The sequence below is a fragment of the Eupeodes corollae genome, chromosome 3 (assembly GCF_945859685.1).
Source record: "Eupeodes corollae chromosome 3, idEupCoro1.1, whole genome shotgun sequence".
Lineage (NCBI taxonomy): Eukaryota > Metazoa > Arthropoda > Insecta > Diptera > Syrphidae > Eupeodes > Eupeodes corollae.
In genome coordinates, this window is record NC_079149.1 from 58,309,099 (window position 1) to 58,378,164 (window position 69,066).

Consider the following 69,066-nt stretch of genomic DNA (forward strand, 5'->3'; position numbering starts at 1 on the left):
AACAAATTTGTTGCGAAAGCATTACAGATATCAACAGTTTTATCTAACGAAAGGTTCTTGTAAGTGAAGTTAACTGGAAAGCCATCAGAATTTTTCTTTAAGTTTACAAGTTCCCAAAATTTTTTAGGATTCTCTTTCAATTAGGTACCCATATCAGTAACATAACAAGCGTATACAAATTTAGAAAGAGACTTAAATTCATTGAATAATTAAACATAAACAGAGAAGTTGTTTGGAGACAGAGTTTTGAGATAAGTTTTCCATGCCTTATTTCTTTTGTTACGAAGTAAACGCAATTCTTTCGTGTACCAAGGGTGGTTGAAGTTAGTATTTCTTGATTTCTTAAAAGGAAAAATTTTTTCTAATCAATTATTAAGGCTCTTATACAAAATTTAAACTACTACGTTCATATTAGAAAATGTTAAAGTATCAGCAATTACAGAAATGGTTAAATGTTCAGACAACAACTGGAAATTAGCTCTTCTGAAGTCAAAATTATATAAGCAATCAAAGGTGTTACTGTGTTCAGTAAGATGATTACTTAAGTCAAGTAAAATGTCCGAAGGGGGGGTGATATTTATCAATATTAGTTATTCCTGATCTAGATTCTAGAAAAGCTTTGCGATTTTTTTGAAAAAAAATGAGGGTGGAGATTCTGAAAGTGTACATATTGTTAAAAATTAAAAATATACGGAAGATGTTGTTCAAAGATTTTTGGACAGAACTTTAAAACAACATTTTTGAATAAATCCACGCAATGGGTGTTAATGTTTATAATTATGGCCTTATAAGAGATTATATTTTAATAGAGAAGTCTATTTTAATAGTCCGACTATTTTCTTCGCCATTTGATGTTTGATGTTTTTCTCAATTTGAAATGTCAAATGCTTGAGTTCAGTTTTCAACTTGGTCTGCTTAGTTATTTTGTTCTGATCTCATAGAGCACGCTATTAACAAGTTCAGAACACGATCAGAACGAAAAAGAAACACACATTTAAAGCTCTGAAGTCTGAACGTTGAAAGGTAAAAAAGAAACACAATTTTTTGTTTGATAGTTCAGGCTCTACTCTGAATTAAAAGAGAAAAACGTATTATATTGCAACTAAACGGCTGCATCAATTTTAAATCATTTTTGTGTATGCATTCAAGTGGGGGCTTGAAATATGGCTTTTGTGCATACTGGTGGATCAACTTTTGGATTATTTATCTATACAACTACTACTAAATGCAGTTGATTTTGAACACTGTTGTATGAAGAAGTATTTTAAAAAATGATTATACAAAAAAATCAAAGCAGTAGGTACATGAATTCACATCAACGCATAGTTTTTTAATCGCTCAATATCAAAAAAATACTTTAATTCCTTAATTGTTTAGTTATTATCACTGTCGCATTTCAGGTCAACAAAATTACATTTTTTTTCAGGAGCACACATATCAGTACCTTTTTAAACGTACTAAGTGCGAATCACGAATTTAAATTTTCTTATCACACCTGGTTTTTAAAATATGCCCCTTTAAAAAAATACTAAAATCCAATTAAAATGGTCTTTTTAAGGCTAATTTAAAACTTTGAACAATAAATTGTATCATATTTTTGAAAAGTACAAATATTTCTCTTAGTTTCTGGAAATCTTCAATAGTTATAAGTTTTTTTTTTGAAATTTATTTAAATTTGTGAGCAAACCTACTACATTCAAAGATAAGTTTTGGAGTTAATTTTTAGTGCTGATTTTGAGTCATTAATTTTAAGCAAGTATTTGAACCCGTTTTAAAAATGATGGTTGTTAACACCAATTTTCCAATTAAAAAAAAAAAGAACAGATTGGTTACAAAAACAAAACGTAATTTCATATCTTATTTACATTTTCGGTTTTAGTAAAAAAGGTGTACCGTTTCTTTCAGATTTTTGTAAGACAGGTGAAATTTAACAATTTTTGAAAATGTTCGAATATCCTGTGGAATAATATAAATATTTGAACTGAGTATTAGAGAAAGGTTTCGAAAACAATCACGGATTTTATTGAAAAAAGCTACTTTTAAAACTTAGATAGCCTCAAACAGTATTACAAACATGTTATATGTCACTGTTTTTTAAGTTTAAAAAGCTTACTTCACTTGATGCGTTCATTTTGAAAAAAGATTTAAATGATAGCTATAGAAAGAAATTGAAATAGAGAAAAACTTCTCGGCGAGTGTAATTAAAGTTTAAACTATTTTTCTAAATATTTCGTACCTTACAACAGTTTATAACTTTTCCCAAATTTAAGCATTATTATTACTTGAGTCAAAACCCACTTTTTACTACTTTTTTGTAGTTTTAGAAAGTTTTAACAAACAAATGGGCAACTGGATTTTTCTAAAAATGTTACTTAGTTTTAAACACAATATTTGTTCTCAAGATATTTGAATCGAAAGCATAATATTAAAAAACAACAAATGTTAAGTTTTATTTACACTTTTTGTTTGTTTTTCAATACAAATTTAGAGTCAAAAACCTTATTCTTTATAAGATAAAATAATTATCTTGGAATTAATACCTTTTTTGGGGTAAGGTACCCAAAACAAAATCCCTAAATCTAAATTCTCCTAAACCGAAATCCCCAAAACCAAAATCCTTAAGCACAGATTCACCATATTTCGGGGATATCTAAGAAATTATATTTAGAGTATGTTAAATCTGTGCTCACGGACTTGGGCTTTGTAAATAATTTAGAACAAAATTAAGTTTTGTTTTTTTCTTTTCTCCTTATTCTCCTTTTAATATTATACAGAGAAGTAAAGAAGTGAATAAGATTCTATACGGAAGTAAATCTACGTCGATCGAATTAAAGTACGAAACTTAATGGTGTCTATTCTCATTAGCAAAGGCAATTTCTGCATTTAACGTTGATAAACAGTTAAACGTTTTTGTTAAAGGCATCTTAAAAAAAGCTCAACATAGTAGCAGACCTACACACAAATGCTGAAAACCAACATCCTTGAAGGAATATAAAAATAATTTTAAAAATAATTTGGGTGATTATGATTACGTTTGTGGATTATGTGCATGAGATTTAGGGCCTGTGTAGATTTTGTACTGAAAAATTTTGAACTTGGACATTATGTCGATATCCCCTTTTTTCATTCGTAAGATATTCAAAATGACAAACATTTTTCAGTTGTTTCGAATAAAAACAAGTCTAAGTTGAAGTTATTTAAAATAATCGATAACTTAAAATATTTTAGTCTTATCTCACCCTTATGGAAAAATATTACGCTTGGATTGTGCATAATTTTCTAAAATTACCAATCTGATATTTCAATTTCGTTAAAAATTGAAAATGATAGCCGTAAGTCGATATCATCTAAAGAAGTCCAAAACTGATTTTACCAAGAAACTATCCGGACCTGAATCCAGATGAAAACAGGCAGTAAATATAAGAAGAAAGAAAATATATAAGAGAAAAACGCCCAGGAACCATCATTAACTGGAAATCCGTTGTAAGTTTGATGCAACGAAATAAATATAAATTATTTTAAAATGTTGGTCAATTTCATACCAAAATCCCATTCTGAGGTCATAGAAAAAGTGCGCGAAAAGATTAAATAGCTGCAGGTAAATTCTAGCTCGTAAATGCGAGAGTGAAGAGGCTATTAATATTTGCACTGTGAGTGATATTGAAAAAATACATTTGTAACATTATAAATTACAAGAGAATTAGAAGAGCGAATGACAGTTAATAATATGATGAGTGAATATGATGATGAAGATGAAGTTGATTTTAGGGTATTGCATGGTATTATTGGTTTAAATATTATTGAATTAAAAAAAATTAATTTTTGTTGTATATGTATGAACATCCAGTCAATTCGAAAAAATTGGAATGTATTTATTGCAGAAATTCAAAACTTTTTACAATACTTAAGTATTATAGTTTTGACAGAAATAAATATTTTTGAAGAAGAAAACTCCCTTTATCACATTGATGGATTTAATATGGAATTTATGCATAGAAACGATTCGGGGTTAGGTGGAATTGCTATGTATATAAAAAAAAATGTCAGCTATGAAAGACTCTCCTCGAAAACTTTAAATTATGACAGCTTACATATAAAAATGGTAGATATAAAGGGAAGTAATAATATTTATGCAATTTATAGATCACCATCGCTAAACAAAAATAATTTTATTACTGAATTTGTTGAAAATACTCGCAATGAATTGGATCTAGTTGTACTTGGTGATATAAATATTGATACTCAAGATTTTAATAACACGATCACCAATAAATTTCTTGATGTTATGTCTTCGAAGGGCCTAATGAATGTTATCAAAAAAAGTATTCGAATTAACATGTTAACTGGTACAGGTACTTTAATTGATCCCATATTTGTTTCATTTTCGAGAAACTGCATAATATCAGCTGTTATAGAAACTGATATATCTGACCACTTTGCAACATTTTACGGTATTAAACACAATACAGAAAAGGTCAACACATATTGCAAAGCACAATCAAAAATTAATCAAGAAAAAGTCAACCGACTTATGCAACAAACGAACTGGAATGCACTATATGAAATAGAAAATGACGTTAATAAAATATACAACAATTTTCTTTTAAAAATGGAAACTATATACGCTGATTCGTCTGAAAATTATATTAAAAAAAAACGTCAAATCAAGAGTTGGATAACCCCGGAAATAATTGAGCTGTGTAAAAGGAGAGATACAATGTATAGAAGATGGAAGAATAATCTTCAAAATGAAAGTTACAAATCTGAATACAAAAAAATGAGAAATTATGTAAATAAACAAATACAAATGAAAAAACGTAACTTCTATAAAAATGAAATACTGAGCGCAAAACGTGATCCAAAAAAAACTTGGAGAATAATAAATGAAATATTGGGTAGGAATAAAGCGTCTGTGGATGAAATTGTACAACACAATCTTTGTAAAACGTCTAAAGTTTCTGACATTATTGAAGAACTTGCTGAGTGTTTCTCAACACAAGCAACGAAGATTGTACACGTATGCAATGCTAAAACATCAAGACAGCCTTGTCAACAACAACTTCAATCAATATATGTAGAAGAAGCTGATGAAATCGAAATTTATAATATACTTCGAAATCTGAAACCAAATAAAAGTCCAGGTGCTGACGGAATAAGGGGATGCGACATTAAACTCAATGCAAATCTGCTGGCACCATTGATTCAACAAATAGTAAACAGAAGTTTAACACAAGGGTGTGTACCGAAAATTTTGAAAACTTCAGTTATTCGTCCCATCTATAAAGGAGGGAAAAAAAGTGAAATTCTCAACTATAGGCCAATTTCGATTTTGTCAGTTGTTGAAAAATGTATTGAAGAAGTTGTCTTAAGACGATTAAACAAGTTTATTGAGAAACACTGCTTGCTGCAATCCAATCAAAATGGTTTTCAAAAAGATAAAAATACGGGAAGACTTCTTGGTGAATTTTATAATACTATTAACATGAGTCTCAATAAAAACCATCACGTATTGGTTATGTTCGTCGACTTCAGCAAGGCATTTGACACGTTGAGTCACACTAAGCTTTTGGATGTCCTTTACAGAATTGGCATTAGGGGAACTCTATATAAATGGATGGAGAGCTATCTCATAGGAAGAACATTTAGAGTAAAAGTTGGAAGTTCATGGAGCAAAGAAAGAAGTTGCACACATGGTGTACCACAAGGGTCAAAACTGGGTCCGGTCCTTTTCATACTTTTTACAGATGCACTCCTACGGATTTTTAAGAAAAGCACAGCTTTCGCATATGCAGACGATATAGCTATTGTTGTCAGACACATGTGTCTTGAAACCGCGATTTCTACGATGCAACAGGAGTTTGATGAAGTCACACGATGGTGTCACGATTTTGGATTCAACGCAACCAAAACGAAAATTATGCACATTCGTGCACCAAACAAACAAAAAGAGACAGTCAACATTTTCTTTCAAAACCCTGAGTGTCCGACTTCAAGAAAAAGTGATGCCATTGAGTTAGTTCAATCAATCAAATACCTCGGAGTTACAATAGATGAACACTTTCTGTGGCACGAGAATATTACAATCGTAAGGAAAAGTATGAGGAGTGCTATATTTGCGTTATTTCATCTGGAAAGATATTCAACAAAAGATGTTCAAAAAACAGGTTTACTATTCACTTGTTGAATCTCGTTTAAGATATGGAGTATTAGCTTGGGGAAATGCCGCAAAAACTCATACAGATAAACTTCTTAATCTACAGAGGAGAATTGTAAACAAGATTAATAAAAACCATCTACATTTGAAGTGCCTGAATGTTGAAAATATATTTAGGATGACAGCAGTTCTTGAATACTACGATGATTTAAGATTCCAGCGACCTATTTCACATGGTGTAAACACGAGAAGACGAGCGCAAGGTCTGCTTGAAATACCGATGATATACAACAACTATGGAAAACGACAACTTAACTATACGATACCATCAATTATGAACCAACTTCCTACAAATCTTAAAAATATTCGTGACTTTAAAAAACGTAAAAAAAAATTAAAATGTTTCTATTTAAATTAAATTTTAAACACCATGCACTGATAAAAGTAAATTAAAATTTGTTATGTACCTTTTTTTAAACTAAACCACTAATGAATTTATATATTTTTTTTTCTTTTTTCTTTAATTAATATAAATTATGTTTAATATTCAAATCCAATCAATTCAAATACTTTGTAACTTCAACCACCTACAGATAAGCAAAAGCTTCGTGGGTAACACAACTAATATTGTTAAACTTTTGAAATATGATCAAATAAAAAATCTAAAAAAAAATCTAAAATCTAAATCTAAATCTAAATCTAAATCTAAATCTAAATCTAAATCTAAATCTAAATCTAAATCTAAATCTAAATCTAAATCTAAATCTAAATCTAAATCTAAATCTAAATCTAAATCTAAATCTAAATCTAAATCTTAATCTAAATCTAAATCTAAATCTAAATCTAAATCTAAATCTAAATCTAAATCTAAATCTAAATCTAAATCTAAATCTAAATCTAAATCTAAATCTAAATCTAAATCTAAATCTAAATCTAAATCTAAATCTAAATCTAAATCTAAATCTAAATCTAAATCTAAATCTAAATCTAAATATAAATCTAAATCTAAATCTAAATCTAAATCTAAATCTAAATATAAATATAAATATAAATATAAATATAAATATAAATATAAATATAAATATAAATATAAATATAAATATAAATATAAATATAAATATAAATATAAATATAAATATAAATATAAATATAAATATAAATATAAATATAAATATAAATATAAATATAAATATAAATATAAATATAAATATAAATATAAATATAAATATAAATATAAATATAAATATAAATATAAATATAAATATAAATATAAATATAAATATAAATATAAATATAAATATAAATTTAATTTAAAGACAAAGACCCCTGTATTTTTATAATTAAAATAGTAAACAAAAATAAACTAAGCAGACCTCAAGAATTCTGAAAATAGCCGAGGTTTGACTCTGTAGATCTACTGCTGGGTTTTAATTGTTGCTCAGAGAATTTGATACTACTTGAAACTACCATTTTAAGAACTTGAAAAACTAGAAATCCAACATGCTTAATCCCCTTTTATCTTTAAATATTAAAGACTTTCAACCAAATTAGTATTATTTTTGGTAGGGCTTTATGTTTTGTAAAAAATCTGTTACTTGGATTTTATTAAAAATGAAAACAAAAATGTTTGTTTAGTTTGAAATAACTTTGAGCATTTTTTGATTGAAAATTGCAATGCAGCTAAATTTTGTTTTGCATCGAATTCTATTTAAACAAAAATTGGTTTCCATAAAATTAACTTTTGGAAGCAACAAGAAGAGATTTTTGAATGTGTTGATCATACTTAAATTTTCAAAAAGCTCAAAGAGCTCATAAATATAATTCTTACAACTGTGTTTAAGTTATGCACGATCTCAAGGATATATTGTTTTTTTGCCTTTTTCAAAAACCTAGAAATGTTGGTCACATTTTTGTAAACTTAAAAATGTACCTAACTTACCTAACTACCAAAGTTATCCCTTAATTATAATAAATTCCAACTTGTGTGCTTGGCCCCTGGCTAAGCTAGATAGCTTATAAGACTACCGATTTAAATATAATTCAGCGTCATATGACATTTCGTCCTTTTAACATATTTTATATTTTTCCGAACTGTTGGAGATAAACCAGTTACCTAAAGATAATCTGTCTCTGAATAATAATTTTCCTAACGTCTATTTCATTCAAGTACTTCAAAGTTCACAACCAAAGAATTACGAGTAAAAAAAACCGAAAAAAATAAAGAAAATCTATTCTAGACGGATGAACGATGAAGAGATGAAAGATGGATTAAAAATTTGTAAAAAGAAAAAAAAATTAAAATGTTTGTCCAGTCTTAGTCTTCTTATTATTATAACTACATAAATTCATTTAACGCACAAAACAACATCGTTTTACATCAGGTAAGGGGGCATCTGCTCAGCTCTGCCCAAATCCATCCTAGAACCCACCCACATAGTTCATTGGTATCTACGTACATACATACATATAAAGAGGAAAATCTCAAATGTTTACTTTGTGCTAATGAAGTAAATTCTGCCCATGAAAAGTGAATTTAATTAGATTGAAGCTTTTTGCTTTTTCTAAAGAACATTCTACCTTCCATCCCTCTCATCTCTGGACTTTGCCAAGCACCGGAGTGTTTGTTTAATTTTGGAATAAGCTTGACTAGCTTTTGGGAATTTAATTTTCATAAAGGTTTAATTGGGCGTTTTAGTTCTTTTACATGGATAATTTAAGTATAATTTATTTAAATCGGAACTAAATTGTTTGTGAACTAAAGTAACATTATGGCACGGTACCGTAAATAATAGATGAAATAAAAATAAAATAAGTCAAATGAGAAGTTTAACTTTGAAATGGAGCCATTTTTTGGTGATATCAGTGTGTATCAAAATTTGAGAAATAATTTTCTTAAGATTTGCAAACGTTGTTAACGAAAAAGCTGTAATTTGTAAACGCTCTAGCTTCGAAACGATGAAGCAATTAGACTTGATTGAGTATAATAAATTACCCTTAATAAAAAAAGTATTAAAGTGTTAGAAGTGTGATTATTTAAAGAGGTTTAAGAAATTCTATTACTTAAGTCGATTTCCTTTGTTTAAAAAACTTATAAACGTGTTCGGATGTAATTTTAAAGAATTGCAATTTAAATCTCCCGGTTTTTGAAGTTAAATAACATTTTTTGAAGCTCAACCAACTTTTTCTCCCGACTTTATCGATCACTTTTTCCATCGTTTCCGATTGTTGTCAAAATTCAATAACTTAAAATATTAAAGTTAAGCAATTGTAGATCTAAAATTATATTGAATAAAAAAATAAAAAAAAGGGTAGAATGCGACCCACACTAATAACGTCAAATCCCGTTAGTTATTTTGTCTTTCTTAAAAGTTTTGTAGGTTTTCGTGTTTTGTTAAAAAAGTTATCTGTAATTATTCAAAGAAATTTAAAAATTACCAAAAATATTTTGCATGTGATAAAAGAGTTTGATTTCAAAATCTTTTTTAGTTAACGAGATTTTTATTCGAAAACAATTTTTTACCAATTTTGCGTACTATTTTTTGTAGATTTAATTTTTTACGAAAAAACAGACATTTGGATTTTTATGAAAAATGCACTGAATGTTGAAAACAATATTTTCTGTGAGATTAAAATAGTTTGAAGCCAATATTTTTTTGAAAAGATAATTGAGTCCAAAGTAAATGTTTACCAACTTTTTTTAGGTTTTTCATTTTGTGTAAAACTTCTATTCGATTTTTCTCAAAATGTTAATAAGTGTTGACAGCAACATTTTTCATAAAATAAAATTAGTTTAGAGTCAATGAAAAATTATTTGAGTCGAAAATCACTTTTTACTAATTAGTTATATTTTTTTAGGGTTTTTATTTTTTTGTAAAAAAAACTGCCAATTCGTTTTTTCTCAAAATTTTTTCAAATGTTGAAAACAATATTTCTTATAAGATAAAATAAGTTGAAATATTTGAGTCGAAATTCAATTTTAACCAACTTTTAGTAATGTTTTTGTTAGGTTTTTATTTTTTATAAAAAAAATTGTCAATTAGATTTTTCTCAAAATTTTACATGATATCAAAAACGTTATATTTCATTGCACAAAATTGTTTTGGTGATAAAACCGTGTTTAATTCGTAAAATTTGCCACAAGATTAAAGAAACTTGATTAAAGTTTCCGCATATTGTTCGATACCTCTAGGCAAACAGTCAAAAAGATCCTCAGTTTAAAGTGCGAACAAAAGTGGGCTCAATGCACAATCCTGACGTACCTCTACTACGCTCTGAAACCATTCAGACATTTTAACTTATGCTTAAGTATCATTTACTCTCATAAAACGAAAGCTTTTAAGTTCATGATTCTGCGTTTTTCTTTAATTGTCTTCCCAATTTTAAACTGCCCATAGAAAGTCATTATATTGGTCCAATTTTTCAAATGTAAAATGTTGACATTTCTCGACGTTTCAAGGTAGCTAGAATCTAAATAAAAGATTTCTAGAGAAATGTGTGTACGTACCATTTGTTCATACGTTGGTGATACCTTTTTTCGTCTGCCATATCTCAAAAACCGGCAAATGCAGAGATATCGACTTCAAACAAATTTTATTTTACAGGCAATAACATCAGCAGATGCAGCAAGGCATTTCAAATAAAATGCACGACTATGTCGCACGAACTTACTCCTGTACGCAAAGACTGTGTATAAAAAAGTACCTATACAAGATTTAAATGTATACCTGTAAAATAAGTTTGTTGTCAAAGATATAAATGCCATTTCATTGGTCAACAAACTAACAAACCTAAACCTATAAAAATAGTTTGAAGCCAATATTTTTTAAATTTTGAAAAGATAATTGTTAAGTGATTTAAAATATACGCTTTTCATTCGAATTTCATAAAAAAATGTTGACCCGTTTTTGAGGTGCAGAATTTTGAAAAAAAAAATCAATATTTTTTTAAAACCCCAAACAATAAAAAATTGCACTTTTGATAATCAAATATTGTTAAGGCAGTATAAGAGCTCGTTAAAAAAAATGATTGAAATCAATTCATAAGTTGCACAAAACAAAATAACGTTTCTATGAGCGGTACCTTTCCTGATAAATTCGAATTTTCGTTTTTTGACCAAAAAAATGTATGGCGCCACTGTTAGTTTTGATTTAAAAAAAATGAAGAAACGCCTAACGCGAATCTGCTCAAAACAGACCGCACGGAACCGCGGGACCCACTTTTTTCGACTTCTCTACCATCGTGATATCATGTTTGGTTGAAATCTCGAGTTAGAAATTTTTGCACGAATGCAAAACTTGCCCTTTAGTTCCTATATGACGCAATTAAAAAATTGAGTGTGTTTTTTTTTTTAGCATACCAATTTAAAAATCAGTGAAAAATTTGGCTTACCCAAAATATGTTTTGAAGCAATAACAATAAAATTTTATATTATATATCCTCCATTTTGAGGATTCAAAGTATAGGACTGGAACTCGACTTTGAAAGTCTGATTTTTAAGAAAATGTATCGCTTAACTATCGAACAACGCTTACAAATTGTTAAAACCTGCTACAAAAAAGGTGATTCTGCCACAGCCAAATATTGTTCTTAAAGAGGCGATTATAGTATACATAATCGTCCAACTACACAAGCAGTTGGCAAATTGTGAAGAAATTTGAGAAGACTGGATGGGTTACAGATATTGTAAGGCCTCTGCATCATTGTTTCGCTCGTACCACTGAACATATCGCTGCTGTAGCTGAAATTGTTGCCGAAGACCCGAGTGTGTCGATTCCACGCCGTTCTCAGGAATTAGGACTGTCTTACGGTACTTTGCTTTTGGATCTACATATGCATCCATATAAAATTCAGCTCACACAAGAACTGAATCCAGCTGTTATTTCACAACGTCGTATATACGACGAATGGGTGCTTGAACAACAGGCGGTGGACAGCGATTTTTCGAACAAAACAAAGCGAAAAGCACATTTCTCACTCGGTGGATATGTTAATAAACAACATTGTCGTATCTGGGGTTCTGGGAATCATCAAGCAATTGAAGAGAGGTCATTACATCCACAAAAAGTCACTGTTTGGTGCACTCTTTGGTCCGGAGGTGCGATTGGAAAGACTTTAACCGTCAATTCGGAGCGATGTGGTCATATGATAGCCGACTTTGTTTTGCTTGCATTTCCTGGCCGCGTCCGTCGTGGTGATATCAACTGGTCACCAAGAGCATGCGATTTGAAACCCTTTATCTCTTTTTTTTTTATAATAAGCGCACACTCAAGGGGATATATTACCCTTATTATGTAGACACAGTGTGAGCACTAGGAAAGGGAGAGGGGGGTTGAAAGGAGATGTCGGTGCACATTGGTTTTGAATTCCTGAATATTGCAATAGCTGGGAAAGACAGAGTGTGGTAAGGCATTCCACATTCGCATAGTACGGCTAAGGAACGAATCTCTGTACTTTACAGTACGACCTCTCTAGAACATAAACCATTAAAATAACGGTAAAACAGGGTGAGACAAGAAACATTTCGACGATGTTCAAGTGACGTAAATGATCTTATGATGGTAATATCACCAATCAATCTAAATGCTCTACGTTCAATACTATCCAAGAGGCTTAAGTAAGTTGCAGAAGCACCAGCCTAGATATGGGAGTTATACTCAAGCTTTGGACGTATATAAGTCTTGTAAATAACAGAGATCAGAGGGGGAGAAAAACTTCTTGCATCGCCTTAGAAAACCGAAACATCTTGTGGCATTTTTGGCGACATCGCGTACGTGATCGTTGCACAAAAGGTGGTTGGTGATACACATACCAAGAATATCGAGATGTTCAGTTTCTTCGATGCAAGTGCCATTTATGGATAATGGCAGGGGGGTATATTTCGCTTTAACGATACAAGACAGCAGACATAGGAGATCATTAATAAAAATGAGAAAGAGTGTTGGAGATAGAACAGAGCCCTGGGGCACACCAGCATTTATTTTGTAGTTTCCAGACTTGAATCCATCCAATACAACTTGTATTGAACGATTCGAAAGGTAATTACTAAAGAAGGGACGCAAGTGCAATCGTCGATAATTAGACGGTGAGTAAGATTCGCCTTTTTTGGGAATAGGCTGGACAAATGCGGTTTTCCATCCGCTCGGAACGAGACCTGAGGAGTAGGACAGATAAAAAATCTTACGCAGTGGTTTTGCCAGCGATGAAGAACACCTCTTCAGAACAATAGCGGGGATACCATCCGGACCAGTCTGACATTTAAGAAAATGGATCGCTTAACTATCGAACACCGCTTACAAATTGTTAAAACCTACTACAAAAAAGCTGATTCTACCACACCCAAATATTGTTCTTAAAGAGGCGATTATAGTATACATAATCCATGGTGGGCATCGATTTTTCGAACAAAACAAAGCGACAACGCACATTTCTCACTCGGTGAATATGTTAATAAACAAAATTGTCATATCTGGGGTTCCGAGAATCATCAAGCAATTGAAGAGAGGTCATTACATCTTTGGTCCGAAAGTGTGATTGGACCTTACTTCCTCGAAAACGACGATGGAAAGACTTTAACCGTCAATTCGGAGCGATTTTGTCATATGATAGCCGACTTTGTTTTGCTTGCATTTCCTGGCCGCGTGTCGTGGTGATATCAACTGGTCACCAAGATCATGCGATTTGAAACCCTTGATCTTTATTTGTGGAGCTATGTACGTGAAAGACCGTGCTTTACAGATAAACGTTTAACTCTTCAGCTTAAAAAACATTCGTCAAATTATGGCTGAGATACCGCCCAATATGTGTCAAAAGGTGGTCAGAAATTATACCTCAAAAGAATCGATGCTTGTACCAATTCGAGTGGTGGTCATTTAAATGATGTAGTGTTTTACACATAATGTCAACGTTCAAACTTAACAATAAAAAATATCATGAACAAAAAATTTTGTATGTGTTTTATTAATGTTTGCTTTTGAAACCGCAAAATTGATAACCATGTATTAATTTTTTGAAACTCAGTTGATTGTAATTTGTATTGAATACAAAAATTGCACATTTTTAGTTCTTTTCCTATTCGATTCTGTTTTGAGCTTTTAAACTTAAAGGGTCTACATAGTGGGGGGCAATATTTAAGTATACTCGTTTAAAAATCTGGATTGCAAAATTGTTTGTATGAAACAAGCCATAGAAGCATATTTTTAAAGTTGTAAATGAAATAGGTAAATATATTTATGCATCCACATGACTACATGCCGTTTGCTAACAATTCTAAAATTTAATTGCCGAAGAAAACAAATTATAAAGAAATGAAATCGAAAATACATGTTATTATTTCAAAATGATTTCAACACTTAATTTCAAAACATGAGAATAATAAATTCACAGTTGACAGCTGGCTTATATAATAATAACTATAAATTACCTTTACTTTAGATGATATGAACGAGTAGTCAGTATCGTAATTGACTCGAAAAAGTAAAATACGATTTACATCTATTTTCAAATTGCAAATCTTCAGTACATCAAAACTTATGTTAGAGTTAGTTTTGTTCGGTAGGTTATTAAATTTAATAACCATGAAGGATATACAAGTAAAAGTTCATAATTACAAACTATAATAATTCAATATTCTTTAACCCTTTACTCAAACGTTGCTCAAGGCATTCATTAAAATACAAGAAGCACGTGGCTTGCCGTGACAAAAGTAATTAAATATGCAATTAGATTCATTTTCGATAAAGTCATAAACCAAAACGTTTACAGCGAATTAATAAAATAGTGAATAAAGTTATAAACGTTCATATCCACAAAAAAAGTTTGAACAAATAAATAAAAATACATTGTGACAGTGACACACGAGTTTGCTCTAATATTTTAATTAATTAATTTTAAAGATATTTTTTGATTCGAAAACAATTTAATGCAAAAAACAATGTTTTTATCTAAAGAAACAACTCGTATTTTAAATAACTTAATTCAAATCGTTTTTTAAAAATTGTATGCATAGCGTTCAAAGTTTTAAGTTATAAAGGGTGTTTTTTTTAATTGTTGTTTGTTTCCAATCTGGTAATAGTTTTTCCAGAGTTGGTATTTTTGGCAACTGTCACTTAATCTATAATAGTTTGGTTCACCATTTCACAATGAATACGATAACTCTTGAACAACTTTTGCAAATCGTGTAAATTTATAACCAAAAATAATGGAACGGTGTTAAGCGCATCATGGGCGTGGCCTGCCACATTTAGCACCGCTGGGTTATGAAATTCCTTTCCTACGTAGATAATCCAGAGACGTTTGACGCCTTAAAAGAGAGCAAAATATTTGGCGCGTTATTGCTTACATACGGCCCCAAAGTTGCCTTATAAGGCAAGTGGTCGAACATTTGGGATCTCAGGTGGAATTTATTGAATACAGCTGGGAGGACCACTAAATCCCTGTATGTATTTTAATTCTTCTTCAAAACCACACGTCTAAAAAAACCCAATTTGAATCGAGAATAATAGATAAAATATCAACAGAAAGTCCACAAAAATAAGTCATGAAATTTTTGGAATCGACACATCGGCTAATCTTCAAAAGCGTGTCTAAAGTCTCCCAAAATTAACCAATTGTTGTTTTGTTCAGGCACTAAAGAGAGTTCAAATATTATTATGTTCAACTATTTATTTTGGACAGCCGTTAACTTCAACCGGAAACCCCCACCAGTGTATGGTATGCTTCTAAAATCTACTTAAAATGGTTGATTGTTAAAGGGTGTTTTTTTAATGATTTTTTTTAAATCATGCATTTTATATTGGATTGTCCAATTAAAGGACCCGCTATTTTGCAATTGTTACTTTTGAAACTGATATCTCTTGACTTTTGCCAAAAATCAGACCATTACTAAAAACTGAACCATATTGGCTTCAACAGCACATTATCACTGATATCGTTTTCAGTTGTAAAAATATGCTAGTATTGTTCAATATCCAATTCAAATATTGGAAAACGCTATACAAGGCTTACCCTAAAGAAGTTTTTCTAGAGCAACAAATCAGCGATTAAATCCTATAGAAAAAAAGCCGATTGTCGTAATATGTAAAGTTTACAAGGAGACGAGAGGTTTTAAATTTACCCCCAAAAAAATACCATATCATTGAACCAACATTAATTTTAATTGGATAATTGTTCACGCGATGAATAAATCAGCTTAGTGGATGAACAATTAATTAGTCTGTGGTGTCACTCTTTGTATTGTGCTATGCTATTGTTAATCGGGTTTTTAAGTCCTTACATTTACATATTGGATGATTTGTCCAAGAGGATATTTTACTACCACCAATTACAGGATTAAGTGCGATAACGAAGCACGTTTAGACACTTCCACTAATAATGGTTTGCTTTTTATGACTAATTGTACTGCTTACTAATTAAACGAATGTACTAATTTAGTGAAGTTCACTACTTGACTCTTCTTGGAAAAAATTCTAGAAGATAAAATAAAATAATTTAAAAGTTTTCAAAAACATAACAAATTAATCTCATAACCGTGTGAAAAATGTAATGTATGTTTTAATATTTTGTATTTGTCATAAAAAAATTAGTTTTACCGATTACAACAATTAGCGTTGGTGAACATTTTCGATTTCAAGAATTTAATCAAACATGACATGATTGAAAAAAGTGGGCCCGTCGCGGCGATTCAGTCTGTATGGGTTGCCCTACAGGCTAAGCTATTCACTCGATTGAGTTTAAACTTGAAAATATTGCTTTTAAGCAGATTTATGTTACATTTATTCCATTTTTTTAAGATAACAATGCATACGAATTTTTGGGTCCAAAATTAAAGATTTGAGTGGATTATTATTTTCTCTAAAATTTCTTTTTCTTGATATCATTCTTTCAATATAAAAAATATATTTTTTTTATTACTCTAGAAGAAAACTAAAGCTTTTTTGTACATACTGTCTGAACTGTCTAAAAAGGCTGACGGTTCAAAAGGAAAGTACAACTCCAACCCGTCAAATCTTCGGTCGATAAGTCTTCTTCCGAGCATCAGCAAAGTTTTCGAAAAAATCATTAATAGGGCTCTGACTAAGTGTGCTGCGGACAACAAAATAATTCCGAATAAACAGTTCGGGTTCAAGGCGGGTCATGACACAATTCATGCTGCGTCTAAATTCGTTTCTGATATCCAATGGAATAAATCAAAACAACAATGCACAGGTGCTGTTCTGGTTGATTTGGAAAAGGCCTTTGACACCGTATGGTTAGAGGGTCTTTACCTAAAACTGAGCAGGCTTGGCATAAGCAAGCCATTGTTGTATATACTTTATGATATGCTTAACGGTAGAAAGTTTGTTGTCAAAAGTGGCAATGTAGCTTCTACCACAACATTCTCAATTAAAAATGGTCTTCAACAGGGAGCGGTGAATTCGCCGATTCTCTTCAGCATTTACACCAGCGATCTGATAGGTAGTCTTACAAAGGCAATTGCGTACGCTGACAATCTAATTGCGTACAGAACGGCCCGAAAGGTTGAGGTTATTAGAATTCTCTTGCAGCGTGATTTCGTCAAGATTCTGCGATATTGCGACGACTGGAAACTGAAAATAAATGTCCAGAAGTGGGAGAAAATTCTGTTCCGGACTCCATTGGCTAGGGCCACGAGGGATACGTGTAAGAATTGGCGCAAGATGGTCATCGTTGATCTTCACGGGCAGCCAGCAAAAGTGTAGTGAAGTACCTCGGTATTTGGTTTGATCAGTATTTATATTTCGACAGACATATAAATGCTGCTCTGACCAGGGCCAGAGGAGCCTTCGCTCTGACGAAACGGCTGTTTTTTAGAAGTCGGCTTGACCCCATTGTGAAGGTAATTTGCTACATGGCCCTCATACGGCCAATGATTGTTTATGGTTGTCCTGTGTGGTTCAACATTGCCCCTTCCCAGATGGAGAAGTTTCGGGTGTTCGAGCGGCAGTGTTTACGACGCTGTACCGGCTTATATCGAACAGCCGAATCTTCTTATGTGCATTACTATTCCAACGAGGTCCTATACAACGGGGCTCGAATCAACAGAATTGACAATTTCGTGATAAAACCCGTTCGAGGTCACATTGCAAGAGCTATGTTTTCGACAAATGCGGTCTGATACAGGATAGATTGGCAGATCCGTTAATCTACCACGTCAGACGAAGAACCGTGGATAGGCGACTCCTGTACAATCGGGACGTCATGGCACAAGGCGGAGCGGAGCTCCTTCGGTTCAGTAGGACTGTGTCCGAACGGGACCGAACTGATAGGGTGAAGCAGGAGAACCAGTTTTGGTGGCTTCAATCGGCACTTGATATTGGGTAGTCGGGTTGGGGTTTTAAGCCTTGGCCGACTAACATACTTGTTTTATAGTTTTAGGGTTTAGTTTTAAGTAGAATAGGCATGGTGGCACAAAAAGAAATGCAAAAAAAAAAAAAAAAAAACATGGAATATAAAAAAAAAAATTAAAAAAATTAAAAAAAAAATTTAAAAAAAACAATAAAATATAAAAACAAAAAATGTTAGATTTGCTGCTGTGGTTGTTCTAGTTTTAAGTAGTTTATAGGTAGAATAGGTAGTTTAAGTTAGCTTTAAGCAAAAATAATAAAGAACCTTGATATTAGGGTTTTCTCATAATTTTCTAATAAATACAAAATAAATAAAATTTAAATTGAAGTAAAATAGATCTTAGGGCCGAAAGGCTTTAGTAGTTAGTGTCATAGTTTAACTTAGAGTGTCCGTATGGGACCATTAAGTTAGTTGTAAGTTATGGATACAAAGGCTAGTTTTATGAATTTTTGTCTAGCTTTAAGAATGAATTAATAAAAATGAATTTAAAAAAAATGCTGACGGTTAGCCATAGCTCTTAAATTCATAATTTGTATTCTATTTTTTATGTTGAAATGATGTAAATAAATGAATAACTTACTGTCTAAATAATATTTTTTGATAAATATAACTATTTTTTGGATTTATAAAAAATTACAAAATTATATATTTCAAGACGAGATTATTTATTGTTAAGGAAATTGAAATTTAAAATTTATAATTTGAAATACTAAATATCACTGCAGATCACAAAAAATAAAAAAAAAAAAAAAAACATTTAAAAATTTAATACAGGGATACAAAAGTTATCTAAAAAAAACTAAAACATTTTAACAATATTGAAAATATTACATGTTTTTGAGAAATAACATTTTTGAAATTAAAGACTACCTAACCGAGGTTCATTTAAGTTCAAACCCCAATTAATTAAAAAAAACTTTAAAAATTTGCCGTTTTTCTTAAGTAAATTTTACTGGACCTACAACTATTTATAGTGGTTGCATTTTTTTTTTTTTTTTGGGAAATCACTTAAAATTTTTCTCCACCAAAAACCCTACCTGATGATATTACAATTCTAACTAGCGGCATTTCAACGGCAGACATCGCTGAAAAAGATTTTTTTTTATGTTTTTTACTTTTTTGAAACCACTAAAGACGTGTCACTCGAAAGTCCTTGACATTAAAGTATTTACAAAAAATGAAATGGACGACTGGGTCCCACTAACTTGCGCATATTTTGATCGCAGAATCTGTTTAAAAATATTTATTGTATTTTAAGATTAAAAATGTACCTGGATGAAATTTTTTTTCAAAAATTTAAATGTCAATTGATTCTTCAAAAAAAATGTATTTTTTAAATTTTTTATTTGAAAATAGTTAAATTAATTTTATATATATAGATGTATTGAGTTTGAGTTGAAAATAGTTTTTGTACATGGCCATTTAGAGCTAATGAATTTACTTTTTAAATTTTAATTATAAAATATGATTACCCATTTTCGAGATGTTGAATTTCGAACGATAAAGTTCAATATTTTTTTGGTAAAATTGAAAATAAAAATAATGATATTTTTGATCATCAAGTAATATTAAGATTGAATAGGCGAGGATAGAGAGACAGATAGAAAGACGGATGGATAAAGGAGACCCACTTTTTCGACCTATCTCTCATCGTTAATAAAATTCGGAAATTTTTTCGATTTAATTATTCGTAATGGGGTTTTGAAGAAATCCAATTCTGTTATGTGTTAAAAAAGAGACGATGGGATGCGACCCACACTAATAACTTCCCATCTGTTCTGTCCATTTGTCTGGCTTAAATGGTTTGTAGGGTTTCGTGTTTTGTCCATTTATTATATATTATAACGGAACATCAATTTTTATAAATTTTGCGTACTATTTTTTGTAGATTTTAATTTTGTATGAAAAAACAGACTGTTCGATTTTTATAAACAAACACCTGAATGTTGACAACATTTTTTATAAAATAAAATTAATTTGAACCCTATATATCAAATTTTTGAAAAGATATTTGAGCCGAAAATCAATTTTACCAACTTTGACCAATGTTTTTTGTAGGTTTTTATTTTTTATATATAAAAAAACTGTTGTTAAAAACGTTATTATTCGTTCACAAAATTGTTTTATAGATAACATCAGTTTCTATTAGTAAAATTTTCGAGTAGACAAATAATTTTTTTTCAGTTTTTTTTTTTGATTTATAAAAAAAAACTGTTAATTGGATTTTTTTCCAAAAATTTTATTTCTAAATAAAACAAATTTTTATTCAAGTCTCCAGTATTTCGTGATATTTAGGGTAAACCAAAATGTTAACCATTTTTTTTATATCTTATCTTTACTGGTTCTTGAGCTATGGACGAAGAAAAAAACGTCAAGAACGTACAGACGTAAATACACACGTTCCCACAGACATCTTTCTAAAAATCTTTTATTTCGACTCTAAGGACCTTGAAACGATATCGAGAAATGGCAAAATTTTGAATTCGACAAATCGGACCCATCGCAATAACTTCCTATGGGAATTTAAAAAATAGCTGCAGGTTTTGAAGTTATGCTTATCTGTTCATAGCCACTATTTAATTGACGACTTTTACTAGTGTTTTAGAATGGTTTTTAATGGCCGCCCTTTATAATATACATTAATTTAATGGTTTTAATCCCAACAAATAAAAGTTTAACTAGCAGAAGCTTTAACTAAATCAATTTTAATCGTGTTTGTCTGGAGAATGTGGGGACCTCTGTTGGACAAATGCGTCCACCTAGACGTCTGTCTAAGATACAATGCAATTGAAGTAGTTTCCCTTTCCATTTAAATTTTCGGTTGTATTTTTGGTACACTTATTTCATAGACGATGTCACTATGCGCTGGCAGATAAACGTTTCTGTTGCCACCTACTACTAAGACAACCTATATAAATAAGCCCTTAGCTCCTGGAATATTAAACGAAAAAAAGGTTTAAAAAGGTAAACTATAAGTGACGCGAAAATTGTATATTTTCATATCGACCACAAAATTTCCGTACTTTAAGCACACACCACATAGGACTTCCTATATCGTATATCGTATATCAATATTTGTCAAAATATTGAACTTATTCGCTAATTTAAACAAAAAATTCTTAGACTCAATAAATTCATAGTGAAATCAAAATAATTGCCCAAATTTAATGTCAAAATATATAACATATTTCTCATCAACATGATGTCTTTATTTAAAAAATTTTGCAAAATTACAATTGGTTTCTAAATTAATGAAATTTTCAATTTAATTTAATGTGTTTTAATTCATTTCAAAAAAACATCATTAGTATTTAACTTTTAACACTTTGTCCACAAACAATTCAACAACAAATATCAATATTGCCACCGAATTCAATAAAGCAAACAAATAAAACGTGAATTCAAATCGTTCCAAAATTAACGGTATTGGCTTATTTAAAATTTCACCCGATGATAAAGTATTATGATGCAACTCCTCATAGTTTTGCCTTAAATTATGTAAAATACCAGCTTCTTCCATTCTCATAATGATTTCGTTAACCCTTGGAACAATAATAGAGTGTTGTTGGAAAAACATACAAACCTGCTGTCGCAAAACCGTTTTCAAAATTATGTCCTTACGCTGTTCGGCCGTGTGAAAAGTATAAATGTAAATGAACGAAACTACAAATGCATTCCTTTGGGCAGTGTCAGATAGAATTTCCAGACTACTTCCATATCGTTGCAAATTCTCGAAATGGATATTTTTGCTACCAATTAGGTCTTCAATGACTGGTTTAAAGATATCGTGTGCGTAAATTGTGTAATTCTCAGCTAAAAGCTCCATCACACTTTTAGGTGGTTCGACCATTGTACGCCCTCGATATGCATCAAAAAGTTTGCCCAAATAGGCTGACCTGAGAATAAGTGCTCCCAAGCTCAAAACTATAAAGGCAAATCGTAGGGAAGTTTTCCTTGGCAGCTGTTCTACTGATGCTCCAATGGTCACGGACAATATCTCAAGACTTCCAGAATTATTAAGATGAAAAATACTTACAAGTTTCTTATTTCTTCTCACCGAAACGATACACAAAGTAGTTAGAATCAGGAACCCCAGAGTGCAAAGCCAAGTTGTAGAATTGAATGGAACCAGCAACCAAATTAGCGTGCGGAGAACATCAGGCCGACGCTGGAGGGCAATCAAAAGCCAAGACATAAAGTACGTTACACTTGCCGAATGAAGTCGATTTACCTGAGCATCATTGGCAAAAGACCCCAATGCGACATCAAATTTTCCATCTGCTAGCTGTGAGGAATAAGAATTGTATTTATTTGCTGAGATTGTGTATTTTCAAGGCGTATCTACCGAATTATTAAGTCCACTGTCACTGCTATGATAAATGTCGAATGAAAAATTCATTTTTAAAGAGAGCTCTTTCAATATCTCATATTCCAAAATTGACATTTCGTAGTTCCTCAATTGGTTGGGCATTGTGTAGTTTCCAAGGGTAAGAACAAGCTCGTTTCTTGTTCTAATTCTTAGAGGACATCTGTGAAAATTTTTGGCCTTCTCGGGAAAAAATTGAAGACTTTTTTGACTGATGTTATTATCGTATCGAAATTCAATTGAAGGCTCTGGTGATCTACAATGAAGATCTTGATAAGGGTAGAATGTATAAAATAGAACTTCGCCGGAATTAGTCTCAACGATAATATTGACATTTCCAACCATAAGTCTAAGAAAATCAGTGAACATTTGCTGTATCACAATGAAGTAGAGCCCTTTGATCTTAGCAGTTCTTAAAACAATAAAATTAAAAAGCTGTGAATCCCTGTGATAAGCGCGAATCCAACGAACCAAACGCCTTCAAACAAAAAAAGTTATCAATTTGTTAGAAGATATTGAAAATCTGTCATAAACTTACCGAAAAGCTCTGTACGAGTCTACAAACCACAAATTGTAATCACTTACAGCTTGTTCAACATGTCCAAATCTATTATTGACATCAATTTGAACACAAAACCTCCAATTCTTCTCAAGAATAATCTGCAATGTGTCCAGGAATCTAACTTGACTTTCATCGTCATCAAAATCGGTTTCAATGGCAATGTGTAGGAGATCAGCAGATTTATTAAACGAGTTTCCGATTGCGAAGGAAATAGCTTCTGGTAGAACTGAAGTAGCTTTTAGAAGAATTGCCTGAATTAGGACTATGGAAAGGACTAAGCTCAAAACTGACATTTTGAATGCTCTATAGATTGACTTGTAATGACAAAGGCAGACGAAAACTTCTAATATATGTTAGTTGGCTTTTGTAAAATAAAGAACCACCGAATAATTATGTTTTTTATTGGAGGCCTTCAATTAAATACTTTTACCTCTTGTATAACTGCTAAATAGGTTAATAGGGTAAATTTGTATTGTTTTGGAAATCCCACGTTTTTCCTGACACAAAGACTTTTTCATTCAACTTTGATAATACTTAAATTTATATGCTAAGAAATCGATTGTCGATTAAGTCAGTGTCTGATCAGGATAATGAAGAAGGGTTTTAGGTAGGAAAGGCGTATGAATACCCTATACCCTATAGTGTTTTTGAAGTCGTTGTTTTTACTTATTTGTTCATTTTACTGCCTTTTCCTACGTACGTTTTTTTGTGAATAGTTTTAATTGAAATATTCTTGTTATCCTTTTTATTATCAAGAATAACCACATGAATACATTATTATTAGTAGCAATTAAGAGTTCTGTCTCCTGGATTGAAAAAGTTTATTTTCAATACAGACAAAAGGTATTCAATTGCACATGCACTTTTTTGTTGTCTACAAGCTTATGACCTTCTTAATTATTCATGGGTATAAGTTGTCATTCACTTCTTTCTTCATAGCAATTATTTAAAAAATAAGACGGAGTACCTTCAAGGATATGACAATTAAGGGTTAGATGTCCTTACGTACTTTTTTGCTTAAAAAAGGATACCATTTTGAACTTTGATTTTTATTGTTGTCTAACCGAACTTTGATATCGAATGAAAAATACAGTATTTTAAAAATAATTATTTATAATCATTTCTGAGAAGATCATAAGTTGTTCAGGGTTACCCGAAAAAAAAGTCCAATGACTTCACATCGCAGCTCCGATGCGGCCAATTGATATTCCCAAGACAGTTGATAGCACGATTTGAGAACTTAGTACCCAAGAAAACGGTATGAGATCTGAAGAACAAGAGGCGTCCAAATCCATGTTTTAAATTTTAATAAAAAGAAACAGCAGGCTGGGTTGCGACCCAAACTGATAACTTCACAATGAATTACGTTATAATATATCAAGTTGTGTTTTTGTAACAATTCAATAGTTAATTTTCACCTCAGAATGAGAAATTGTAAGCTGGAAATTTATTTATATGCCCTCTTAATGTTTTAAGCTTTGGTTAAAAAGTCTTATAAGAAATCGTGTCCGCATGTAAGAGTCACGAAAACCACTGTTTCGATATTCCATTACTATAACTCCAATAGTGTTAACACCTTAATCGAAATGGTCAAGCATGAAATTTGCTAAAATGTTTGCCCAGTGTTTTTTTTTCAGAGATAAAGAGCTTCAAGGTACAAACGCTCTAAACTTTTTTTATTTAAATTGTTGGTGAAAATATTAAAGTTTATGAGAAGAAAAACATTTTGTCTTTTAAATGTCTACGCTTTTATCGAATTGACTTTCACCAAAAAGGATTTTTCTAATTTTCAAAAACAAGAATGGTTGAGATCTGATATATAACTGCACGAAATGAATTCCTAAAACCTATTATGTCCATTGCAACCATCTTTTTCTGCAACCACATCGCGGACCAAATCTTTTCTTCGAATTACAAAACAGTATTTTAAGTAATTCATTTGAAGCAAATGCAAACTCATTTGTAATGGGCTACAGAAATACATTTTAAGCACCCAAACCCGTTACTGGGGTTTTAAGTTATACTCATAAAACTATTAAACAAGGTTACATAGTTTGCGATTACGAAAGTGGCATCGTCTTGTCGAAACCACTTATTCTCAAAGTTGTATTCTTTAATAGCAGGCAAAACAAAGTCGGTTATCATAAGGTGACAGTCATTCCATCGTCGTCCTAGAAGAAGTAAGGTCTAAACTACTAAACAGAGACATTTTGTGGACGTGGTGCGGAGAAACCCACAAAGAAGGAGAGTGCAAGCTGGGGAATGAGCGGGTTGAGGATTTGACCCTGCTCAAGTGTGTCCTTTGTGGAAACCAAGGGCACCCGGCTAACTATAGGGGTTGCCCTAAGGTCCAACAAATGAAGCAAAAACAGGCCAGTCAAAAAGCCGAAAAAAGTCGAACAGTAAGTCGACAGGCTACAACACAAAAATTCGTGGATCCCAAATTCTCTTACGCCCAAATGGTGTCAGGGAGTGGAAACACGAGACAGGCTCCACCAACGGTTGCCCCAAAGGCCCCTGTGCCTAAGGCACCAGAGGTGCAGCCTGACATTGTAGCCTTGTTGTTGAGCATTCAAGGTCAACTAACAGGACTGCAAAGTCAGATAAAGGAGCAAGGCAAAAGGGTAGATCATCTCTACTCTTTGTTGCCTGGCCTGGCGCAAGTAAGACCATAATGGGCGCGCTGCCGGAGACGCGCCTAAAAGTCCTAGCTGTGAATGTAAATTCACTGATTAGGATTGAACGAAGAGCCAATATGTTCCAATTGTTGAAAGACTACAGTCCCGATGTGTTTATGGCTAGCGAAACTAAGCTAAATCACAACCACAAATTGACTCATAAAAATTACAATATCGTAAGAAGAGACCGGCCCGACTCCACTCAAGGGGGCGGTGTTGCTCTCTTTATACGAAAAGGCATTAATTATAAAGTCATATACAACAATGAATTGCGAAAGCTCAAGACGCTAGAAGTTTGCGTCGTATGCATCTCTCTCTCTCAAGGGAAGCGGATGTATATGATTGCGGCTTATGCGGCTGGAACTCCGCAGGTTACTTACTTTGCTTCAGAACTCGAGATTCTTTTTAGGGAACTTAAACTGAGCTTGGAAGAAAACTATTTTATCTTGGCCGGTGATTTGAACGCAAAACATGAAGATTGGGGAAATCAACATAGTAATCCCAGAGGTAATCATCTTTTTAATTTGATGAATCTTTACAGCGTTGAATATGGCGTCGACCTGCTGGCTACTGAAAGGCCATCGTATCCAAGAAGCGGCTCCTTTCTGGACCTTTTGCTGTACGACACCAGACTGACAGTTACAGACAAAGTGGGTAATCACCCGCGAAACTGCTTACAGACAGTCGAGTACGACAGTGATCACTGCGGACTGGCTGCTGTAATGCAGTTTCCGAACGAACGCGTGGAGTTGGAGGAATACGTTCCAACGCATTCTTACAATTACAGTAAGATGCGGTGGCCTCGTTTCACCAATGCCCTAGCGAGAGAACTTCGTTCGAGTGACATAGCCCCACCAAACAACAGAAACCTGACAAATACAGAAATCGACCAACACTTACAACAGATGGACGAAACAATAAAACGAACGATGGAACGGACAATCCCAAAGTACAAAGAACGGGACCAAATGGACGCTTTCAGAAACGCGACAATTGACGCACTACGTAGGCACAAGAGTGGCTTACTGACAAGACTCAAAAACTTGCACAGACGACTTACAGACCCACGCGACTTGGAGGTTAGGACACTGAAATCGTCAATAAAAAATGTCAATCTGTTGATTAAGGAGAACTACAGGCTATCAATTAACAAGTACTGGGACCGCAAGATCCGGTCAGTTAATTCGAGTGACCCTAGTATGTTCCCCAAAATCAACAAGATATTCAGGAAAAAAAACGACAATGACCTTCCGTGTCTTAAACTCCAAAGAACTGAAGAGAACAGAAACGTACTAAGGACAGCGCAAATAGATCCAGAGGAAGCCATCTTTGACGATGACTTTTACATAATTGAAGATCCGAAGGAAAAAGTGGAGGCGGTGGGAGCTGCTTTCCAGCAAGTGTACAAGGTGAATGTTAGCATTCGCCCCAACCACGACCTGGAAAACAGAGCCCTACTTAATCACTTTTACCTTCGAAATGATATGACACAATGGCGATCTGAGAACCGCGGTTTCATGCGGTTCAATGACGATTCCTTGGCAAACGCCATAATCGCCGAGCAAACGGGACCAAGTCCCTTGTTAGTGACGAAGGTTGAGCTTCAGCTCATCTTCAATTCAATAAAAAACAAAAAGTCAGCAGGTGTCGATGGTATATCCAGCGTTGTACTAAGACATTTACCGATGGAAGCAATTGACATATACACCACGCTCTTCAATAATGCACTGAATAATGCATATTATCCAGTGCATTGGAAGACCGCTGTGGTTCATCCTCTCCCGAAAAAGGGAAAGGACAACTCCAACCCGTCAAATCTTCGGTCGATAAGTCTTCTTCCGAGCATCAGCAAAGTTTTCGAAAAGATCATTAATAGGGCTCTGACTAAGTGGGCTGCGGACAACAAAATAATTCCGGATAAACAGTTCGGGTTCAAGGCGGGTCATGACACAATTCATGCTGCGTCTAAACTCGTTTCTGATATCCAATGGAATAAATCAAAACAACAATGCACAGGTGCTGTTCTGGTTGATTTGGAAAAGGCCTTTGACACCGTATGGTTAGAGGGTCTTTACCTAAAACTGAGCAGGCTTGGCATAAGCAAGCCATTGTTGTATATACTTTATGATATGCTTAACGGTAGAAAGTTTGTTGTCAAAAGTGGCAATGTAACTTCTACCACAACATTCTCAATTAAAAATGGTCTTCAACAGGGAGCGGTGAATTCGCCGATTCTCTTCAGCATTTACACCAGCGATCTGATAGGTAGTCTTACAAAGGCAATTGCGTACGCCGACGATCTAATTGCGTACAGAACGGCCCGAAAGGTTGAGGTTATTAGAATTCTCTTGCAGCGTGATTTCGACAAGATTCAGCGATATTGCGACGACTGGAAACTGAAAATAAATGTCCAGAAGTCAGAGACAATTCTGTTCCGGACTCCGTTGGCTGGGGCCACGAGGGATACGTGTAAGAATTGGCGCAAGATGGTCATCGTTGACCTTCACGGGCAGCCATTGGCGAGCAAAAGTGTAGTGAAGTACCTCGGTATCTGGTTAGATCAGTATTTATATTTCGACAGACATATAAATGCTGCTCTGACCAGGGCCAGAGGAGCCTTCGCTCTGACGAAACGGCTGTTTTTTAGCAGTCGGCTTGACCCCAGAGTGAAGGTAATTTGCTACATGGCCCTTATACGGCCAATGATTGTGTATGGTTGTCCTGTGTGGTTCAACGTTGCCCCTTCCCAGATGGAGAAGTTTCGGGTGTTCGAGCGGCAGTGTTTACGACGCTGTACCGGCTTATATCGAACAGCCGAATCTTCTTATGTGCATTACTATTCCAACGAGGTCCTATACAACGGGGCTCGAATCAACAGAATTGACAATTTCGTGATAAAACTCGTTCGAGGTCACATTGCAAGAGCTATGTCTTCGACCAACAATTTAATTTTCGGGGCGTTCTATCCGAACGACGAGTATTTTGAGAGTGCACGCTTGAGCGGCTTCATTCCCCCAGAGGCATTCCTCTTTTTAGATAGATGCGGTCTGATACAGGATAGATTGGCAGTTCCGTTAATCTACCACGTCAGACGAAGAACCGTGGATAGGCGCCTCCTGTACAATCGGGACGTCATGGCACAAGGCGGAGCAGAGCTCCTTCGGTTCAGTAGGGCTGTGTCCAAACGGGACCGAACTGATAGGGTGAAGTAGGAGCACCAGTTTTGGTGGCTTCAATCGGCACTTGATAGTGGGTAGTCGGGATGGGGTTTTAAGCCTTGGCCGGCTTACATACTTGTTTCATAGTTTTAGGGTTTAGTTTTAAGTAGAATAGGCATGGTGGCACAAAAAAAAAAAAAATACAAAAAAAAAAAAAAACTAAAGAAATTAAAAAAAAAAAAAAAAAAAAAACATGGAATATAAAAAAAAAAACAAAAACAAAAAAATACAAAAAAATTAAAAAACGTACAAAAAAGACAATAAAATATAATAACGAAAACGTTAGATTTGCTGCTGTGGTTGTTCTAGTTTTAAGTAGTTTATAGGTAGAATAGGTAGTTTAAGTTAGTTTTAAGTTTTATTTAAGGACCTAACTTTAAGTAGTTTGTAAGTAAAAATAAATAAAAAAAGGATATTGATATTAGTTTTTTGTTCAAATTTTCTAATAAATACAAAAATAAATGAAATAAAATTTAAATGAAGTAAAATAGATCTTAGGGCCGAAAGGCATAAGTATTAAGTGTTATAGTTTAACTTAGAGTGTCCGTATGGGACCATTAAGTTAGTTGTAAGTTATGGATAATTAGGCTAGTTTTATGAATTTTTGTCTAGCTTTAAGATAGGTTTAAGAATGAATTAATAAAAATGAATTATAAAAAAAAAAAAAAAAAAAAAGGGCGTTTCTTCAATTACTGGAGGTTTTTCAGAACTTCAAATACTACAATTTTGTTTATTAACATATCAACCGAGTGTGAAATGAATTTCGTCGCTGAAGAAAATTTTGTTCGAAAAGTTGTCGTCCACTACCTCCTGTTGTTCAAGAACCCATTCAACGTATTTACGACGTTGTGAATGGTCAACTGGCTTCAGTTGTTGTGGGAGCTGGACTTTATTTAGATACAGGTGTAAATCCAAATGCAGAATTCGCCATAATGTGCAGTATGACAGTCCTTATTCCTGAGAACGACGAGGAATCGACAATTTCGGGTCTTCGGCAATTCCTTTACTTACAGGAGCGATATTTTCAGTGGTACGAACGAAACTATGATGCACAGGCCTTACAATATCTGTAAACAATTCAGTCTCTTCAAATTTCTTCACACAATCGCTTGCGTAGTTGGACGATTATGTAAACTATAATCTCCTCTTAAAGGGCGATATGTAGCTGTGGCAGAATTTGTATTTGTACGGGTCGTGCGATAGTTAAGCGATCCATGTTCTTAAATGCAAGAGAACTGAACAAATAAATTGGATTAACAACTTAGTTTGGCAGATGTCGAATTATAGAGTTTCTGCGTTTGAAACCTCAAAATAAATAACCCGTTATAAATAGACTATGTGATGATTAGAAAACGTGGAAAACTTAAACATTTAAAAGAAAAAGGCTTTTTGTATAACTTTATTTTGCTCACTGTTAAATCTATTTCAAAAAATTGCTGATTGGTCAGCACTTTCTGCATTTTATCTCCGGAGCGGTTACCCAGTTTACTGTCTCCCATTCAGAGGTTGACACCTTTTTACGCCTAATTTGACTGAACTAGTAGGAAGTAATTGTAATCGATCCGATTTGTGGAAATGAATTTTGACATTCTCGACGTTTTATGTTCCCTAGAATCTAAATAAAGGGTTTTTGAAACCTCAGTAGTGAAAATAAATACATTTGGTGGCGCAACAGCCCGTTGAGAATTAAGGCCAAGTGACTAACAAACTCTCAACCATTCCTGTGCGCGAGTACTGTTGTCAGGGACTGAAGGGTCATACAGTTTTAAGCCGAATCCGAACGGCTAATTTGAGAAGGCACTTTTCATGACAAAAATTACTCTTGGAGAATTTGTCAATTTCTCGCAAGATGCAGTACCCGTGATTGACAGGGATCGAACCCAGGACCTCTGGCATGACAGTCCAACGCACTAACCCTAATGCCACGGGTATTACCTGCAAAATAATTGAATGCATCAAATAATATCGTTTTGACATCTAGTAAAATTTTTAAGAAAAGTCCAACTTAAAGTTGGTAAAAATTGATTTTCACATCAAATATCTTGTGAATAAATGAAGGTATTGGCTTCAAAATAATTTTATTCGACACATAACACAAAAAAGAAGCTGGGATGCGACCCACACTGATAATTTTCCATCCCGTCGGTCGATTATTGTCTTGCTTAAAAGTTTGTAGGTTTTCGTGTTGGGTTAAAAAAGTTATCAATTGAATTATTTTTACAAATTTTAAAATTACCAACAATATTTTTTGTATAAAAAAATAGTTTAGTTTGAAAATCTAGTTACAAATTGGATGAATGAAATTAATTTGAGAGATATCAAGACCCGAACATCAATTTTTACCAATTTTGCGTACAATTTTTTTCTAGATTTTATTTTTTTATGAAAAAACGAACTTTTGGATTTTTATAAAAAAAAACTACTGAATAACGAAAACAATATTCTTTTGAGTCGTAAGTGAATTTGTACCAAGGTTTTAGGTTTTTATTTTTTGTAAAAAAACTGTAAATTGAATTTCCTTAAAATTTTACTGAGTGTTGACAACAATATTTTTTAAAAGATAAAGTAGTTTGAAGCCAATATCTCAAAGTTTTAAAAAGATATTTAAATCTAAAATCGATTTTTACTAACTTTTATTAATTTTTTTTTTAGGTTTTTATTTTTTGTAAAAAAACTGTCGATTCGAATTTTCTCAAAATTTGTCGGAATATTAAAAACAATATTTATTATAACTTGAAATAAGTTGGAAGCCAAAGTCTCAAATTTTTGAAAAGATATTTGAGTCGAAAAGCAATTTTTACCAACTTCGAGTAATGTTTCTTAGGTTTTCATTTTTTTATAAAAAAAAAATTGTCAGTTCGAATTTTTTCAAAACTGTACCGAATGTTAAAAAACTTAAGTTTTCGTTGCACAAAATTATTTTGGAGATAAAATCATTTTGTTTTCGTAAAATTTTCGAAGTGACACATTTTTTCTTAGTTTTTTTGATTTATGAAAAAGCGTTAATTGGATTTTTTTTCAAAAAATATATTTATTTGGAATTACGTTAAAATATATTTAAAAAATTTAGTTCAAGTCTCTAGCGTTTTTCGGTCGTAAGATATTTAGGGTTAACCAAAATGTTAACCTTTTTTTTAAACTGCTGTGGTAAAAAAAAACCACCCACGCAATTTTCTTGAGAGCCCTTTCTGCATCTTTCCGCATTATTATCTATACAATAAAATTTATTTGAAGTCGATATCAAACCAGAAGAGATATCGATTTCAAATAAATTTTGCTACACAGATAATAATGCAGAAAGATGCAGAAAGGGCTCTCAAGAAAATTGCGTGGGTGGTTTTTTTACCATAATAGTTTGAAAAAAAGGTAAACATTTTGGTTAACCCTAAATATCTTACGAACCAAAAATGCTAGAGACTTGAATTAAACTTTATATAATATATTTTAACGAGATATCAAAAGAATAAAAACCTAAAAAAAATTTGTAAAAGTTGGTAAAAATTTATTTTCGACTCTAATATCTTTTCAAAACTTGTAGATATTGGCTTCAATTTACCTTTATCTATCAAAATATTGTTGTCAACATTCAGTAAAATTTTGAAAAAAATCGAATTGACAGTTTTCTTACAAAAATAAAACTCTAAAAAAAACAACACTAAAACTTGAGAGGTGGGGAGAGGTGTTTCCACTAAGGCACCTCTCCTTATCTAGACGGCAGCGGAGGAATTCCCGAGATGGAATCAACGGTGGCGTCTACAGTTTCAGTAAGGTTGAACTACTTAGTGAACACCTTATAGGGCTTCTTCGACTTATTCGGAGCCCAGGCCTGTAAGGAGCGGTTTTATCCGGCTCCCCATCCTTGGAGTTATACTTAGGATCTGGCCCTCCAGGTTGGAGGTTGTGCGTCGGGGTGACTTCCTGGCCACGTAAAAGCTTTCAAAGTTGCGAAGCACCAACAAGCCTCGGATACGGAGGGATTTACTGTTGACAACCAACGCAAACGAATAAAGGACAATGAACTTCGGATATGCACGTGGAATGTTAGGTCCCTTAACAGACCACGTGCGGCCGAAGAATTAGCGGAGGCCCTAGAACGATATAAAGCAGATATCACCGCCATCCAGGAAATACGATGGGATGGGCCGGGCAAAAAGAGGATGAAAAACTGCGATATTTACTATGGTGACTGCTACCACGAAAACCAATAGCGCTTATTTGGATGCGGATTCGTCATTGGAGCCAGACTTAGGCAAGAAGTCTTGAGCTATAGGTGCATCAATGAGCGCCTCATGACCATACGCATCAAGGCTAAATTCGGCAACATTACCTGATATGCGCGCACGCCCCCACAGAAGAGAAAGACGACGACACCAAAGATATGTTCTTCGAGCTCTTAGACAAAACATATGAGCAGTTCTACGATATTAAAACAGTCCTGGGCGATTTTAATGCCAAGCTAGGAAGGGAAGACATCTTTGGTGGAATAATCGGGAAAAACAGCCTGCACGACAACACTTCCGACAATGGATTCAGGTTCATAGATTTTGCTGCGGGGCGAAACGTCATGGTAGCCAGTACGCGTTTTCCACACCTCAACATCCACAAAGGAACTTGGACTTCTCCAGATCAATCTACCGTCAACCAGATTGACCATATTGCGATCGACGCCAGACACGCTTCCAGCATTATGGATGTACGAACTTTCCGAGGAGCTAACATCGACTCGGACCACTACCTCGTTGTAGCCAGGGTAGCACTTCGGATTTCCAGACCCAAGGCAAAACAGGGAGGTGCTGGGAGAAGATACAACGTCGAACGGCTACAATCGCCAGAGATCGCCAAATCCTTTTCCGACCGAGTGAGAAGTAACCTCTCTCGAAGTTCTCTGCCGCCAACACAATGTATCGAAAACCAGTGGCAACATTGCCAAGATGCAATCAGAGAAGCCGCCTCTAATGTGCTGGGTTTCAAACAGCTACCAACAAGGAACCCCTGGTTTGATGAGGAATGTCGGCAGGCAAATGCAGCCAAACAACAGGCACGCAAAGCGGCGCTGCATAAAAGGACGAGAGCTGCTCGTGAGCTCTATGAGCAGAAGAGGCGAGAGGAACGCCGACTTTTCAGAAGGAAAAAGAGAGGGCATGAGAAGCGTGCGGTCGAAGATGTTGAGAGGTATAAGAGCAGGAATGAGGCTCGAAAGTTTTAAGAACAGGTGAAACGAAATTTACAGGTACATAAACCTAGAACCGAAGGCCGCAAAGACGAAAGTGGAAACATCATAGTGGAACCGCAGTCAATGCTGAGGATATGGAGGGACCACTTCTGCAGACTGTATAACGGCGACGAAGAACTGAATCCCGCTGTCAGGCAGGATGACCCATTCGATATAGACGACGAAAGCCAACAATCCCGTCCTCCCGACTTAGACGAAGTAAAGATTGCCATATCTAAGTTGAAGTCTAATAAAGCCGCTGGAGCAGATGGCTTGAATGCCGAGCTCTTGAAAGCAGCTGGAGATAAGTTGGTTAGGATCATGCACCAACTTATCTGTAAGATATGGTCGGAAGAAAACATGCCCGATGAATGGAACCTCAGTATTGTTTGCCCGATCCTGAAAAAAGGAGACCCTCTAAACTGCACCAACTATAGAGGAATAAGTCTACTTAACATCGCCTATAAAATCTTCTCTGCCATAATATGTGAACGTCTAAAGCCCATCGTCAACAACCTGATAGGTCCTTATCAGTGTGGTTTTAGACCAGGAAAGTCCACAGTTGATCAAATATTCACATTACGGCAGATCCTGGAAAAAACTCAAGAGCACCAAATCGACACCCACCATCTTTTCATCGATTTCAAGGCCGCATATGACAGCATCTACAGGGACGAGCTATATAGAGCCATGTCTAGTTTTGGCATCCCTGCCAAACTCGTCCGTTTGTGCAGGATGACCATGGAGAATTCACGCTGCTCCATAAAGGTTGGAAACAACTTAACAGAACCTTTTGATTTCAAAAAAGGTTTTAGACAAGGTGATGCGCTGTCATGCGATTTTTTTAACATCGTGCTTGAAAGAATAGTGCAGAGCTCACACGTCAACACTAGAGGCACTATCTTTCAAAAGTCTGTCCAATTACTGGCATATGCTGATGACATTGACATAATCGGAAGAACTCAGCGTGATGTCAATGGGGCTTTTGTGAGTATTGAGGCAGAGGCGGCAAAAATGGGTTTAACGGTTAATGAGGGCAAAACAAAGTACATGCTGTCGTCTAGAAAGGACATACAACACCGACGTTTTGGTCAAAACGTCACAATCGACAGACGTACCTTTGAGGTAGTCAAGGACTTCGTCTACCTAGGCTCCGCTGTAAACGCAGAAAACAACACCAGCGCTGAGATCAAACGCAGAATAACTCTTGCTAACCGCTGTTTCTTTGGACTAAGAAAGCAATTGAGTAGTAATGTCCTCTCTCGAGGGACCAAAGTGTTGCTATATAAGACCCTTATCATCCCCGTCCTGCTATACGGTGCAGAAGCATGGACCATGACAAAAGCGGATGAAAGCACCTTGGGTCGTTTCGAGAGAAAAGTTCTTCGTGTGATCTACGGTCCCGTATGCATCGAAGGGGAGTGGAGGAGAAGATGGAACGACGAACTGTACGGGCTGTACAGCGACGTAGACTTAGCCAGAAGAGTAAAAGTCCAACGACTAAGATGGCTGGGTCACGTAGAGCGCATGGAAACCAATGCTCCGGCCCGGAAAGTCTTCGAATCCGCACCCACAGGACAGCGCAGTAGAGGAAGACCGCGGATCAGGTGGCGCGCACAAGTGGAAGGTGACCTCACCCAACTTGGAGCGCGAAACTGGAGACATCTAGCTAGGGACCGAGCTAGATGAAGAAGTTTGTTGGGTGAGGCCCTAGTTCACACAGGACTGTAGCGCCACCTTAAGTAAGTAAAGTAAGTAAAACTTGGTAAAAATTGACTATCGACTCAAATAGCTTTTCAAAAATTAAAAATATTGGCTTCAAACTTATTTTATTTCACAGAAAATAGTTTTTTTCGATATCCAGTAATTTTTATATAAAAATCCAACAGTCCGTTTTATCATAAAAAATAAAATCTACAAAAAATAGTACGCAAATTTGGTAAAAATTGATACGAGTACATCTAGACAAACTTTTAAGCAAAACGAATCGACAGACGGGATGGGAAGTTATCAGTGTGGGTCGCATTCCAGCCTCTTTTTTTTAATACTTAATCTCGATCTTATACAGAGTGCAAGCGTTATATCACTTCAAACATCTAAAAAATTTTTCGAGAATGTTTTATGAAAATTAAATAAAATCCAGATATTTAGTTTTTTCGATCATATAACACATTTCAAGACTATACAAAGAAATTGTCACAGCACATTTGTCAGTCATTTTTTTTCTGACAAAGTTGTTATATTATTATTTGTAGAATTGTCACCTTTCAATTTTTTTGAAATACATGGTTCCCAGAGGCATAACTGTGTATACTAAGCTCATAGAAAAGCAATGCTACAAACAAATCGTGTAAAATCATTAATTTCGTTTCAAGAAGTAATCGAAAAAATCGGTAATAAACAATAACACCGGTTTTGTGACAATTAAAAATGTTTAATACTTTCAAAAAAGTAAAAAGCTTTGTTAATAAATTATCGATTTTTTCTTATTTAATAGATTCAAGTTTTATGTATGTATGTACATTGTACAATGAACATCATGATTTCGTCGTTTTGTTATTGCAAAAGATGATTTAACACATAAATAAATTCCAGAGTTTCAAATTTTCCCAGTTTTAACAGAATGTTAATTTATAATTTTTAACCATTTTCGGACTGTGTATGTTTGTATTATCTGTTCATAGCATACCTGGATTTATTCCTGTTGAATTGTCCCTGTTTACACACTTCAACTACTGCGCTTCTACCAAATAACATAATTTCACAAGAATTAGAAGTGCTCCTTATAAATGATAGCAAATACATGACACAGGGGGATGGAGACTACACCAAGTGGAAAATTTCAAGATATTGATATCATTAAGTCTTTGTATTCATTTAAACCCCTAAATAATTTGTATTGGGACAAGAGCGTACCGTAATACATTAAAAGAGGTTGTATCAAACAAAAATAATGTGCTCAAGAAAAATGGTACGAATATATGTAAGGTTTTGAAATGTCTTAGCTTGGGAACTAAAAGAGACAACTTAAAATATTCAGCATTTAAAAACAAGTTTTAAAAAGATATGTTAGGATTGGGTTTCTACTGACGTAAATAGCATGGTTAAAACAATATTTTAACTTTAAAGCTTTCTAAATTTTGGTTGTGTATGGTATAGTTTTCTGTAGGCGAAAATTGCAAATTTTGTATGACTTTCATCATTTTTAAACGTTTTCAAAGCATATATCATTTTTATTATTATTTTTAAAAATGTCAAAAAAGAAGGCTTAAAGGGTAGCAGTTGTGAGCTCTTTAAAATGAAATATCGTATTGCAGGCTAACCTACATTAAAATCAATACAAAGATGTATCCATTCTCTAAATGCGATATCTCTGATATTTTGGAAACGGGGTTAGTTCAATCGGCACCCTCTTTTATCACCTGTCCTGGCCTAACAGTATAAAAACACCCTTGCTAAATGGAAATCCAAATTTTTCCAATGGCCTCTTTTCCCGGCAAAGAAAAAATATCACGGTAGTAGCTACATATGTATTATTTTACTATCGACAGATCAAACACATAAATCAGATATCAATATCCCTATTGTTTTGTGGAATAATTATTTCTTCGGTTAAAGTTCATAGTAAATAAACAATAAACAATTATTTTAATTTCCATTCTAAATAATAAATACCACAGATATTCAAAAACTTTCCACCATTCATTCATTCATCAGTTTCTAAACAACATTTGCTCTGAAGTTTTTAGTTTCTTTAGTTAATTTCGGTAATTTCACAATAATGGTGATGGTCTTCAGCTTTTGTATTTCAATATTCCTTCAAGAATTTCTTGTTAAATCTGAACCTCTTATTTCAGAAGCAGTTAAGTATGCTATTGATAGTTCATTTAATTATGTTGCTAATCAATTAAATGTTGTAATTGAAACTGATTTGGATGAGAGCAAGGAAATCTTTCTCGATGTAATTGATGATATCATGAAGAAAAACTGGACATTCAGCCTTCAAATTGACGTTAATAATAAGATTGTGCAATCAACAGGTGACCATAATTTGTGGTTTATTGACTCTTATGAGGCATTTCGGTAAGTGTATAGAATAAAGTGCCACATTTTCTACCGAAGAAATAATGGCTTTTTTTAAGACGTCTTCTTCCATGGATTCCCGCCTATCACACGGACTCACAGCTTTATTATTTTTTGGTCCTGAGGAATAAAGTGTTTGAAAAGAGTCATGTCCATGATGAGATACAATCAATATTTCATGATTTTCTTCAATTTATGATCGCCAATGTCAATGTTATAACAGAAACCGCTTCGGGAGAAGTTTTGTTTTACACCTTTTACCCGTATCAGGAATCCGATTGTCGATCATCAAAGCCTGTTATCACACAAACATTTAGGAATAATGGTAGCATTAAATCAATTACACCATTTTTTCCCCCAAAAACAGACAACTTTCATCAATGTCCTCTACGAATTAGAACCGGTAACGATGTCGTTCTAAACATGGGAAACTTCAGTATAAACAACCAACTAGTAAACTACGAGATGTCGTTTCTAGAAGCTTACATGTTCACTGAGATTAGTGAAAGAATGAATTTAACTTTGGAAATATATACCACCGATCATTCAAAGCCGTTCAAACTTAGCAACAATGGAACTATTCTTCGTCATGTACCCCAACAGCCGGTAAGTAATGAGTTCAAAAAATCCCTTTCAACTAACTATCTTTTCTTTCTTGGTTTGTGTAATAGCTTGTTTATGGTGAACTCGATGTAGCATTTGGATTCTACGCCAATACCGCTAAGTTGATTCGTTTTGTATCGAACAGCGTTCCGTACTATTTGACAAATGTGGTAATAACACTCTATCCACATAGTGATACCTTGCTCTCGAACGCTTGGGTTTTAGTTCCCTTTACCTCGGTCACATGGATTTGTATCTTTGGTTCTTTTGCACTGATAAGTGGATGTGCTATTCTGATAAAAAGAAATACAAAATTTTGCAGAATTTTCAACCTCGAAAATGATCATCCAGCCAGTCTTGAAATACTATCGATCGCTATTGGAGTATCAGTTGGACACTTGCCAAGAAAAACTAATCTTCGATTTTGTTTTGTAGTCCTGAGTTTGAGCACTTTGGTTCTGAGATCAGCTTATCAGGGCAAACTTTTTGATGCTTATCGAGGACGAGCAATGGCGGATTTACCACACACCATTCAAGAGCTTTTTGCTGAAAACTACACAATTTACGCCCACAGTCACTATCAAACAATTGTTAATTATGTAAATGAAATTGAATATCTAAATTTACAAGATTTGGGAATTCGTTCCAGAGCTTTCAGTTTTCTAGAACTTGAAGAGAGGATTGCCCTGGTAACGTCATTTGTCTATATTTATACATTTTACACACTTGAAGAACGCCAGAAATTAGTTTCGGCTGCTATTTTGCAAGAACAGATTTGTTTATATTTTCAACAACACTCAGTTATTCGACCAAATATCAATGACATTGTAATGAAATTGGAAGAATCTGGTATATTGCATAATTGGAGAAAGAATTTTGAAAGTATAAACGCTTACAGGCTTCAAGCAGGAGATTCTAGGACTGCAGAACCTTTAGTATTGGAACGATTAACATTTACGTTTTATTTAGCTGGCGCGCTTATTGCAATTTCTTGCTTAGTTTTTCTTTTCGAATTAATGTTTGAATAAGAAAAAAAGTGTGATGGTCAACGCTCTTATGATTTTTAAATTAACATTATACAGAGATATAAAAAAATTGTTGAATTTTGTTATTAATTTTTGAGTAAGTATTTTTTGGTAAACTTCAGAATTACGAATATGTTATTGTTTTTTACTGAATGTTTTTCAAAGTAAGTTTAAAATTGAAAAATTCTTGGTTGTAAGATTATATTAATACAATCCGGCTAAAGGGCTAGCTATAGCCACCATTGGTGTTCATTATTGGAACAAATCTTTTGCCATTTTCTTATAGCGATTGTCGGAAATTTTTGCCATTTAAAACAATTCCTGGTTAAACTCCACAGGAAAATAATATCTGAAAAAAATCCGCCAATTATGTTTCGAAGATTTCAGAAAATTGGCTTAGTCAGACAGAGAAGGAGAATGAAATATTAAAACGATGCGCTATTCATTCTCACCTAGCAATCAAATTCGCTTTGCATTTCTTTTCTTCCCTATTGAATTGTGCGATAGGAAATAATTCAGATATTAAATGATAAAAATTATTCAATTGTCAGATTTTTGACAGCAAAACAAAGAAGTATGAGAAATTTAGTTTATATTTCTGTTTTAGTTAGAGTTAACCAGGAATTGTTTTAAATGGCAAAAATTTCCGACAATCGCTATAAGAAAATGGCAAAAGATTTGTTCCAATAATGAACACCAATGGTGGCTATAGCTAGCCCTTTAGCCGGATTGTATTAATATAATCTTACAACCAAGAATTTGTCAATTTTAAACTTACTTTGAAATCTCTCAAATCTTAGAAATATAAACTGGCCAATTGAAAAACAAATCAATGGAACGATTGGTTTTATTTTTGATGAAATAGAATCAAGAAAATAAATTTCCATCAGGTAATTAGAAAAATGAACTTTTAGGAAATTGCAATTAAATTTCTTTTCTTTAAACAAAGTAGTAAGTATTTCCAATCAAAAGGCAACACAACTAAATAAATAATAGAAATGGTTCCTTATTGATTTCACTGATAATTATAACTGGTAACTAATAATCGTTTGTACAAAAATTACAACGAGGGTTAGGTTTCTTTGCTTGCACAAATTGTTTTTATTAATTGAACATCTCAGTATTCTTGGTACGTGTACCACCAACCACTTCTTGTTTAACGATGACATACATATGCGATAATACCAAAAATGCAGCAAAATATTTGGATTTTCTAAGACGATGCAAGAAGTTTTTCCCCCTTTTGATCTGGCTGTTATCTACATGACTTTTATACGTCCAAATCTTGAGTATAACTCTCATATCTGGGCTGGTGCTCCTATAACTCATTTAAGCCCCTTGGACAGTATTGAACGTAAAGCATTTAGATTGATTAGTGATTATACCATCATAGGATCATTTACGTCGCTCGAACACTGTCGTAAAGTTTTTTGTCGCACCTTCTTTTGCCGTTATTTTTACGATTCATGCTCTAGAGAAATAGTCAGCTGTATTCCTCCTCTTAAACAGTCCAACCGTAATACTCGCGCTTTTAGGAATGCTCATCAATATTACCTTACGCTCTGTTGAGAGTTGTAAGTCACTAGCCTTGGTTCTCTACGGACTGTTGTAATTTAATTTATTGTAAGGATTTTTTAATAAGAATTTTTGAATTGTCTACTATTCAAGCAGCTGTCACTTTCGAAGATGTCATCTTTTGACATTTAATAAGTTAAAACTACATTCTTACTAAAATCGAAAAGGTAAACATTTCAAAACAACTTTGAAATTATTTAATTCATCATGCCAATGGTAAAAATTTCGTTATCGTAATTCCCAAAACTGAACCACTTTTGAAAGCACCTTCTCGATAAATAAACAACCATTCATTTCGCTTCAAAAATACTTTTTTGTATATAAAAATGAAACCACAAGATAAAAAAAGTCGAACAGCCATACTGTTAAAGTTCTTAACATTAAAAGTTATCGAAAAAATAATTTACATTGAACACAAGTTAGAAAGGAAGTTCAACTTTAATATAATCTTCATTTTGAGTTCTTCCAAAATTTTCTTTGCTTAGAAGTTTGTTTTTTCAAAGATGTTCTGTACTTTTCATTTATTGTCTCCTTCAAAAAAAGGGCTCCATATTTTACTTCATATTTTTCACTATTGAGAACACATTTAAATCAACGATTATTAAACTGGTTTCTAACAGCTGCTTAGAAATATGACAACACAAAAAGGTCGGTATTTCTTTCCAAATGAAAATAAAGTCCTAACAATGCGTGTCCAGGGTACACTTCTAGTTAATTACAGTAAACAGCAGTGAGCAATAATTATAACCTATGTTGAAGTTGTTTTTGAAAAAAAATCCATTTAATGATATAAAATAATAGGTAACGTTGACGTTTATCGAATTTTGAAAATTGATTGAAAGTGATATCTAACTAAATAAAGACACTAACAATTAATAAATGATATTTAAAAGGATTTCTATAAATAATTGCTTTACGATTAAATTATTTTTTTAATAGTGTTTCTTGTTGAACATGGTGGTTTTAACCTCCATAATTGTTAGTCTTGTTGTCCTACAAGGATTTGTTGCACATACCAAAACTATTCTACCTGAAGCAATAACCTATGCAGTTGCCAATTCCTTCAACAACACTGCTAATTTGGTTCATGTGGTCATTGAAACTAGTCATGATAATAACACCTTAGATTTCCTGGATGCACTTGACAATCTTCTGGGGTTTAATGTTTGGTCCTTCCGATTACAAATTGATATTAACAACAAAAATTGCAGGCCTGCAAGTGACCACAATCTTTGGTTTATCGATTCCTACAAAGCTTTTCGGTAAGTATTTGTTTTTATATGGCTTGGAGAATAATGTTATCAAAACATTTTGTTTCAAGGCGGCTTTTTCCACTCATCGAGAATTACTTCAGAGACTCGCAGCTTTTCTTTCTCATTGTTTTGAAATGCTCGAAATCTATTCAAGGACAATTAATTGTGATGGAGAAAATCTTTTCAGATTTTCTAAGACTGATGATAGCGAACGTAAACCTTTTGATTGAAACAGCTTCAGGGGAAGTTTCGTTTTACACCTTCTATCCATTTCAAGAATACGCATGTCGATCAGCAAAACCATTTAAAATGTACACTTCATACCAAAATAGTTTACGGAATAGCAATATTTTACTATTTCCAACCAAAGCCAATAATCTGTATGAATGTTCCCTTCGATTGAAAACCAGAAACCGTATTATGCTGAATTCGGGAAAGTATGAAGTCTTTGGTTTGGAAGCTATGATCGCACATGAGTTGGCGTCTAGAATGAATTTTTCTTATGAAATTATCAGACGTTTCGATAAAGGACATTTTTTACCGAATGAGAATTCTAGTGAACCCCATTACGCGGTAAGAAGAATTTTGTTTAATTTGAATTATTTTGTATTTTTAAATTACAAATATTTTCAGCTGAAAAACGGAGAAATTGATTTGGTTTTCGGTATATACACGAATAACGTCGTTATTAACCATTTTCTTTCAAAAAGCGTGATGTATTTAATGTCTCACACCGTGATTGCTTTTCGAAATCAACCTGAGCCTTTCAATAGCTATGATTGGCTTCTATTTCCGTTTGATTTTAGGACTTGGCTCTTCACATTATTGTCCTTGGTTGTTATCAGTGGTGGCATATTTTGTGTTAAGAAAAATCAACTTCTCCTGAATGTGATGCAGCTTGAGTATGTGGGACTTCTGGAAATATTGTCACTATCTATTGGATCAACTGTTGAACACTTGCCAAGGAAAAGTTGCCTACGGTTTGTTTTCATTGTATTCAGCTTTGGAACTTTGATACTGCGGACGGCCTATTTGGGTAAACTTTTTGACGCATATCGAGGAATGACGATGGAAAAACAAGATCGCGATTTTAACCAATTATTAGCTGAAAACTACACAATTTTTTCGCATTCCTACTATGCAGCATTTATAAGTGAGCTAAAGACGAAAAGAGGAAATACTCGTTATGTAACGCTAGGTGCTCTAGAGAACTTGAGAACACACAGCAAAACTGTTAGGAAATATGCAATTTTTACAACGTTTTTAGAATTTTACAGTGCCTTTTTTCAAGAGAATCATAATGATTGGATTTTTAAGATTGTTTTTGCAGAACAAATTAGCATGTACTTCCCACAACATTCAATTCTAGTGCCAAGAATAAATGAAATTATTGAAAGATTGGAAGAATCAGGAATTTCACATCAAATAAGGAAAAATTATGACATCATACATTATTATGGCTCTGCTGGAGGAAAATATGGAGGCAAATCTTCAACCAGTCACGATATGGCGTTAAATTTTGAACGTTTTTCTTTTACATTTTACTTGTTTATTGCAATGGATGCATTTGCATGTTTTGTGTTCATTATAGAAGTTCTTTTGAAAAGTGATTTTTTTAAAATAACTAAACTAAGCTAAACTATGAAATCATCTTTTTGTTCCAAAATTCAAAATATTAATTCTTGTACGTATCATTACAAAATTAATTTTTCGTCGCAACTTTTTGTTCTTACAAAAATGTAAGGTATTAATTCTTTCAATTTTAGAAATAGTTAAAAAACAATTCACACAATTAATGAATAATAATTGGCATAAATCCTTTCGTATTGTTGTTGTATTTTGAGTTTTTTTAATACATACTTTGGCATAGGTAGTTCCAAAGACTTACCGAGCTTACGCGAAATTGTCGCAGCATGCCGTTAAGAATGAACATCGAGGATAAATTGATGGGAGAGATCTATCTGAGCAATTCTTATTTTGTCAAAACAATGTTACTGTTGATGTTTCAACATGGAGAGCAAGATCGAAAATCAAAAGCTTAATTAATTTTTGCAAAGACACATTCAAGAATCGAAATCGAGATGGTCTGCCGTATTTTCTTAATGGTTCGTTGAAGGCATACTTCATGCTATGGGCGTTTTCAACTTATTCAAGTGTTTGATTTCCAATGTTATAGTTGTAGTCAAACGAAAATTGGTGGCGAATAAATGAAAGTGATTGACATTTGGGAATGTTAAGATTTAATTGATTCTTACACCAGTCAGATAGTCTTTTGATTTCATTTTGCAAAAGATCCCAATCGCTTGTAATTTGTATTTGTCTAAAAAATTTCAGATAATCTGCAAACAAGAGACAAGAGTCTTGAAGTAAATTGAGCAAGTCATTGATGAAAACGAGGAATAAGATCGGACCTAAATGGCTCTCCTGGGGAACTTCTGATGAAACAATTATAATATTTGAACGATTTGAATCAATATTTACTCACTGACAACAATTAGTTAAATAAGTTTTTTACCAGTTAAGCATATTAGAATGAAACACGATTTGTATAAGTTTTTTCAAAATAATATGGTGAAGCATCCTGTCAAAGGCCTTAGCGAAATCTGTTAATAAAACACTTGGTGACCCTTCTCCATTTTATTTACTTTAGAATTCGTACAAATAGCTAATTTCAAAGATGTGGATCTACCAGATACGAAACCGTGTCGAAAAGGAGAAATAATTTCTTTGCGTAAAAATTTTAGTTTTTCGCAAACTATCTTTTCAAATAACTTCGGTATTAAACTAGAAAAAAAAAACGTTACTTAAAGTTGGTAAAAAAAGTTTATTTTACAAAAAACAAAAACCTAAACAAAATTAATAAAAGTTGGTAAAAACAGATTTTCGACTTAATTATCTTTTCAAAAAATAAAAATATTTGCTTCAAACTAATTTTATCTTATAAGAAATATTGTTTTAATCATTCAGTAAAATTTTGAGAAAAATCGAATTGACAGTTAAAAAAAAATTAATAAAAGTTAGTAAAATTTAAGACATTGGCATCAAATTAATTTTTTTAAAAAATATTATTTTCAACATTCAGTTTTTGTTTTAAATCTAACAGTCAGTTTTTCCATTAAAAAATAAAATCTACAAAAAATAGTGCACAAAATAAATAAAAATGTATGTTCTGCTCTCGATATCTCGTGAATTATAGAAAACATTGGCTTCGAAATAATTGTGTTCATTCAATTTGTATTTGTTTATATAAGAAATAAAAACTTCGAAGAAATGCTAATAAAATTGCTAAAAAGTGTTTAACGACTAAAAATCTCGTTAACAAAAATAGATATTGAAATCAAACTATTTCACCATATACAAAATATTGTTTGTTATTTATTTTAAGAATAATTTAACTGATAACTTTTTTAACACATCCCAGGCTCATTTTTCAGTCTAAGTCTTTGAATATAAGCTACAGATTTCCTCCGACCCACGGTAAGGGATCTAAAGCTTCAAATAAAAATATTTTAAAGCAAAATACAAACTGTTTTTATTTTTATTTTCGCGAACTAAGAGTAAAAAATTGAGGACCAAGTATTGAAGCATAAGACACACCAGAAGTATTAGGCACAAAATTGGAAAACTTACCTGTCATAGTATAATTAGTATAATTTAATTTTTTAAAGATAAATGACATTCAAAGTTTTTAAGGTAAAATTATTTCGTACGAGGCAGTACTGTGTTTTATTTATTTATTATTTTTTATAAAAAAAAAAAACCTATTGTTAAAAACTCGTCGTACATAATTTGGCTCCATACCGCAATTTCACTAGTGTCGAACGCCATTGTAAGGATAAGAGGTTTCACTTTAAATAGTCTATTATTTGAGCACTGTAGAAGATGTCATCTTTTGACACTTGACTAAACTATCACTAAAATTTTAACAATACATGTTTCAGAAAATTGTTAAATTTATCACGACAATGGTAAACATTTCGTTGTTTCAATTGCAAAAATTAAAGCTCTTTTGGGTGAACAAATTTTTTGCCAGCGTTTATGATACTGGTGACCTTCAAAAATACTGTTTTTTTAATATCAAAAACACAATCATAAAATAAACAATGTCAAAAACACACATTTTTCAATGTTATAAGTGAAAAGGTAATGAAAGGTAATTTTAAACTCGATTTTAAGTTCCCTATAATTTAATCTTATATACACTCCCGACCACTAGGATGAGGCCATACATTTTGGAACCTGGTGGTTGGTAGTCTATGTAAGCTTGACTTGTCAAGATGTTCTGTACTGTAATTTTCTTGTTTCTCTTGGGATTTATATTTTATTTAATCTTTTGCAGCTATGAGAACACATTTGAATTCACCATTATCAAACTCGTGTCTAACATTAACTATGACATTTAATAAGTCTGTAATTCTTTCCAAATGATAATAAATCCACTCACTAGTCTGTTACAGTAAACAGCAGTGAGCTGGTAACAACAATTACATAACTTCTTCGTGTCGGAAGTTGTTTTTGAAAACAAAAATCGATTTAATGATATAAAATAATTAGTGTCGTTTATTGAATGCTGAAACTTACTTCAAACTGACATAAAACTAAAGTGACAACAATAAATATTTTAATAGTATTCAAAAGGATTTCTATATGTCAGTACTATCCATTTGAATGTTGAACATGGTGGTTTTAGCTTCCATAATTGTAGAACTTGTTGTTCTGCAAGGATTCGTCGCACAAACCAAAACTATTCTACCTGAAGCAATAACATACGCAGTTGCCAATTCCTTCAACAACACTGCTGATTTGGTTCATGTGGTCATTGAAACTAGCGATGATAATAATATCCTTGATTTTCGGGACGATGTTGACAATCTTCTGGGAGATAATGTTTGGTCCTTTCGATTACAAATTGATATTAACAACAAAAATAGCAGACTCGCAAGCGATCACAATCTTTGGTTTATCGATTCCTACGAAGCTTTTCGGTAAGTATTTCCTCACATTAGATATATGTACATATGTAGTAAAAATATTCTGTTTCAAAGCGGCTTTTTACACTAATCGAAAATTACCACAGAGACTCACAGCTTTTCCTTATCATTGTTTTGAAATATGCATGTTCTGTTCGAAAGCATTTATTTGTGATGGAACTAATCTTCTCAGATTTGCTAAGACTGATGATAGCTAACGTTAACATTATGATTGAAACAGCTTCAAGAGAAGTTTCCTTTTACACCTTCTATCCATATCAGGAGTTTGCATGCCGATCGGCAAAACCTTTCAAAATCTACAAGTTTCATCGAAATAGGTTAAGGAATAGCAATATATCACTATTTCCAGCCAAAGCCAATAATTTGCATAAATGTTCCCTTCGATTGAAAACCAGAAACCGTGTTATCCTCAACTTGGAAAAGTTTGAGGTCTTTGGCTTAGAAGCTTTAATTGCAACTGAGTTGGCTTCTAGAATGAATTTTACATATGACTTATTCAGAGCTTATGATAAGGAACGTGTTTTACCTGAAGCAAATTCTAGTAAACCTCATCAGACGGTAAGAAATATTTTTTTTTTAAAATAAACTTCACTTGATTTTAAAATCATATTTGCAGCTGAAAAACGGTGAAATTGATTTTATTGTTGGACTGTATTCCAATAACGTTAATATTAACCATTTTCTTTCAAAAAGCGTCACGTACTTAATGTCTCACACAATCATTGCTTTTCGATATCAACCTGATGCTCTTCACAACTATGATTGGCTTCTATTTCCATTTGATTTTGGGACTTGGATTTACACATTATTGTTAATTCTTGTTATCAGTGGAGGCGTATTCTATGTTAAGAAAAACAAACTTCTCCTGAAAGTGGTACATCTTGAGTATGTGGGACTTCTTGAAATATTGGCTGTTTCTATTGGATCATCTGTTCGATACGTGCCAAAGAAAAACAGTCTAAGGTTTATTTTCTTTGTATTTAGCTTTGGAACTTTGGTTTTACGGACGGCTTATTTGGGTAAACTTTTTGACGCATATCGAGGAATGAGAATATCAAAACACCATCTTGATTTCGAACAGTTGTTAGCTGAAAACTACACAATCTATTCGCATCCCTACTATGCAGTATTTATAAATGAGCTTAAAACGAAAGGAGGAAACAGTCGTTACGTAACTCTAGGTGAATTTGAGAACTTAAGAACACATAGCAAAACTGTTAGGAAATATGCAATTTTCACCACGTTCCTAGAATTTTATAGTGCATTTTCTTCTGAGAATCGTAATGATTGGATTTTTGAGAACAAATATGCATGTACTTCCCACAACATTCAATTCTGGTTCCAAGAATTAATGAAATTATACAAAGATTGGAAGAATCAGGAGTTTTACATCAAATTAGAAAAAACTATGATATCATGCATTATTACGGCGCTTCTGTAGGAAAATTTGGAGAAAAATCTTCAACCAATCAAGATAAAGCGTTAAATTTTGAACGGTTTTCTTTTGCATTTTACTCGTTTATTGCATTGAATGCTTTTGCATGCTTCGTATTTATCATGGAACTTTGTATGCCACTGTTAGGATTCAAGAATCAGCATTATAAAAAAGGGATGTTTAATTCAGGAGTTTTTGTATATAGAATAGTAAGACAGTTTGTAATAGATTTAAGTGTTTCTATTAGTAATGCAATTTTGTACTAAATTTCAACTTTTTGACTTTGATTTTAACTCTTTATTAAAATAGCCATACAATATAAAAAGCGAGTTTTTAAAATAAACTATCCATCTATTATTTCACTATTTAATACCACAATTTATTTTGTGTATTATTTCCTATTTTTTGTTATGCGTATTAAATTTAAGTATATAAAATAAATAAACGCTGGCTTTTATATTCAGCACTAACGCTAAGGTTAAACAAATAGCTACACTAAAGGTACTCAGTTGAAGTTTTGCAGCTGAAATTTTTGAGGAATAAAATACAAACATTTTCCCAAACAGTGCGAAGTAAAACCGACTTTTTACAACATCTTCAGACTTTTATAAAACTCGTCTAGCTTGTTAGGCTAACCAAATGAACTTACAAATTTCGTTGAAAGAATAGGATTTTGATTTATATCTTGACTAACATTAGGTGTGTAGAGAAATTAGACTACCTTATAATTCTTTCGAAATTGATCAGATTTGTATTTGTGTAGATTTATATATCCAATCTTTTAAATGTATTCATTTATATATTTTCGTATCATATATCCCACCTTCATCTCAAAATCTCTTGTATGAGTCTCACATTAAAAATATTGTAGAAATTGCTAATGATAAAGATGAAAATTGTTATTTTGTAGTTGTTGGTGATTTTAACTTGCCTAATATTAATTGGAAATTCTCAGATGATGAAAAGCAATTATTTTCTTATAATGTTGTCAAAGATTATGAATATAATGTTATTGATAGTTTATCAGCCTTAAATATGTATCAAATTAACAATATTCCTAATTCTATTGGTCGTATTTTGGATTTAATTTTTATTGATAATTTCCTTGAAACTCAATGTAATGAACCATCTTATGAAATGTTAGAAAATAGCATTCATCACAATGCAGTTGAAATAATTTTTAATTTTTCAGTTTTAAATGAATCTAAATCTAAAAATAATTCACAATTGTATGATTTCAAAAAAGCTGATTATGATTCCATAAAAACTTATTTAAACACAGTAGATTGGCAACAAATCTTAAGCAGTAAAGATACTAAACAAGCTTTTACTCTGTTTCGGAACATTTTAGATTCATCGGTTTCTTCTTACGTTCCTAAAAAAACTTTATTTTAAAATTCAAATAAACCTATTTGGTTCAACAAAAGTATATCAAGACTGAAAAATGTCATGAATAAATTTAAGAAAATTAAAAAATCTTCAATTCATTTAAATGAACAGTTCAAACAAATAAGAAGGGAGTATGAGTTTTTGAAAAAAAATTTATACAAGCAATACATCTCGTCTGTTGAATCAAATATTAAGAATAACACTAAGAGTTTTTGGTCATTTATTAACACGAAAAGAAACTCAACTGGGATTCCATCTAGCATGACTTATAATAATGTGTTGTCCGATGATATTAATATAATTTGCAATAACTTCGCGTCGTTCTTTCAATCTAATTTTATAAATCTCAAATTAGACTATGCTAACTCAATAAATTCAGATCCTATGGTTGATCTTGGTAATTTGCAGTTATCTATAGATAATGTCTTACAAGTACTTTTATCTCTTGAAAACAATTTCTCTATTTCACCAGACAATATTCCACCAATTCTTTTAAAAACTTGTGCTACAACATGGTTTCTTAAAAGGTAGAACCACTACTACAAACTTATCAATATTTTCAAATTTTTGTCTATCACAGATGGAAATGCGTTCTCAAGTCGACACTATTTACACTGATTTTTCAAAGGCTTTCGACCGCGTTCAACATAGTGGTCTCTTAAAGAAACTAGAGATATATGGATTTCACTCTCAGCTCCTAATGTGGATAAAGAGCTATTTAGTAGGTAGGAAACAGGTGGTAAAAATTGATAATGCCTTGTCTAAGGAAATTATAAATTTTTCGGGTGTTCCTCAAGGTAGTCACCTTGGACCACTTCTTTTCATCATTTTTATTAACGACTTACCTCTGCATCTTACTTTTTCTAAATGTCTTCTATTTGCTGACGATTTGAAAATATTCAGTTCCATAAATTCACTTAACGATGCAAATAAAGTTCAAATTGATTTAAATAATTTAATTAAATGGTGTAATATCAATGGGCTATATTTTAACAATAAGAAATGTAGTGTTGTGACATTTTCTAGAAATCACAGTCCATTATATTATAATAATTATATAATTATTATCTTCTACAAAGACTTGATAGCCATAAGGATCTAGGCGTAATCTTCGATTCTAAAATGAATTTCTCAAATCACATAGACCATGCGATCTCAAAAGCAAACGCTATGCTAGGGTTTGTTTTTCGAAATTCAAAAGATTTCGAAGACCCCTATACATTAAAAGCTCTTTATTCTAGTCTCGTCCGACCACATTTAGAATATTGTACTGTTATATGGAGTCCCTTTACCGCGTCTAGCATTTGTCGTATAGAAAGAGTTCAAAAAAGGTTCACAAAGTTTGCCTTACGAAAAATATATGGTTATTCAAATGTTCCATCTTATGAGACGAGGTGTATTTTAATTGACCTAAAACCTCTTGCGCAGAGAAGAAAATTAAACTCAATACTTTTTGCTTTTGATGTCTTGAATTTTAATATTGACTGTCCAGTTTTGTTATCTATGTTTTTTATTTATGCGCCTTCTAGAAACTTGCGCCCTCGTGACTGTGATTTCCTAAATGTTCCTTACAGTACTAGCTATGCTAAGTATAATCCTATCACAAGAGCTTGTATGGATTTTATTGAATATGATTTTGCAATTGATTTTAATATTAATAGAAATGTTTTGAAAAATATATTAGTAAATTTGTTATAATGCTATAAGTAAATTATGTATTTTATTTTTATGTTATGTATCATATAATTATTAGTCTAAATGGAGTGTGTAACTTTTAAGACGAATATAAAAAAAAAAAAAAAAAATAAAAATCATTTCAACAAAACCAACATTTTACTACTGTATTTCGCTTAACTTGGTTTTCGAAAGTTCTTTTGTCATCGATAAGTGTTAATTGCTCAAAATCTTGACAGAAAAACGAAAACTAGGAACAATATTTTGGTCAGTATTGATTACTACCGACTTTTTTGCTGCGACAAATAGGAACTATTTGAGTCATTCCTAAAAAAATTGAAACTCGAGATTTAATCAAATATGACTTTGCCACGTTAGAGAATCTGATAAAAATATGGGTCTGGCGATTCCATCTTGTCGCCTGTCTAACTGTTCTCGCCCCTATAGCCTAAACCTATTGGTTTATTGAGTTCAACTTTGGCCCTTGCAATGTTTTAGTAATAATTGATGACCAAAAATGTTTCTATTTTTATTTTTAAACATATACATTTATAATGTACTAACCTGTATTTTCCGATTCTAAATAACACAATACAACTATTCCATAATCAAAACAAAACTAAAACTTATTTATTATTTCTTCAATAACAATCTCAATAACAATTAAATGCTTTGCAACTTTTATCAATATGATACAGTGTATCTCCTACTGACAAGGTCGCCACACATACGTACACTAAAATTTATTTTTCAAAATTCGATTGCTCAAAAATCGGTAAAAATTTTTTTAAAATATGTGCCAAATTATTAAATAGACTCTTTCGATACAGAAGAGAGTGCTGTATTTTTTGTATCTAAAAAATAAATACCATTGTTTGTGAATTTCTTTAATAGTAGCTTTTATAAAAACCATAATATAAAACCTCATCTTTAATATGCATAAGTTGATTGCATCAGGCAACAACTTCATTCATATTATCTTGGATGCTATTATAATGGTTTTTCAATAAATGGTTTCAATAGACTGCTTTTTGGACAGCAGACACTTTTAAAACTGTTATATTTTGTTATATTACAAGTTCAAACAATCAAGAATATTTTAAAGATACACGTTTCACAAAACAGTTGTAAATTTTCACTATACAAGTAGTGAACATTGGGCTTGCACTCTCTCGCCTCTACCGAATAACATAATTTCACAAGAATCAGAAGTTCTCCTTATAAATTATAGCAAATACATGACACAGGGGGATGGAGTCTACACCAAGCGGACAATTTCAAGTTATTGATATCATTAGTTTTGTGTATTCATTTAAACCCCTAAATAAAATGTATTTAGACAAGAGCGTACCGTAATTCATTAACGGAGATGGCTATGGTTTATGTCAGGTTTTTAAATTTCTTAGCTTGATAACTTTCTTTATTTTACTAAACGACTAAAAAATATTCCTAAAGAAGTTTTATGAGTGAGTATCATAAGATTTTTTATAGACTTTTTCATGAGAAAAGCATAATTTTTACAATTATCGTAGTAAAAGACTACATTTTTTAAAGGTTTTGAAGTGTGTATAGTTGCATTTTTATTAATAACGTAGTTTTTGTTTGTCAACTGTCAAAAAATTACAGCTTGAAGAGTGGCAGTTAAATGCTGTTAAAATGAAATCTCTTATTGAAAATTCCTATACTAAAATCAATACTAATATAAATACTATTTCTTAAAATACGATATCTTCGGTATTTGGTTATCGGGGTAGGTTCGAGGTAAGGCACCTTCTTTTATTCACCTGTCCTGGCCTAACAGTATAAAATCAACCTTGCTGAATAGAAAACTAAATGTTTCCTATGGCCTCTTTTCCCGGTAGTAGCTGCATATGTATTATTTTACTATCGACAGATCAAACACATAAATCAGATATCAATATCCCTATTATTTTGTGGAATAATTATTTCTTCTAAACAGTAAACAATTATTTTAATTTTCATACTAAATAATAAATACCACAGACATTCAACGACATTCTACCATTCATTCATCAGTATCCAAAACAACAATTACTCTGAAGTTTTTAGTTTCTTTAGTTAATTTCGGTAATTCCACAATAATGGTGATGGTCTTTAGCTTTTGTATTTCAATATTCTTCCAAGAATTTCTTGTTAAATCTGAACCTCTTATTTCAGAAGCAGTTAAATATGCTATTGATAGTTCATTTAATTATGTTGCTAATCAATTAAATGTTGTAATTGAAACTGATTTGGATGAGAGCAAGGAAATCTTTCTCGATGTAATTGATGATATCATGAAGAAAAACTGGACATTCAGCCTTCAAATAGACGTTAATAATAAGATTGTGCAATCAACAGGTGACCATAATTTGTGGTTTATTGACTCTTATGAGGCATTTCGGTAAGTGTATAGAATAAAGTTTCACATTTTCTACCGAAGATATAATGGCTTTTTTTAAGACGTCTTCTTCCATGGATTCCCGCCTATCACACGGACTCACAGCTTTATTATTTTTTGGTCCTGAGGAATAAAGTGTTTGAAAAGAGTCATGTCCATGATGAGATACAATCAATATTTTATGACTTTCTTCAATTTATGATCGCCAATGTCAATGTTATCACAGAAACCGCTTCGGGAGAAGTTTTGTTTTACACCTTTTACCCCTATCAGGAATCCGATTGTCGATCATCAAAGCCTGTTATCACAGAAACGTTTAGGGATAATAGTAGCATAAAATCAATTACACCATTTTTTCCCCCAAAAACAGACAACTTTCATCGATGTCCTCTACGAATTAGAACCGGTAACGATGTCGTTCTAAACATGGGGAACTTCAGTATAAACAACCAACTAGTAAACTACGAGATGTCGTTTCTAGAAGCTTACCTGTTCACTGAGATTAGTGAAAGAATGAATTTAACTTTGGAAATATATACCACCGATCATTCAAAGCCGTTCAAACTTAGCAACAATGGAACTATTCTTCGAGATGTACCCCATCAACCGGTAAGTATTGAGTTGAAGGAATCAATTTCAACTAACCATCTTTTCTTTCTTGGTTTGTGTAATAGCTGGTTTATGGGGAACTGGATGTTATGTTTGGATTTAACGCCAATAATGCTAGATTGATCCGTTTTATATCGAACAGCGTTCCGTACTATTTCACAAATGTGGTAATAACGCTCTATCCACACACTGATACCTTGCTTTCGAATGCTTGGGTTTTGGTTCCCTTTACCTCGGTCACATGGATTTGTATCTTTGCTTCTTTTGCACTGATAAGTGGATGTGCTATTCTGACAAAAAGAAATACAAAATTTTGCAGAATTTTCAACCTCGAAAATGATCATCCAGCCAATCTTGAAATATTATCGATCGCTATTGGAGTACCAGTTGGACAATTGCCAAGAAAAACTAATCTTCGATTTTGCTTTGTAGTCCTGAGTTTAAGCACTTTGGTTCTGAGATCAGCTTATCAGGGCAAACTTTTTGACGCTTATCGACGACGCGCGAAAGTGGATATACCACATACCATTCAAGAGCTTTTTGCTGAAAACTACACAATTTACGCCCACAGTCACTATCACCCAATTATAAATTATGTAAATGAAATTGAATATCTTAATTTACAAAATTTAGGACATCGTTCCAGAGCTTTTAGTTTTCTAGAACTGGAAGAGAGGATTGCCCTGGTAACGTCATTTGTCTATATTTATACATTTTACACACTTGAAGAACGCCAGAAATTAGTTTCGGCTGCTATTTTACAAGAACAGATTTGTTTATATTTTCAACAACACTCAGTTATTCGACCAAATATCAATGACATTTTAATGAAATTGGAAGAATCTGGTATATTGCATAATTGGAGAAAGAATTTTGAAAGTATAAACGCTTACAGGCTTCGATCAGGAGATTCTAGGACGGCAGAACCTTTAGTATTAAAACGATTTGCATTTACGTTTTATTTAGCTGGCGTACTTATTGCAATTTCTTGCTTAGTTTTTCTTTTCGAATTAATGTTTGAATGAGAAAAAAAATTGTAATAGTCAACTGCTCTAATGATTTTTAAATTAATATTACCTATACAAAGATATAAAAAAATTGTTAAATTTGGATATTAATTTTTGAGTAAGTATATTTTGGTAAACTTCACTATAAAGAATATATTACTGTTTTTACTGAATACTTGTAAAAGTTTGGTTAAGTATTGGCTTTAAGGTAAGCTCACAACGCAAGTTATAAGTTGCCAAACTTTTTATTAGAAAAATATATATGTTAATATAATCTGGCTAAGGGGCTTGTTATAACCATAATTCGCTTTGCATTTATTTTCTGCACGATAGGAATTGTGCGATAGGAATTAATTCAGATTTTAAATGATAAAAATTCGAATGCCAGATTTTTTGCACCAAAACAAAGAAATAGAAGACAATTTGTTTATATTTCTGAGAATACAGAAATCTCTGATATTTCAGAAATATAAACTGGCCAATTGATACACAAATCAGTGGAACGATTGATTTTATTTTTTGATGAACTAGAATCTGGAAAATAAATTCCCATCAGGTAATTAGAAAAGTAAACTTTAAGTGAATTACAATTAAACTTTTTTTTTTTAGACAATGTAGTTAGTATTTCCGATCAAAAGGGAACACAACTAAATAACTAATCTAAAATGTTTTCTCATTGATTTCACTGATAATTATAACTGGTAACTAATAATCGTTTGTCCAAAAATTACAACAATGTTTAAGTTTCCTTGTTTACACAAATTTTACTATCAATTCGATTTTTCTCAAAATGTATTCAATTGTTGAAAGCAATATATTTGTATGAAAGATATTTAGTTTGAAGCCATAATATCAATTTTTTTTATTATTTATGAAAAAAAACGTTAATTGGATTTTTTTCCAAAAATATACTATATAGTTTTGTATCACGTTCCAATATATAAATTGAAATTTAATACAAATCTCTAGCGTTATTATTTCGTGGGATATTTTGGGTTAACCAAAATTTTCACTAACTCGGTTTTTTGAGAGTCCTTTCTGCTTTATTATCTGCAGTACGCATTTTTTTTTTTGTTTTGAAGTTGATATCTTTACTTATTCCTGAGCTATGGACGAAGACTCTAGCTTGATACGTCGAGAAATGTTAAAATTTTCAATTCGGCAAATCGGACCGATTACAATATTTTCCAATGGGAAATTAAAAGTACTTTACACTGCGTATAAGTTAGAAAGGAAGATAATTGGGTTCCACTTCACTATAATTCTGATTTTGAGTTCTCGCAAGAAACTTGATTTGTAAAGATGTTCTCTCTTTTTCATTTTTCTCTCCACTTCAAAAACAAATGCTCCATATTTAATATCAACTTTTGCAGTAATGAGAACACATGTAAATCAACCATTATTAAACTGGTTTCTAAGAGCTGCTTAGAAATATGACACACAAATAAAATCCCAACAATGCGTGTCCAGGGTACTCTTGTTAGTTAATTACAGTAAACAGCAGTGAGCAATAATTATAACCTATGCGTTGTTGAAGTTGTTTTTGAATAAAAAAGTCCATTTAATGATATAAAATAATTGGTAACGTTGACGTTTATCAAATGTTGAAATTTGTTTGAAACTGATATCTAACTAAATGAAAATACCTGCAATTAATAAATGATATTTAAAAGGATTTCTATAAATAATTGCTTTCCGATTAAATTATTTTTTTAATAGTGTTTCTTGTTGAACATGGTGGTTTTAACCTCCATAATTGTAAGTCTTGTTGTCCTGCAAGGATTTGTCGCACATACCAAAACTATGCAGTTGCCAATTCCTTCAACAACACTGCTGATTTGGTTCATGTGGTCATTGAAACTAGTCTTGATAATCGTAATAACAGCTTAGATTTCCTGGATGCACTTGACAATTTTCTGGGGTTTAATGTTGGTTTTTCCGATTACAAGTTGATATTAACAACGAAAATTGCAAGTCTGCAAGTGACCACAAACTTTGGTTGATCGATTCCTACAAAGCTTTTCGGTAAGTATTTCCTCACATTAGAGATATGTAGTAAAAATATTCTGTTTCAATGCGGCTTTCTTCACTAATCGAAAATTACCACAGAGACTAACAGCTTTTCCTTATCATTGTTTTGAAACATTCAAATTCTGTTCGAAAGCATTTACATATTTGCGATGGAAAAAATCTTCTCAGATTTGCTAAGACTGATGATAGCTAACGTTAACTTTATGATTGAAACAGCTTCAAGAGAAGTTTCCTTTTACACCTTCTATCTATTATCTATCTTCTATTCTATTAAAGAATAGCAATATATCACTATTTCCAGTCAAAAATATTTGCATACATTTTCCCTTCGATTGAAAACCAGAAACCGTATTATCCTCAATTTGGAAAACTTTGAGGTCTTTGGCTTAGAAGCCTTAATTGCAACTGAGTTGGCTTCTAGAATGAATTTTATGACTTATTCAGAGCTTATGATAAGGAATGTGTTTTACCTGAAGCAAATTCTAGTGAACCTCATCAGACGGTAAAAACAGTTTTTTTTGAAAAAATAAACTTCACTTGATTTTTTAAATTTTAAAACCATATTTGCAGCTTAAAAACGGTGAAATTGATTTTATTGTTGGACTGTATTCCAATAACGTTAATATTAACCATTTTCTTTCAAAAAGCGTCACGTACTTAATGTCTCACACAATCAATGCTTTTCGATATCAACCTGATGCTCTTCACAACTATGATTGGCTTCTATTTCCATTTGATTTTGGGACTTGGATTTACACATTATTGTTAATTCTTGTTATCAGTGGAGGCGTATTCTATGTTAAGAAAAACAAACAAATACCGGCTGTTTCTATTGGATCATCTGTTCAATACGTGCCAAGGAAAAGCCCTCAACGGTTTGTTTTCTTTGTATTCAGCTTTGGAACTTAAGTATTACGGACGGCCTATTTGGGTTGACGCATATCGAGGAATGAGAATAGGAAAACATCTTATATATATAAATTTTAATTGAGTTTTCTCAAAGATTCAAAAAAAAAATCTTTCTTCCTGTTCTGGGAACAGGGCAACCGAAATAAAAGACCGTTTTATTTTAATTAAAAACACTTTTATTTAAGCGTCAGATCCCTTACCGTTGGTCGGGGGAAATCATCGGCTATACGTTGATAAACTTGTGAAAAAACTAAACTAGAAAGAGATCTGGAGATCCCTTTTATATTATTAATATGCTAACGCAGCAAACCTTTGTTTGACTGCGGATGATGCAATGATTCAATATTGTCAAATACTTTTGATATCCATTTGATACTCTTGCACAAGGCTGAAGGCCAAGAAGTGCTGATATGCAATTTATGTTTATTATCGTTGCATCATCTTTGAAGAATTATTACAAAGTGTTTAATTGAATTTGAAGTCAAGATTTTGCGTGGGTTTATCTTTGTTTGAAATTTGTTGGGGCGCACAAGTGTGCTTGGATATAACACCCCCCTCTTTAGATTCTTCTAAGGGTCGGAAATTGACCGTTGGAAGATTTACATTATTTATTATCTTCCTTTTCTTAATTTTTAATTTTAGATAAACATAAATTATTACAATTATTAAAATGATTAAAATGATAAAATATATTTTGAAACTTGACTTTTTAGGACTATATTTCAATTCTTGTATTTCTTTTAAATTGTTTATATTTTGATATTTTAATTCTTCAAAAGTTAATTCTTCAATTTTTTAACTTTACAATTTTCAAATCTAATAAGGTAGTTACCTTTAATTTTAATTTTTTGATTATTACAATTTTGATTAAGTTCTTGTAATTTTACATTAATTAATACAAGATTATTATTTCCTATTTCTAATACTTGTTCATTTATATTTTTTATAAGTTTACAATTCATTGATTTTTTTTTAGTATATTTTCTATACAATCATCATTTATTTTGGTTAAATTTTGTACGTATTTAGTACTGTCATACATTATTTGATCTTTTGTCAGATAAAGGTGTTTGTTTATTTTTAATTGGGAATTACTATCCTTATTTGGAATGGGTTGAACGTATATCTTTTTATACAGTTCATTTGTATATTTGGGTACTTTAATTATAAATATAATATTTGTTTTATACAGAGCTAATCTGAGTTTTAATTCTTCCAAGTTATTTATATTAATGCCGTATTTATCTATTTCTACTACAGTTAAAATATCTCTGCTGAGTATTCCTAATCTTGAAGTCATTATTATTTCTTTTATTTTTTCTATGTCTTCATGTAAATATTCGAGGTTTTCTCTTAACTTTATCTCGTACTGTATTTTAGCTATATCTTTTACGTAATCGTAGCTTTCTACAAATGTATTGATTCTTTTAATTATGTTATTAGTTTCATTATTTAAAGTTTCAGTAAGTATTTTGATTTGTTTATTAAATTTTTCATTTATTATTATTTGTTTGTTTAAATTTGTTATCTCATTATGATTGTTTGTTTCTATTATTTTTAGATGTTCTTCGATATCATGGCGATCATTGTCGTCCATGATTCCGTATAAAAATTTCATACCTGTTCCTAAAATATTTATTAATCCTCTTTTTTGTCTATTTGATTTAGGATGGGGTAAGAGTACTTCAAACTCTTTTCGTATTTTTGACATTTTCCTAATAAAGCTGTCATTTTCTTCTGGAATTCTTTTAACATTCCTTTCCATAATTTCTATATTTTGTTCATATTCAGTTAGATTTATAATATGAATTATAGTATCGTAACTTTCTATTAGTGGATATTCTTCTAGTTGGATTAAAGTGAATCCATTTCCCTTATTTAAGTCAATGACTTCCAATTCTGCTCGTACTTGGTTGAGGGTTATCGTAATCATCATTATTATAATTATTTTCTGCATTATCGCCATGGGTTGCAACATTTGATGCAATATCCTTATTGGATCTGAAACTGGAAGATTTTATTTGTTGATATTTTTTTTTCTTCCTAAATTGATCTTTATGAAGAATGCGATTAGGAATTTTTTTAAATCTATTTCCTTCTTGTACGTGTATTTTTTATCAGTTTTATTAATAACTTTCACCTTTTTATGTTTAGGTACGATTTTGTTTTTTATTTTCTCTTGTTCTGTTACCTTCGCATAATTTTCGTCTATGCTTACATCTTTTCTATTGATGTTTAATTTATTTAATATTTTTATTTTATTTTCTTCAATTCGTTTATAGATTATTTCGTTGTCAATTTTATTAAAGTGAACGTCGATTGGTTTTTCTTTGGTAGTTAAATGGATTACGTTATTGTAAGATTCAAGTGCTTTTGTAGCGTGCTTTATTGGTATATCTTCTTCATTGGATAGTTGTAATTGCTGTAAGATTCTCATATGTTCATTTAGACTGCTATGAAGTCTTTCTACATCGGAATTTCCAGTGTGTCTATTAGCTGTGCAATAATGTATGATTATGTTGTTATTTTCTAAAAAGTTCTTAATTGTTTCTGATACAAATGCGTTTTCATTGTCGAGAGTAATTTTATTTGGTTTCTTCATGTATGAAAATATTCTAGTGAGAGCGTTTATTACGTCTACATAAGTTTTTGTTTTGATTGGTTCAATTGCTGCAAATTTAGAGAATTTGTCAATACATGATATATATTTTTCTTTTTTATTAACAAACCATATATCGATATGATAGTGTTCGTTAGGACTCTTTGGAGTCTCTGTTTTTTCGTAAGGTAGTTTAATTGGGTTTCTTTCTGCTTTTGCCATACATGTTGAGCAATTGTTTATTATTTTATTAATTAAATTTTTAAGGTTCGGCATATAGTATTCTCGTTTTATTTCTAAGAATATTTTTTCGATTCCTGCGTGATTATGATTTTTATGATTTATTAATATTATTTCTCTTGCTTCTAACTCCTTTATATCTTTTAATATAATCATGCTTCTTTGTAATATTTTATTACTTAATTTATTTTCCTTTTTCCATATATCTTGGAATTTTTTAAATATTTCGTCATCTTTGACATATATGCAATTTAGTATTGTTGTATCTACTTCTTTTATTATGTTTATAAAGTCTTCTTCTTTATATTCTTTTCTACTGAATGTTATTCTTCTTTTTCCAACATGTGGGTACAAAATTTCTTGATGATCATTTTCATTGATTTCAAGAATTATTTGTCGATTAAATAAATTAACCGGTTTTTCACTAATAGGAATAAGATGTGAACTATCTGATTCAGCACTATGCTGTGTTGCTAACTCATCTTGGTTATGTAATATGACTTTATTGTCTTCTATTTTGATTCTGGAAAGTGCATCTGCTACTTTATTCTCTTTGCCTTGGATATATTCAATTTTAAAATCGTATTCTTCTAATTTTATTTTCCATCGTTGGAGTCTGGTATTTGGCTCTTTTAAATTGTGTAACCATACTAAAGGTCTATGATCTGTTTTAATAATGAATTGTCTACCGTATAGGTAATGTCTAAATTGTTTCGTTGCCCAAACTATTGCTAATAATTCCTTTTCAATTGTACTGTAATTGCACTCATGTTTATTAAGTGTTCTTGAGGCAAAACTGAGAGGTCCATGTGTTTGACTTAACACGGCTCCAATAGCAAAATTGCTGGCGTCAGTTGTTAGTGTAAATTCTTTTGAGAAGTCAGGGTGTCTATTTATTAAATCGTTAGTCATTAAAGTTTTCAGTTTATGAAAAGATTCTTTGTAATCGTGATCATTTATATTTATTTTGCTGTTTTTCTTTAGGCATAAAGTTAAAGGTTTAATTATTTTTGCATAGTCATCTATAAATTTTCTATAGTATCCTGTTAATCCAAGAAAGCTTTGTATTTCTCTTACTGTTTTTGGGATAGGAAAATTCTTTATAGTTTCAATTTTCTTTGGATTTGGTTTTACACCATTTGGGGTTACTACATGCCCTAAAAATTCTGTCTCTTTTTGTAGAAACTCAGATTTATTTAGTGATACTTTAAGATTTGCATGCTTGAGTGTCAATAAGATTTTATGGAGTGAATCCATATGTTCTTGTAGGCTAGAGGAGAATATTATGATGTCATCTAAATAAACGTAACATATTTTTCCTATGTAATCTTTCAAGACCTCATTCATGAGTCTTTGGAAAGTTGCAGGTGCATTCTTTAAACCGAATGGCATTCTTGCGAACTCATAATGTCCCGTTTATGTACTAAATGCTGTTTTTTCCCTATCTTTAGCTTCAACTTCTATTTGATAAAATCCTTTTGTTAGATCTAACGTTGTAAAATATATTGCTTGTCCTAGCTTATCTAATATCGAATCCATGTTTGGAATAGGATATTTATCTTCTTTAGTAACATTGTTTAACTTTCTATAATCTATTACTATTCGCCACTCTTTATTACCAGCGTGGTCTTCTTTTTTTAGGAACGACCCAAATTGGGGCGTTATAAGGCGATGTAGAATGTTGAATTATTTTTGATTCAAGCATCTCTTTTATTTGCCTATCCACTTCTTTTTTGTGGACCTCAGGATATCTGTATATCCTTGTATATATGGGAGAGTTATCTTCCGTTGGGATGTTATGTTTTACATGATTTGTAAAAGTTAAATCATCACCCTTTTTATAAAATGCTCCGTCGCATTCTTTTATTAATTTATATAATATTTGTTTTTCTTCTTTGTTTAAGTGATCTGTTCGCAGATCCTTTTTCACTTCATTATTTAATATGGAGTCTACAGGTTTTATTTCATTAAAATAATTGATTGTCTTTTCATATTCCTTTTCTTCATTTTCGCTGAAGAATAAAGGAATGATTTCGTCATTCAATTTCAATGTTTTATTTTTGTAATTTATTTCTCCATCATTTGGAATCAAAATATTGTTTCCAATTATTCCATTATACTCTTCATTGAAGGTGTGCACTTGGAATTCCCAATCATTTTTTACAGATAGTGCAAATCTGTTTTTTGGTATTAATACATCTTTTTTTACTACTATAGGGTTTCCTGCTGTCCGTATTGTCATGGGATTGGTACGCCATTTTGTAAATTCTTTTGGAGAATCTTGTTCCCTCAAAAGGCTATTAGTTGCTCCGGTGTCAATAAGGAGTCTTAAAATTGTATTCCCCTTTTCTAATTTAATATAGGGAAGTGAGATTCCGAGGCAAAATGCCGAAAATTTGCTTGCGTTTGTTCTTTTTGTTTGTCTACGTAGTTAGCTTCATGTGCTCTCCTTACTTGGGATGAACTTGGATCGATATCCATTGGTTCAAATCTTTGAGGATACTGTCTATTTCTGTTATTATTGTTATTATTATAATTATTATTATTTGGTCTATTATAATTATTTTGATTGTTCGGCACATAAGGTTTTGGTTGCCAATTTTTATTATTTTCATTATTCCTAAATGGATTATTAGGATTTTTAAAGTTATTATTATTTTTTTTATTCTTATTCTCATATCTATTTTCAAATTTTTTATTAGTATTAGAGTGCTTTTGTTTTTCATTATTAAAGTCATTATTTTGTCGTGTGATAAATCCTGCTTGAGTTATCTCATGAAGTGCTGACTCCATGGTTGTGGGTTTTAATGCATATAGAATTGTTCTCATATGTGTTGGTAATCTTTCTTTAAAAATTTTAAGCGCTGTTTCGTTATTACGAGGGATATCAGAAATATTATTTTCTTGTAAACTCTTTTGGTTTAATAAGGAAAGGGTATGTTGTATGTAGTTATAAAATTTAATCGGATCGCCTCTATATTGAGAAGCTCTGAGATCCTCATATAATTGGAACGAATTTTTAAATCCACCGAAATTTTGCAAAAGCATGTTTTTTATATCAATCCATCTTGTAAGATGGGTATGAATTTCGATAGCCTGTCTGGCTCTTCCTATAAATTTACTCTTAAGAATATTTATACACATTTTTTGAGAAATGTCATTATAAGTTAATAATGTGGGGATTATATCATCCACATTTGAAATAAAAATAGGGAGGTCTTCGGTTTTACCGTCAAAATTTTGTAATCTTTCTATATATTTAAGGGGATTTAATTCCAAAGATCTTAAATTATTATTACCTCCTACTAATGGTGGTTGTTGCGGCTGCTGTTGCTGCTGTTGCTGTTGTTGTGCTACTGATGGTTCCATGTTGTCTGCTTGTTCTTGAAAGTTTCTTTGCTGGTTGTAGTTTAGCTGCCTTAATTCAGCTCGTTGCGAATCTCTTCTGATTCGGTTCATCAACTTGATCTCGTTGGGGCTTTAGATCATGCCACTTACATCAACGTTGGGTTCAAGTGGATTTTCCACATATAATTTGAACCATAAATTTTAATTTTTTTCTTTTAGTTGCACTATTTGTTGCATTTAACCTTTTTGGTTTTGCTTGTTATCGTTCCTTTTGGTTTATTATTTTTTATTTTGTTTTTAATTTGTTTGCACTTTTGCTTTTGTATAAAAAAAAAAATTATATTTTTTTTATGTTCTTTTTATTTATCTATTAATTTTTCTTTTTCTCACTCACTCATTTTTTTTATTTTTACTCAATTTTCATTATAGGGTTTTTTCAATTAATTTATTAATTATAATTGTTCATCAGCCTTTAATTTCACTTCTACTCTTCCACTTTTCACTCTTCACTGAAAATTATTTCCTCTCTATGAGGCTTCGCAACATTAACCATATTCACTGGCGTTGGTTACTAAATAATTTTTCCTTTTTAATAATTTTCGATTTTCGTTCGAAAAATTATTATTTTTTTTTGTAATTAAATTTAGTTAAATGAAATTCACGATTTTCGTTCGAAAATTAATCACTTTTACTTTATTTAATTTTTTTTTTGTTTGCATTTATTTTTTATTGTTAACTAAAACACGTTTTTGCATTTATTAATTTTCACAATAAAACAAATTTTTTGGGTCGCGAGAAAAAAAAATTTAATTCCGGTTCGACCACTGGATTACCATGTCTCTTATAATTTTCACTTATAATCTGACTGGAATCCTACCGACTGCGCCAATTTTAATTGAGTTTTCTCAAAGATTCAAAAAAAAAATCTTTCTTCCTGTTCTGGGAACAGGGCAACCGAAATAAAAGACCGTTTTATTTTAATTAAAAACACTTTTATTTAAGCGTCAGATCCCTTACCGTTGGTCGGGGGAAATCATCGGCTATACGTTGATAAACTTGTGAAAAAACTAAACTAGAAAGAGATCTGGAGATCCCTTTTATATTATTAATATGCTAACGCAGCAAACCTTTGTTTGACTGCGGATGATGCAATGATTCAATATTGTCAAATACTTTTGATATCCATTTGATACTCTTGCACAAGGCTGAAGGCCAAGAAGTGCTGATATGCAATTTATGTTTATTATCGTTGCATCATCTTTGAAGAATTATTACAAAGTGTTTAATTGAATTTGAAGTCAAGATTTTGCGTGGGTTTATCTTTGTTTGAAATTTGTTGGGGCGCACAAGTGTGCTTGGATATAACATATATATATTTTATTGTAGCAGTAATTATTTACATTTTTTCTTATAATTATATTGCACAATTTACAGAGATTTAGTATAACCCTACTTTACTTCTGAAAAAATTACAATTTTATATAAAATTATCACAGTTTAACATAACAAACAAATCGAAGGAAAAAGCTACAAAAAAAAAAACCTTCTTCAAATTTTTATGAAACATGGTTATCCAAGATTGGAGAGAATAGGAGGCTGGGAAGCATCGAAAAACGCTAATCTCAAAAATGCTTTACAAGTAAATAAATAAATACAATCAAAATAGAAAAAGGAGATATGTTAACAACCAAAAATAGATAGATAAATAAATACATAAATAAATAAATAAATAAATAAATAAATAAAAATCAAACAAAACAAATAATTACAATAATAATTAAAATAATAAACAAATAATCAAATAAACAAATGCATACAAATTTAAATAAATAAAAACAATAAAAAGAAAGTAAATATGATAAGAAACAAAAATAAATAAATAAATAAAGAAAGACAGAAATAAATAAATATATGTATATATTAATTATAATAAATAAATAAATAAATAAATAAATAAATAAGTAAATAAAAAAATAAATAAATAAATAAATAAATAAGTAAATAAATAAATAAATAAATAAATAAGTACTAAATTAAAGCTTTAACCATTTTTTTTAAGTTTTTATTTTTACATATTTTTTTTTATAGTTTTTATTTTTAATTTTTTTTTTGTGTTTTTTTTTTTAATTTCTAAATAGCCAAATTTGAGATAAGGTGGTTTTCCGATAGTCTGCAAGATGCATTATATCGCTCAAACAAATAACTTGTTCTAAATGAAACTTTTTCAATTTTGGCAAGTAAGTGGAGATCTTCCGTAGAATAGTGCCATGGCAGATTTAACATCATTTTTAGTATTTTATTTTGGGTTCTTTGTAATCGAAGTAAATGGCTATTAGCACATTTACCCCAAACAGGTGACCCATATAGCATGATACTTTGAAAGATAACCTTAAAAATGATGAGCTTATTTTCAACACTAAGTTTTGATTTCCTGTTGATAAACGGATATAGAATTTTTATAGCTAAGTTCACCTTATTGATTGCTTCTTGTATATGAACACCAAAAGTAAGTGTTTTGTCTAGGTGTACTCCTAAATATTTAGTACTCGATTTCCATTCTGTTGGAATACCATGAATTTGAAGCATATTGGTGGGTAAAAAACAAGCTTTTCTTTTTCTAGTGAAAAAGACGGCTTGAGTTTTCCCAGCATTTATTTTAATCTTCCAATCATTAAAGTAAGTTTGCACAATATTCAGCGCAGATTGCAAGTTGGTTTCGATGTTAAAACCAACTGAATCTGATGAATACAAACACGTATCGTCTGCAAAAATAGCTGATTTACAGTTTGCTAACGTCGGGAAATCATAAATAAATATGTTATACAAAACAGGACCAAGAACTGATCCTTGTGGTACACCTGCAAGGATTTCATATAGATCAGAGTAGGAACCGTTTACTGATACTTTAAAAAATCTTTCAGCTAAAAAGGAATTTATCATTTTTATAATGAAAATTGGAAAATCCAGAACTAAGAGTTTGTGGAGAAGGGCTTTATGCCACACAGTGTCAAAAGCCTTCTCTACATCTAATAAGACCAGACCAGTGCTTTTCCCTACTGCAAAATTACTTTTTATGTCATTCGTTATTCGATGCACTTGATGCACTGTGCTATGACAACTTCTAAAACCAAATTGTTCCGCTGGAAGGATATTATGCTTGTTCAATGCAAAACTATTTTATTTTTTATGAGTTTCTCAAGACCTTTACTCAGAGAACTGAGTAAACTAATAGGTCTATAGCTAGAACTTATAGCAGGATTTTTTCCAGGTTTTTGAATGGGAATTATTTTTGCTATTTTCCATTGCCTTGGAAAATAACCTATTTTAAAGCAAGCAGAAAAAAT

The 69,066-nt window shown here is 32.0% G+C and overlaps 4 protein-coding genes across 4 annotated transcripts; 3 read left to right on the plus strand and 1 right to left on the minus strand.

The window, feature by feature from the left end:
• Positions 1-21,818: 21,818 nt before the first annotated feature.
• Positions 21,819-23,740, minus strand: LOC129950485 (uncharacterized). Its single transcript, XM_056062423.1, has 2 exons — positions 22,860-23,740; positions 21,819-22,799 (listed from the first exon to the last, which is right to left on the minus strand). Exons 1-2 carry the CDS (start codon positions 23,247-23,249, stop codon positions 21,819-21,821), a joined length of 1,371 nt encoding a protein of 456 aa, XP_055918398.1. The 5' UTR covers positions 23,250-23,740.
• A 14,554-nt stretch (positions 23,741-38,294) lies between these two features.
• On the plus strand, positions 38,295-40,305 carry LOC129952399 (uncharacterized). Its single transcript, XM_056064955.1, has 3 exons — positions 38,295-38,633; positions 38,693-39,239; positions 39,305-40,305. Exons 1-3 carry the CDS (start codon positions 38,332-38,334, stop codon positions 40,262-40,264), a joined length of 1,809 nt encoding a protein of 602 aa, XP_055920930.1. The 5' UTR covers positions 38,295-38,331; the 3' UTR covers positions 40,265-40,305.
• Positions 40,306-42,790: 2,485 nt separating this feature from the next.
• Positions 42,791-45,426, plus strand: LOC129950486 (uncharacterized). The gene is made up of 3 exons (XM_056062424.1): positions 42,791-43,098; positions 43,158-43,662; positions 43,723-45,426. Exons 1-3 carry the CDS (start codon positions 42,791-42,793, stop codon positions 44,725-44,727), a joined length of 1,818 nt encoding a protein of 605 aa, XP_055918399.1. The 3' UTR covers positions 44,728-45,426.
• Positions 45,427-48,140: 2,714 nt separating this feature from the next.
• Positions 48,141-56,657, plus strand: LOC129950487 (uncharacterized). Its single transcript, XM_056062425.1, has 6 exons — positions 48,141-48,638; positions 48,697-49,393; positions 54,583-54,666; positions 54,757-54,982; positions 55,042-55,588; positions 55,654-56,657. The coding sequence occupies exons 1-6, from the start codon at positions 48,234-48,236 to the stop codon at positions 56,611-56,613; spliced, it is 2,919 nt and encodes a 972-aa protein (XP_055918400.1). The 5' UTR covers positions 48,141-48,233; the 3' UTR covers positions 56,614-56,657.
• Positions 56,658-69,066: the final 12,409 nt, after the last annotated feature.

Bases quoted from the DNA above. Each gene is read 5' to 3' on its own strand.
- LOC129950487 (XM_056062425.1), top strand. From the start codon at position 48,234: ATGGAACTAATCTTCTCAGATTTGCTAAGACTGATGATAGCTAACGTT. The intron at 54,667-54,756 runs GTAATTCCACAA...CTCTTATTTCAG, and splicing joins AGTTTCTTTAGTTAATTTCG to AAGCAGTTAAATATGCTATT. The intron at 55,589-55,653 runs GTAAGTATTGAG...TTTGTGTAATAG, and splicing joins GAGATGTACCCCATCAACCG to CTGGTTTATGGGGAACTGGA.
- LOC129952399 (XM_056064955.1), top strand. From the start codon at position 38,332: ATGGTGATGGTCTTCAGCTTTTGTATTTCAATATTCCTTCAAGAATTT. The intron at 38,634-38,692 runs GTAAGTGTATAG...GCTTTTTTTAAG, and splicing joins GACTCTTATGAGGCATTTCG to ACGTCTTCTTCCATGGATTC. The intron at 39,240-39,304 runs GTAAGTAATGAG...TTTGTGTAATAG, and splicing joins GTCATGTACCCCAACAGCCG to CTTGTTTATGGTGAACTCGA.
- LOC129950485 (XM_056062423.1), bottom strand. From the start codon at position 23,249: ATGTTCACTGATTTTCTTAGACTTATGGTTGGAAATGTCAATATTATC. The intron at 22,800-22,859 runs GTAGATACGCCT...TATTCCTCACAG, and splicing joins ACAGTGGACTTAATAATTCG to CTAGCAGATGGAAAATTTGA.
- LOC129950486 (XM_056062424.1), top strand. From the start codon at position 42,791: ATGGTGGTTTTAACCTCCATAATTGTTAGTCTTGTTGTCCTACAAGGA. The intron at 43,099-43,157 runs GTAAGTATTTGT...TTTTGTTTCAAG, and splicing joins GATTCCTACAAAGCTTTTCG to GCGGCTTTTTCCACTCATCG. The intron at 43,663-43,722 runs GTAAGAAGAATT...AAATATTTTCAG, and splicing joins CTAGTGAACCCCATTACGCG to CTGAAAAACGGAGAAATTGA.